General features: G+C 37.1%; 8 protein-coding genes and 1 pseudogene across 9 annotated transcripts; 2 read left to right on the top strand and 7 right to left on the bottom strand.

The window, feature by feature from the left end:
- Positions 1-11,965: 11,965 nt before the first annotated feature.
- LOC114520982 lies at positions 11,966-18,983 on the bottom strand. The gene is made up of 3 exons (XM_028541361.1): positions 18,802-18,983; positions 18,469-18,533; positions 11,966-17,532 (listed from the first exon to the last, which is right to left on the bottom strand). Exons 2-3 carry the CDS (start codon positions 18,490-18,492, stop codon positions 12,292-12,294), a joined length of 5,265 nt encoding a protein of 1,754 aa, XP_028397162.1. The 5' UTR covers positions 18,493-18,533; positions 18,802-18,983; the 3' UTR covers positions 11,966-12,291.
- Positions 18,984-20,823: 1,840 nt separating this feature from the next.
- On the bottom strand, positions 20,824-29,148 carry LOC114520918. Of its 2 annotated transcripts, none has more exons than XM_028541267.1 (2): positions 29,090-29,148; positions 20,824-26,838 (listed from the first exon to the last, which is right to left on the bottom strand). In XM_028541267.1, exon 2 carries the CDS (start codon positions 26,817-26,819, stop codon positions 21,621-21,623), a length of 5,199 nt encoding a protein of 1,732 aa, XP_028397068.1. In that variant the 5' UTR covers positions 26,820-26,838; positions 29,090-29,148; the 3' UTR covers positions 20,824-21,620. The 2 variants fall into 2 exon arrangements, with proteins under 2 accessions (XP_028397068.1, XP_028397069.1); XM_028541268.1 differs by lacking the exon at positions 29,090-29,148 and having other exon boundaries at positions 20,824-26,122; positions 26,346-26,428.
- Positions 29,149-32,550: 3,402 nt separating this feature from the next.
- On the bottom strand, positions 32,551-36,012 carry LOC114520811. The gene is made up of 3 exons (XM_028541143.1): positions 34,495-36,012; positions 34,209-34,312; positions 32,551-33,160 (listed from the first exon to the last, which is right to left on the bottom strand). The coding sequence occupies exons 1-3, from the start codon at positions 35,923-35,925 to the stop codon at positions 32,551-32,553; spliced, it is 2,145 nt and encodes a 714-aa protein (XP_028396944.1). The 5' UTR covers positions 35,926-36,012.
- Positions 36,013-39,340: 3,328 nt separating this feature from the next.
- LOC114520984 (translation initiation factor eIF-2B subunit epsilon-like) lies at positions 39,341-52,415 on the bottom strand. Its single transcript, XM_028541363.1, has 21 exons — positions 52,129-52,415; positions 51,379-51,503; positions 50,900-51,002; positions 50,159-50,241; positions 50,011-50,085; positions 49,589-49,688; positions 46,513-46,590; positions 46,361-46,438; positions 46,018-46,103; positions 45,308-45,430; positions 44,858-44,958; positions 44,285-44,390; positions 44,140-44,179; positions 43,943-44,060; positions 43,519-43,623; positions 43,061-43,159; positions 42,650-42,740; positions 41,896-42,013; positions 41,688-41,768; positions 41,081-41,242; positions 39,341-40,353 (listed from the first exon to the last, which is right to left on the bottom strand). The coding sequence occupies exons 1-21, from the start codon at positions 52,264-52,266 to the stop codon at positions 40,300-40,302; spliced, it is 2,064 nt and encodes a 687-aa protein (XP_028397164.1). The 5' UTR covers positions 52,267-52,415; the 3' UTR covers positions 39,341-40,299.
- Positions 52,416-52,798: 383 nt separating this feature from the next.
- LOC114520885 (methylosome protein 50-like) lies at positions 52,799-55,284 on the top strand. The gene is made up of 9 exons (XM_028541226.1): positions 52,799-52,958; positions 53,518-53,863; positions 54,020-54,069; positions 54,146-54,216; positions 54,370-54,427; positions 54,512-54,580; positions 54,674-54,785; positions 54,873-54,944; positions 55,024-55,284. Exons 1-9 carry the CDS (start codon positions 52,901-52,903, stop codon positions 55,256-55,258), a joined length of 1,071 nt encoding a protein of 356 aa, XP_028397027.1. The 5' UTR covers positions 52,799-52,900; the 3' UTR covers positions 55,259-55,284.
- A 301-nt stretch (positions 55,285-55,585) lies between these two features.
- LOC114520886 (50S ribosomal protein L21, mitochondrial-like) lies at positions 55,586-57,948 on the bottom strand. Its single transcript, XM_028541227.1, has 8 exons — positions 57,857-57,948; positions 57,293-57,383; positions 56,738-56,895; positions 56,495-56,575; positions 56,170-56,258; positions 56,028-56,080; positions 55,848-55,951; positions 55,586-55,675 (listed from the first exon to the last, which is right to left on the bottom strand). Exons 1-8 carry the CDS (start codon positions 57,945-57,947, stop codon positions 55,611-55,613), a joined length of 732 nt encoding a protein of 243 aa, XP_028397028.1. The 5' UTR covers position 57,948; the 3' UTR covers positions 55,586-55,610.
- A 315-nt stretch (positions 57,949-58,263) lies between these two features.
- Positions 58,264-59,804, bottom strand: LOC114520873 (transmembrane protein 258). Its single transcript, XM_028541216.1, has 3 exons — positions 59,738-59,804; positions 58,938-59,044; positions 58,264-58,526 (listed from the first exon to the last, which is right to left on the bottom strand). Exons 1-3 carry the CDS (start codon positions 59,738-59,740, stop codon positions 58,400-58,402), a joined length of 237 nt encoding a protein of 78 aa, XP_028397017.1. The 5' UTR covers positions 59,741-59,804; the 3' UTR covers positions 58,264-58,399.
- A 262-nt stretch (positions 59,805-60,066) lies between these two features.
- LOC114520872 (T-complex protein 11-like protein 1) lies at positions 60,067-66,703 on the top strand. Its single transcript, XM_028541215.1, has 7 exons — positions 60,067-60,393; positions 61,408-61,528; positions 62,461-62,684; positions 63,234-63,591; positions 63,872-64,053; positions 64,441-64,607; positions 65,028-66,703. The coding sequence occupies exons 1-7, from the start codon at positions 60,242-60,244 to the stop codon at positions 65,231-65,233; spliced, it is 1,410 nt and encodes a 469-aa protein (XP_028397016.1). The 5' UTR covers positions 60,067-60,241; the 3' UTR covers positions 65,234-66,703.
- An 87-nt stretch (positions 66,704-66,790) lies between these two features.
- Positions 66,791-69,284, bottom strand: LOC114520870 (annotated as a pseudogene).
- Between the last annotated feature and the right edge of the window lie 1,250 nt (positions 69,285-70,534).

Here is a 70,534-nt window from a genome sequence, read left to right as displayed (position 1 = left end):
CACACCGAAACCAACACCAGCAGTAATTCCACCAAGTCCTAAGAGTACATTAGTAAGCGGTAAAGCTAGACCAGCCATATCTGTGACGATGATGTTCGTACGTAAGATCAGCGAGTGAATTTTTTGTGCGTATCACTCATGAAGAAGTATCCTTTTATTTAAATTTAAAATGCATCATGTGAATAGAGACAGCCAATCATGATTATTTGTTTAATAAACCACTAAAATACGTAAATATCAATGACGTATGCACGTACCATCATATGATATTTTCGATAGAATTGTTAGAACATGTTCCTGTTACAAAAATTTCCTATCAACCAAATTGCTACTTGCTAAAAACGCGTTCTACGGTTCCTGTTTACATTGTGCAATGCGCATAAAAACAATGTGAACGGAGACGTTATTTGAATACTTATTCAAATTGTTTCTATTTTCACGCGAAAAGTTCCTGTTCAAAAAGTTCCTGTTTAAAAAGTTCCTGTTCAAAAAGTTCCTGTTTTCCTATTTTCCATGTAGGCATAAATGTACTTGGAGCATGCTTGGTCAACACTCAGGCCATCGGACCAATAATGCCCTTCCACAAAAGCATTAATGCAGAAACAAAGTTAGAGTAAAGCCCCGCACAGACAGGCACATTTTTCTTCAAAAGGTTTATTTGATCTTAATTGTGTCCGCGATAATGTTGTCAATCTGTACATGACAAGAAGCCTTATGTCTAAAAGCTAGCGATCCCAGCTTTTTAACAAAGAACCTTATAATCGTGCCAACTAAGTGAACACACTTTTGAGACTTCGGTGGTGCAATTCCGGATTAAGCTAGCTGCAAGTAAGGATAATGAGCACAATTGCTCTATTTCCGTTCAAAAATATCAAGGAAACTGCATGACTATAGCACTATAGCGGGATCCAACCGTATCGAATTCGTCTGAAAACATGATCCAACAGTCGAATGGATCCGATAGAATTGAATAGTATGAACAGACCCCTTACATAACGCGGCCTCGTAAAAGTTGTCGGAAAAAATTGTCTAATTTTTTGCCTACATGCATAACGAGAAATTAAAACTCCGCTCTAATGCAAACTTGTCAAGAAAAACAGAGGCACCACCGAGCTTGTCTATAAATTTGTCAAGAGTAAGGAAAACTCTTATATACCATTATATACCAGAAAGATATAAGTCATATAACGTCACAAAGTGGGAAAATAAATTTATTAAGTTAACGTAATTACTAAAGTCAAATATACTCGTAATATAATTATTATGATAATTATTGGGAATGAATATAACAGCAATACCGTATTAACTAATTTATACTACAAAGTGATGTGTGTTTTGTATGCATACAGTATGCGCGTACCATCATATGATATTGTCAATAGAATTGTTAGAACATGTTCCTGTTACAAAAATTTCCTATCAACCAAATTGCTTTTTTATATATAACGCGTTCTACGGTTCCTGTTTACATTGTGCAATGTGCATAAGGACAAAGTGAACGGAGACGTTATTTATCATTATTTCAAGGGGTTCTTATTCGAACTCGTCGTTTTTGTTTTCAAAAAGTTTCGGTTCAATCTTATTTTGCCTTCAAAATATTCCTGTTTAAACTTACTCTATTTTCAAAAGATTTCTAGAAGTTCAAAGTGTCTCAATTTTTGAAAAGTTCTTCTTATTCAAATTGTTCCTTGTTTCAAAAATGTCCTATATTGTAATTGTTTTTATTTGCGTGCAAAAAGTTCCTATTAAAGTTGTTTCTATTTCTAAAAGGTTCCGGTTCAAGCTGTTCCTACTTCCAAACGTTTCTTATTCAAATTGTTTCTATTTTCACGGGAAAAGTTCCTGTTCAAAAAGTTCCTGTTTTCCTATTTTCCATGAAGGCGTAAATGTACTTGAAGCATGCTTGGTCAACACTCAGGCCATCGGACCAATAATGCCCTTCCACAAAAGCATTTATGCAGAAACAAAGTTAGAGTAAAGCCCCGCACAGACAGGCACATTTTTCTTCAAAAGGTTTATTAATTTTGATCTTAATTGTGTCCGCGATAATGTTGACAATCTGTACATGACAAGAAGCCTTATGTCTAAAAGCTTGTGATCCGTCAAAAGTGCACCGATAAACTAACAAGATCAAGAACACGATCGATCAAATTTATCATTCTTTATTTTGCAGACAAAACAGTATTTATTACAGCGATTAATAGCTAAACTTGAGTTAAAAACTAAAGATTATTATATTTATCGAGAACAGTACAACTATTGAGGATTTCATCACTTGCTGACTTATACATGCAACGGACATTGAAATGTACGTTTAATAAAACCTAAGAGAACTGATGAAATATTCCGTAAAGACAAATCGGAGGCCCTTCTTTGGGTTCTCAGTAGCGAAGAAAGCCACAATTTCTTTATCAGATTTTTTCTCGTGAAACTTACGTTGGATATCATCAGCCAAGGTCATGGCAAGAGCATAACCATCATCAGGAAACGGCATACCTTTGTCACTGCGCTCTGAAACCAATGATTTTATATCAGCAATAGATTTCTTCATGAAATAGCCTTGAATAGCAAAATAGAAGGATTTTTGATAGCTTTCGAAGTTCTCCGATATTTGTTTCCAGGTGCCTGCCATTCTTAGTAGCTCTTGATAGGATTTTGCAGGAAGACCAGCAGCTTTCACAATCGGATCCAGCACATCTTCCATTGCTTTATGATACTTATCAATCTGTTCTTGTTTCTTTTCGACGTGGGATATTGCATCATGCAATTTTTCCAACGTCCATACCCCAAGACCAATGGTGGCTGCCAAACCAGCTACGCCGAACACTACCCCAGCGATGTTGAGACCTTTGGAAAGCGTGTCTAACTTCGAGGATTTAGGCAACGAGCTTTCAGACTCTGCTGGAGGTGCAGGTGTCTCACCTGGTTCGAGTGGAACTTCCTCAAATGGCTCTGGCGGAGGATTTTCTGCAGGTTCGTCTCCACGTGCTCTATAATCGCGAATCGCCCTAGCCACATCTACAATCGAAGTGGCTCCTAATGTTCCCATGTAGATATAGCCCAAATATTTATTGATTGTTTCGATAGCTTTCACAAAGTCAGTCTCGGCGATGTCAGATTTAATTTGCTTTTCCACTTTGCTCAAGAATTCAGTAGGTATCATGTCAAGTGCTTTCGTAAAACGACTAAGGTTGACTGAGACTAGATAGTATACGTGGTCGTAAAGGTCGCTTGCTTCTGCAACTGATTTTTGGAGCTTCTTAGACTTGTCGCTTAACTCGTTCATTTTTTTTTGTTCAGCCACACCGAAACCAACACCAGCAGTAATTCCACCAAGTCCTAAGAGTACATTAGTAAGCGGTAAAGCTAGACCAGCCATATCTGTGACGATGATCGTCGTACGTAAGATCAGCGAGTGAATTTTTTGTGCGTATCACTCATGAAGAAGTATCCTTTTATTTAAATTTAAAATGCATCATGTGAATAGAGACAGCCAATCATGATTATTTGTTTAATAAACCACTAAAATACGTAAATATCAATGACGTATGCACGTACCATCATATGATATTTTCGATAGAATTGTTAGAACATGTTCCTGTTACAAAAATTTCCTATCAACCAAATTGCTACTTGCTAAAAACGCGTTCTACGGTTCCTGTTTACATTGTGCAATGCGCATAAAAACAATGTGAACGGAGACGTTATTTGAATACTTATTCAAATTGTTTCTATTTTCACGCGAAAAGTTCCTGTTCAAAAAGTTCCTGTTTAAAAAGTTCCTGTTCAAAAAGTTCCTGTTTTCCTATTTTCCATGTAGGCATAAATGTACTTGGAGCATGCTTGGTCAACACTCAGGCCATCGGACCAATAATGCCCTTCCACAAAAGCATTAATGCAGAAACAAAGTTAGAGTAAAGCCCCGCACAGACAGGCACATTTTTCTTCAAAAGGTTTATTTGATCTTAATTGTGTCCGCGATAATGTTGTCAATCTGTACATGACAAGAAGCCTTATGTCTAAAAGCTAGCGATCCCAGCTTTTTAACAAAGAACCTTATAATCGTGCCAACTAAGTGAACACACTTTTGAGACTTCGGTGGTGCAATTCCGGATTAAGCTAGCTGCAAGTAAGGATAATGAGCACAATTGCTCTATTTCCGTTCAAAAATATCAAGGAAACTGCATGACTATAGCACTATAGCGGGATCCAACCGTATCGAATTCGTCTGAAAACATGATCCAACAGTCGAATGGATCCGATAGAATTGAATAGTATGAACAGACCCCTTACATAACGCGGCCTCGTAAAAGTTGTCGGAAAAAATTGTCTAATTTTTTGCCTACATGCATAACGAGAAATTAAAACTCCGCTCTAATGCAAACTTGTCAAGAAAAACAGAGGCACCACCGAGCTTGTCTATAAATTTGTCAAGAGTAAGGAAAACTCTTATATACCATTATATACCAGAAAGATATAAGTCATATAACGTCACAAAGTGGGAAAATAAATTTATTAAGTTAACGTAATTACTAAAGTCAAATATACTCGTAATATAATTATTATGATAATTATTGGGAATGAATATAACAGCAATACCGTATTAACTAATTTATACTACAAAGTGATGTGTGTTTTGTATGCATACAGTATGCGCGTACCATCATATGATATTGTCAATAGAATTGTTAGAACATGTTCCTGTTACAAAAATTTCCTATCAACCAAATTGCTTTTTTATATATAACGCGTTCTACGGTTCCTGTTTACATTGTGCAATGTGCATAAGGACAAAGTGAACGGAGACGTTATTTATCATTATTTCAAGGGGTTCTTATTCGAACTCGTCGTTTTTGTTTTCAAAAAGTTTCGGTTCAATCTTATTTTGCCTTCAAAATATTCCTGTTTAAACTTACTCTATTTTCAAAAGATTTCTAGAAGTTCAAAGTGTCTCAATTTTTGAAAAGTTCTTCTTATTCAAATTGTTCCTTGTTTCAAAAATGTCCTATATTGTAATTGTTTTTATTTGCGTGCAAAAAGTTCCTATTAAAGTTGTTTCTATTTCTAAAAGGTTCCGGTTCAAGCTGTTCCTACTTCCAAACGTTTCTTATTCAAATTGTTTCTATTTTCACGCGAAAAGTTCCTGTTCAAAAAGTTCCTGTTTTCCTATTTTCCATGAAGGCGTAAATGTACTTGAAGCATGCTTGGTCAACACTCAGGCCATCGGACCAATAATGCCCTTCCACAAAAGCATTTATGCAGAAACAAAGTTAGAGTAAAGCCCCGCACAGACAGGCACATTTTTCTTCAAAAGGTTTATTAATTTTGATCTTAATTGTGTCCGCGATAATGTTGACAATCTGTACATGACAAGAAGCCTTATGTCTAAAAGCTTGTGATCCCAGCTTTTTAACAAAGAACCTTATAATCGTGCCAACTAAGTGAAAACACTTTTGAGACTTCGGTGGTGCAATTCCGGATTAAGCTAGCTGCAAGTAAAGATAATGAGCACAATTGCTCTATTTCCGTTCAAAAATATCAAGGAAACTGATTATAGCACTATAGTAGGATCCAACCGTATCGAACTCGTCTGCATGAAAACATGATCCAACAGTCGAATGGATCCGATAGAATTGAATAGTATGAACAGACCTCTTACATAACGCGGCCTCGTAAAAGTTGTCGTAAAAAATTGTCTAATTTTTCGCCTACATGCATAACGAGAAATCAAAACTCCGCTCTAATGCAAACTTGTCAAGAAAAACAGAGGCACCACCGAACTTGTCTATAAATTTGCCAGGAGTAAGGAAAACTCTTATATACCATTATATACCAGAAAGATATAAGTCATATAACGTCACAAAGTGGGAAAATAAATTTATTAAGTTAATTAACGTAATTACTATTGTCAAATATACTCGTAATATAATTATTATGATAATTATTGGGAATGAATATAACAGCAATACCGTATTAACTAATTTATGCTACAAGTGATGTGTGTTTTGTATGTATAGCTACCGTTATTATTTTCAAAGTCTGTCAACTTCAAATCTTTTTTTACTTCAAATATTCCCGAAGTGAGCTAATAAAGTAAGGAACCATAAGAAATCTGAGACCTTCTTTTGGGTTTTCTTTGGCATAAAAGTTGACAATTTCTTCGTCAGTTTTGCCTTCCTTTATCATCTCCAATATGTTTTCTTCTAACACTTTAGCCAAAACAAGGACGTCATCTTTTAGAGGAATACATCTTCTACTTTTCAGGAAAGCTTTGACGTCTTCCTGTGTTTTTTCCATTGCGAATCCGATCATGGCATCGTAAAAAGCAGTCGAGCACTGATCAAAATTATACGCTAGTTGACTCCAATCGTTTGAAATTTCTCGGAGTATTTCGTAACTGCCGATAGTAATCCCGAGTGCTTTCATCAAATCATCAAGAGACGTTTTCATTTTCTTCATTACATCTTCTGCTTGTTTTCGTTTTTTGTTTACTTTAGCGATTGCTTCATTTAACCTCTCAATTTCTTTGATTCCATTGTAAATAGCCAGACTAAAGCCTACAACAGCAAAAACACCGGCAACATCCGCAGCTATTGCTCCAAGTCCGGCAACAACACCGTCCGCAGCAGCTAACCCGGCAGTTGTGAGCCCAGTAGCAACCAAATCGATTAGGGTAGCAACTTCTTGTATGTCCCCAAAAATTTTTGCTACATTTGTTATAGCTTTTTGCGGATCTTTCAAGTTTGACATTAGGTCTTCGTTTAGTTTTCCAACAACATCTGGAGGAAGTTTTCGGATACTTTGCTTTAGATGTTCCACGCGAGTCTTAATGATCTTGTACACATCCGTGTAAAAGTGGTTTGCATCGTTAACAGTCGATTGTGCTTTCTTCAAGGCAGAGTCTAGTTCTTCTTGCTTCTCTTTTTCTGCAATGCCAAAGCCTATATCAGTTACTACTGTGGCTACAACAACCACTCCCAACACAATACCCATACTGCATGAGATGAACAGAAATGTATTCTGGCTCGGTGAGAGCTAAGTGTAAAGACTTTGCTACAGCAAGTACTGTGAATAGATAAATGCATATTTTCATGAATATAACGATGTGAACTGATCATGTGACTTAACTGACTCTCCTGATTTCCGGTTTCTATTAAAAATGCATATCAAAGCGATTCTACTACACTTTCAATTGTAAGCAGCTGGTCAAACACGAGTAGAGCGAACATACATGATGGAAAAACAATACAACCAGTTGTTAAACCTATCCAAGACTGTAAGCAATTTTTTCGAGAATATTTATGCCCCAACAATGCAAACATTCCCTTGGCTTCATGACGAAGACGTTCTAAAGAGCACGAGTGAGAAAATTTTTGGCCACATTGCGTTTCCAGCTTTTGAAATGTCAACTTACAAGAACAAAACCGACGAAGAAACCTTGAATAAACTTCGGAAAAGATATGATGAAATGCAGTCAGTTTACCAGAAAATGCAGGACGAGTTACAACCAATCATCTGTCATCTTCCTTCCACTAATCAAAATTGGGATAAATTACAAGAAATGTTACCGAAATTGAAAAACATGCGTTCACCACTGCAACTTTCTCATTCTACCCATCGATCTATCCTTGCGGCCACGGTTGCTCCAAGACTAAGTCGAGCGGCATCGAATGTTCTTCCGGACACATCCACCACCTCGAACGCATCTGATATGGCTAACGATGTATTCGTTAAAATGGTTGCGGGAAGAGTCAAAACCTTGCATGAACAGGGAGAGTCTGATCACTCTATCGCCTTAAAGCTTGGTTCTGATGGAGTTTGGTTGGATCGATGGTTCCTGAACAAACTTCATAATGACCGCTAATCATGACATTGCAAAAATTATAAGTGATTTGTAATTCCATCGAATTGATCTGCTTTCAGACTGTTTGTGAATGTATTTGATTGCTATAAAATAAAATTGCAGTTCATTTAATCTTATTATTATTTACTGTTATATTAGGCAGTCGCTTTCTTGCATTAATTTTGTATGCTTTGAACTGGTTGCATTTTGTCTTATTTCTCTCTGTCTAATTTTCTATACTATCTTAACTTCAAGATATATACTAATATGGCATGAAAAGTGAAATAACATTTAAGATCTTCATCACGGATATGAATCGCATAATACAATTCCCTTCGTAGTTATACGATAAATCCTTTAGCTTCTTTTAAAGCGAGGACGGTTTTGAAAAAAAACAACTTTAGAATAGGGACTTTTGAATACGAAAACGATATGAATAAAAACTTCTTATTCGGCTTTTGAACTTGAAACACTTGTGAAATAATAATAACCCTTGCATCCGTTTTCATGACAAAACACTCAAAAATATGAAGTGTGCATTTCCGTAGACTAAGTCGTTCAATGTATAACGTTGTGGTGAGGAAGTTTACAAGCTAACAAAGGTGAGGAAGTTTACAAGCTAACAAAGGTGAGGAAGTTTACAAGCTAACAAAGGTGAGGAAGTTTACAAGCTAACAAAGATGAGGAAGTTTACAGGCTAACAAAGGTGAGGAAGTTTACAATTTACAAAGCAGAAGGTTGCTTAAATTAAAAGGTTCCTATTTCTAAAAGGTATAGTTATTTAAAGGATACAAGGATACTTATCTAAAGGGCACTTACTCAAATTGCTTGTTCAACTTCTTGTTCAAATGATTGCTATATTTTCAAGCTATTATTATTCAAGATATTTCTATTCTCATTGGAATGTGGTAAAACGCGGGCTGGACCCAATTAGTGAGATACGGACTTCCACTTATTTTTTTGTCTTCAATAGCAATAGCCAGGGCCCGCGGAGCGTATCAGAGAGTGGTTGTTAAGTTCTAAATAGAACCCCCAGACCCCAGTAAAAGAATCTTTAACAATAATTAAAGCTGACGGTACGCTATTTGGACACCAAAAATGTGTCTGCGACGTGCGTCTTATAGGAGACTCAGCCAACTCGAAACCAGGCCACTAGACTGCAACGTACTATAACAGCTGAAATCGGTTACAATCCATGATTGTGCAATTTATTAGAATCTATAATGCTCATGCATTTTGGCTTAGTTAACATGCATGTGGCATAAAATCATTTCTCGTGAAAATATCATTATTTTTAGGCAACGATATTGACCCAGACAAGGCCAACGCATAAACCCACGCACCTAAAGACATAAAGTGCTGACCCACATAATTTTAATAACAATAATAATAAATTACATTTATATTGCGCCAATTTCATGAAAAATGATTAAAGACGCGCATATATACAACAAAATTAAAAAACGTCGTCCCTTTGGGACATGCGTTTAAAGCCCAAGCCAGCGTTGGTACGGTACCTGCATGGACTTAATATATATTGGGCAATCATAGATACCTTATAGCTGTGATATTTCTCATATAATTAACATAACTATTTAAAGGGTTCATTCTGTTTAATTTAAGATATCCCTTTCATGATCATGACAGCTCTTAAAAATGAAGTAATTTTTACTCCATTTACAGTCAATATTTATCCTTTCTATATATAGTCAAAAAGAAGGGATATTATCTCCTCGCTAACATGCATGTTTACCATCCTATAAAACTCACAATTCCGTCGCTTACATCTGCATGAATCTGCCTCAAACAAGATTGCCTCAGCTCTTAGTGGTTTCAACAATATATCTGGAGAATTCCTTTAGCCGGTAAATTCCTTAAAGTGCCTATATATCACTTGTGGGATCTTTACAGATTTGAATAGAGCTTGAAAAATTAGTTTATAAGTTCTACAACCTTTTTTGATATAATCAAATAGTTTCGAAAATACGTCGGTTGGGGGGACTGGGACTCAGGAATGATTTGCAAACACGCCGTCTTTTATAATGTCAACATGAAGAGTTTCACTGGCGATATAGTTTGCGCTTTTGAAGAAAAAAATGCCGGAACGGTGCGTTATACGGCTGTAGCAACTGGGCGAGTTTTTCTCAAAATATTTTACGTTATTGGAAGATTGAAGTAAAATTACAATTGATTATATATTATGTTTGACAAGAACTTGGTTCCTGAATCCCAGGCCCTGAGCACGACGGAAATTTAGGCAAATCGTCATGTTTAGATGTAAATATTTCCGAAACTATTTAACCATATAAAAAAGGGTTGTAGAACTTATAAACTAATTTTTCAAGCTCTATTCAAATCCGTAAAGATCCCACAAGTGATATAGGCACTTTAAGCCAGCTTAACTTCAGCAATTTCCCCCAAACTTCCGGTAATTTCTGTTTCAATTATGTGATATTTTCGAAGGCAGGTCAAAAGGAGGAATGCATGGATTTTCGACGGGAAACACTTTTTTGTCCAATCTCATGAATTCCCTTCACATTTGCTAAGGATAACTGAGGATTACACAAATTAAATTGGTGTCTCTTGATGCGTCCATGATTATGTTTGCCGTTGGTGGCCGAGCAGATATATTTTACTATTTTTCACAAGCAATAAAACAATCATGACATTTTGCGAAACCGCTATCAGCATGGTTTGTTCTGCAATCTAGGGGTCGTTCCCAATGGATATATTATTTGTTTAATTTGTACCATACCCGACATTGAATGCAAACAAACTTCCATATACCTGCTTAAAATATGACAAAATTTAGCGAAATCAAGTGTAGCTTGAAGTAGCTTCTATATTTTTACCCCCAACTACCGTGTCGTGAAACCTGGAATTTTGTTATGGGCAGAAAGGTGCGCATGCAGAACGGACTTTAAATTATCTTCAAAATGGATTCATTGGTAAACTTTAGTTTCTTTGGGAAAAATTTCTCTAGAAATTCATAACCAAAAAGCATCGTTAGTAATTTATTCAAACAAGACACAAGTTAAGACTGTGAATTTTACAAAATGTCTGAAGATGATTTAATGAAATTTAAGTCGAAAATTTACAGTCTCAACTTGTGTATTGTTTAAATCTATTAGAACTATCGATGTCTTGTCTTTTCAAAGTTTTTTTTCTACTTTACTTGGCTGGTAATGGTATTTAATAAAATCGTTAGTAAGGCGCTTCGATATTAAAATTGTTATTGGCGTTGTTTATGATTATTGGCGTTGTTTATGATTATTGGCGTTGTTTATGATTATTGGCGTTGTTTATGATTTTGCACAGACAAAACGACCGATGAAGGACGACCTGTAAATATATTGCGGCTTAATGTTTGACTAAAATATTTACAGTAATTCATATATATTTTGACACAATTCTTCACTGAAATTTAGGAGGAGGGTAAGAATAGTTTTTGACACTGTGTGGCCACCCAGTTGCAGGTCGATACTTTTTAATTTCTTAAAGTATACGTCGCCTCATTCTTACTATAATGCCGAAGTAAACACTCACAAAAAAGTCTTGCGATCCTTGCCTTTCCCCGTTTTTTCCCTCCATTCCGTTCCCGATTTCTAAGATTTTGTAAGGCTGCACGTCAAATACTTATGTTTCATTTTGACCGCTAATTTATTCGCATTATATGTCTCTATCTGCGAAAAGGAAAAAGACATTTGGAATTGGAAATGATCAATACGGTGAAACTTCGCTGAATGTGAGGAAGCCGGAAGGAGGAGGGTTCGCAAAATTTCATATGCTCGAAGTCATAAAATAAACCATACAAAGAATAAAAAGCATATATTAATCGCAGTTCTCCACTCAAATCCTGGCCACCGTGTTTGACACACAGTAACACGATCTTTATCGGTCTTTTCGCTATCAAACTAATCGTTTTTTGTCGTAACCTATAATCAACTGACAATCGAATATCCATAAACTAATGTACAAAAATGTTTCAAAAGTAATTAGCTAAGATCATCTAATAACATGCAAAATTAACTAGTTTAACTTATATTGATTACAAATAATCAAAAAACGTATTAGAAATTAAACTTTGATACTGAACATTGTGAATATGATAAAAATACGGTTCAAAAGGCCAAAGCTTTAAATTTATCGAAAAACTTTATCCAAATCTGTGAATCTTAGAGCGAAGCTGGTATGTCAAAAAAGTCAAGAAACTTGTATATGTGCAGTAATAACACAGTGGATAGTTTTAGTAGGGTACAGACCCTTAGCACATGACGTCACATTAGTCTAGAGAACTAATTAACATAGCATAATATTGGCAAAATACAAAAATCAGTGACGAACTTTTGCTTCGTAAATTGTTCTTGTCAAACAACTAGAGGACAACTCTTAGGATTTGTGACGTCATGTCACGTTTGTGTGCAATGGGTCAATACTTAAGAAATTTATTAATTGTCCAGACTATCGAGTGTCATTTCCTCTTGCCTGCGAATAATATTTTCCAATGTTTCCACCATGTTCGGGTCTAATGACTTCCACATCTTCATGGCCTCTTTAGCATATCCTGCGGCTTCTTGACAGTCATGTTTCCATTCAAGACACGTTCTAGCTAACACGTAATTCACCCGGGCTCTACAAAGGGTTTCCTTTTCAGTGAGCTTGTCAGCCATGTCGCGAGACTTTTTTAACGTCTCCACCGAAACATCAAAACAACCAAGATTCGAAAGACACACACCACAATTCTTGAGCAAGAACACAAACGACTCGTTACCATCAAGCCCCAGTTTCGTCCGCAGACGTACAGCATCGTAATAATACGTCAGTGCCTCTGTGTACTTGTTCAAACTGAAGTATAAATCTCCTAGCAGCTTACAGACAATGCATGTTAATTCGTTGTCACCGAAGAACGTTTTAGCTAACGCCAAAGCTTGTTCGTAGTGATCCTTTTCAGACTTTAGGTGTTCGTTGTATTTTCCTTTGTCTTCTTTAAATGCTTTATTTGCACGTTTCTTGTATATATTTGCACGCTCTATCAGAAAATGAACTTTTGTTGCTTTTTCTTCAGGATTCAGATCAGTTTTGTTGTCAGGCAAGGCAGGAAGATCATCCTCGGTCAGATCAGGAGCCAGTGGATTTGTTGCTTTCCTGCAGTTATAGCGAGCGGAAAAATAGTAACAAAACATAAAAAAGAACCTATCTTCTTTCAGCACTGCTTTATTTTTGCAAAACGCTGCACTGATCGTCCTCAATCTGTTCTTGTACTCCGAAGACTTCCATGCTGATTTAAGCCCTTCTTGGTATGCTAATAAACATTGGAATGTGATTTCAATGGCTGGTTGCTTTCGACTTTCGGCTAGTCTGAAACAGGATTCAAAGAAATTCCATAAAACACTTTCCGAAAGGAGATCAAGGCTGAAGTTGTAGAAGAAGAAGGATGGGGACTTGTAAACATTACTACTCGTCAAGAACTGGAGGATGTCTGCATTCAAACTAGTTGCCTGATCTTGGGTGCATATTCTTAACGTTTCCTCGATATTGTGGATATCCTTTTTAAGCGATTCTCTGGCAGTAGCAAAACCGTTAAGCGAGTAACATTCCATGGTCAACGAATGGCACGCCACTAAAAAATGATTCACCATCAATCCTTGGGCTTTCGATTTTTCCTCTTTATGATGGTCGACCAGGAATCGTCGGATTACTGAATGCATCACATAGCGCTTATCACTATTAAATTGTATTAGACTTCGGCTGACCAATTTTTTTAATAATTCTGCAGTTTGGGACTCGTTTTTGTCAATTACTTCTCTTGCAGAATTTATTTCGAAATTCCCATTGAATACCGAAAGACAAACGATCCCTTTCTGATCTTCCAAAGTCAACTTCTGAAAAGAAAACTTGATGATTTGTTCAACACATTGGTCAGGAGAGTTTTTCTTTTCTGCTTCCATAGATTTCTTTCTTAACCACTGTACCAACTCTGAAGGATCATCAAGATCAGGAATTATTGCTCCTGCGATACACAAGGCGAGAGGAACGAAACCACACAGCTTCGCCAATTCGTGCGCATTGTTAACTTTATTACGGCAACGTCTTCTTAAAATTTCAATACTTGATTTTTCATCCAACTTCCCAATTTGATGGTTTTCGGTGGTTTGGCCCGAAACCGAAAATGTTGTTCTTGTCGTCGTTAGAATATGCAAATGTTGGTGCGAATTTTTGCGGAGGCTACACACCAATTCAATGAACTTAGATTTCACATTCGTTTCAAGCAATTGCTCGATGTTGTCCATGACAAGGATAACTTTCTTCTCAATACTCTTTAACCAAAATGTCAAAGATGATTCAGGACTTTCTCCTGGATTAATGCCAACGACACGACAGAGACATTTTCTTACTTCAGAAACTGTCGATGCATGTGAGAGACATGTGAAAATTACGACAATGCCATGCTTGTTGCTTAATTGATGGGAAACTTCATATGCAATGGTGCTCTTGCCAAATCCTGGTCCACCGACAATAGACACAATTCCACAGTCGTTCTCCACTAAGGAAGATATTATTTGTTTTACTTCAGCGTCACGGCCAATGAATATTTGTGGTTTGTCGGGAATGCAACTTTTCAGGTGGGACTGTAGTTCTGTTCCTTGAACTTTAGCGATGTCTTGTAATTGCTTGATAATCTCTGCGGTTTGGATAATCTTCCTCAATTTTTCCACTTTGCCCGATTCCAGAAACTCTTGCATCTTTATTGCTTCATGTGCATACCCTGCGGCTTCTCGGCAATCAGGTTCCCGGGAACTACATGTGATTGCTAACTCACAATACACCTGGGCTCTACAACGAGTGTTCCCAGAGATCTTGTCAGCAATGCTGCGCGCTTCCTTTAATGTTTTCTCAGATTCATCGAAGCGACGAAGAATCGACAAGCACCCTCCACAATTCTTGAGCAACATTACAAACTGCTCATTAGAATCAAGTTTCAGTTTCTTGTGGAGATTTATGGCATTGGTATAATATGTCAGTGCCTCTTCGTTCTTATGCAAGTTAAAACATAAATCTCCCAAAAGTTTATCAAGAGCACATGTTAATACATGATCCCCTAACAGCTCTTTAGCTAAAGATAAAGCTCGGTTGTAAAACGATTCGGCCCTGTTCATGTGTTCATTCTTCTTTTGTTGGTCTTCGTGAAACATTTTGTTTCCACGCAATTTGCTTATACTGCCTTGTTTCTTCAGAATATATGCCTCTGCTACTTTCTCCATAGGACTTAGAACGTCATCTACGGACCTTGAAAGTTCATCTTCTGTGAAATCGGACTGTGTGTTATTCGCATTTGGTGCCGAGGTAAAGTAATGTCGGGCAAGTAGGTCGTAACATAACATAAATACGTATCTGTCTTCTTTCAATGCCTCTTTCTTTCTTTGAAATGCTGTCTGGATACTTTCAATTCGCTTGGAGTATTCCTTGGACCTCCATGCAGATTTATGTCCTTCTTGAGCTGTTGCCAAACATTTGAAAAGCATTTCAATAGTTGGTTCATTTCGACTTTCAGCCAATGTAATACAAGATTGAAAAAAATGACACAAGACCGTTTCAGGGAGAAGATCCCAGCTGAAGTTGTGAAAAAACCGAAATGAAGACTTGTAAACATCACTGCTGGCCAACACTTCGTGGATGCTTGGACTCAAATTCCTGATCTGATCCTGTGAGCAGATTTTTAGCGTTTCCTCGACATTGTGAACGTCTTTTTTCAACGATTCTCTGGCGCTAATAAATTCGTTCTTTGAATAACACTCCATGGTTAACGTATGGCACATCTTTAGAAAATGTGTCACCATCAATTCTTGTGCTATTGCCCTTTCTTCTTTAAACTGAACATGATCAGCTAAGAACCGCCGAATAAGAGAATGAATCACGAAGCGCTTATCACCAGTTCTCTGTATTAAGCTTCGACTGACAAGATTCTTTAAAAAATCTAGGGTTTTTAACCCATCCCTTCCAATTACTTCTTTAGCAGAATTTCTTTGAAAATTCCCATCAAATACCGAAAGACAAACCAAAGATTTCTTATCTTCATCACTCAATTTTTGAAGAGAAAATTCAAAGGCTTGTTCAACACGCTTTAATGCTTCCATGGGCCTCACTTTTAGCCACTGAATTAACTCTGAAGGATCGTCAAGATCTGGAATTATTGTTCCTGCGATACACAAAGCGAGAGGAACACCACCACACAGGTCAGCCAATTCATTCAGATATGCGTCTGAAATTTCTACACTCGGACAGCACCTTTTTAAAAGTTCCACACTAAATCTCTCATCCAGTTTCTGTATTGGATGGTTGACAATGAATTGTTGCTCGTGAATTGTGAATTCTGTTCTTGACGTCGTTAGGATTTGCAAATGTTGCCCTACATTCTTGCGAAGCGTGAGCACCAATTCGTCAAACTGAGGTTTCTCGTTGCTTTCAAGTAGTTGCTCGATGTTGTCCATTACGAGGACAACTTTCATCTCAATACTTTTTAACCGTAGCATTAACGATGATTCAGGATTTTCTCCAGGATTTACGCCAACGTCTTGACAAAGACGTAGTATCACCTCTGCAACAGTCGAAATATTTTGTAGATATGAAAAAAATACGACAGTATCATTGTTATTGCTTAAATCATGGCAAACTTCAATTGCAACAGTGCTCTTGCCAAAACCAGGTCCACCAACAATGGATACAATTCCACAGCCATTCTCTACCAAGTAAGATATGATTTGCTTTACTTCATCGTCACGACCAATAAATGTTTCAGGTTTGTCAGGAATGCAGCTCTTTAGTTGCCATTGTGTACTAGTTCCCGCATTGTTGATGATGTAGCCAGTCTCGAGATTCTCCAACTTTTCTTCCAACATCTTAATTTTCTTCCTATCGGAACTTTGATCATCTTTCAAGCGCTTTAATTGTTCTTTCATTTGGCTGACCTCTCCGCCTAACTCAAAGCGCAATAAATTCAGAATTTTTAACTCGGTTTGTGTAACATTGCTTATTCCATTAGCCTGGAGATCCTTAATAGACTCTATGCACTCTTTTACTTCGTTACGGTTGAAAACAATGTAAAGATCAGCTGCAAAGTTATTCGCAATATGAAAAGCATCGTTAAGAGTGGCTTCGGCTAATTTTTGATCAGGTGCATGAGCCCAAGCGTTTCTAACCTCTGAACGGAGCTTTTTAACGAGGTTACGATCAACACGTCTGTCTGGGGCAAAGATCGCATCTTCTGTCCATTCAAGGACGTTCAGAAGAGAAGATAAATCAGTGGATTCGGCGTCTTTAACGCTTATTTTGTTGTCGCCAAGAGCAGACATAAAGAACTTGGCAACCTCCCAAGGTTCATTCGGCCACTTTGATGTGTTGCAGTTTCCACGCCATCTTATTTGTCGTTTGTTTAGATTTCGATGGGATTTGGCAAGCTCATCGTACCATCCCTTGCAAGAGTGGCAAAGATCACGATGATTCTTTTTTGTCAGGCAAACGGCAGGATTTGTGCATTGCGGCAGCGAAAGACAAGGAAGCTTGGCATGCCATTCTTCTATGATATGAGTGGTGTACAAAGCGACGGGCTCCTTAATTAATCTGATCAATTCTCCAACGATTAACCAGTTGTTATGATCCTTGGAAGATCTCACTCTTTGTGAATATAAGTTCTTAACATAAACATATGGTAGACACATGTGAGTACATGCAGTAAACAGTTTTTAGCATGCAGTAAGTGTTGTTTCGGATTTTAATGAAATACAATGTCAGTAATAAGGATATTTCTGACAGCACGCTTTTGTAGTTTAAACTTCGTAGTGGTCTAAACTAATTAGGGTCATTAGCTAAATAATTCTTATAATAAACTGGGTCAGGTAACATTCCACGTTATTAACTCAGATATAGATTAATTGCAATTGTTAATAATGCCAAAATAAGCATAAAATGGCGGAAATTTTTTTGCATATAAACTAAATAGCCCTGCGGTCTGCGGGGACTAAAAAAGCTCAGAAAGGTAAACGAAAATACTGACAAAAGTACAAAATAATGGATAATAGTCTAGCAGGACTGTAATTGCAGGACTGCATTGAAAATTACGCCCGAAATATTCGTGATAAAGCGCTACGAAAGTTGTTCGAATTTATTATGCTAGCGCGGCTCGTCCAATTTTGGCAAAAACATCACTCGTACTATTAATCCCGAATGGTACTCGCCATCACATGATTACCTATACTTAAAAACCATACAGGCTTTGAGATCAGAACAACCTGAAACCTAGGCTATTGTCGGGTCTCACGTCTACAGGCTGCAGCTCATACATATATGCATGTTAGAGCGCAGATAAATTACCCAAATGAATGTGGTAATTCTGTTTTCTATCAGGCAAAGAAAATTGCTGTCTCAAGAAATCAATTTTTATTCCGGGCAAACTTCATTCCAAATACTCAAGTGGCGTCCTGGTGCCACAAAGTTAACGTTCCATTTGCATGTCCTGAAGAAAATCGCCCGTAATTTGGTGTACTGTAATGTGAGTTTTGATTCTATAAGTACAACTGATTTAGCAACGCCAACAGGTCATAATCCTATGTGACTTATTTCCATATTACCTCCGTCGATTCGTTATCATCCATCGTAGCCAAATTCTGATATTTTCTAAATGTAAAGAGGATTCCTACAATCAAAGAATAAAGAAAAATTTAATAAAGTACCATTAGTTTTAAAATTGCCATGCACAACTACACACTCTCTTATGACCATGTTTGCATGCGTATAATTGTTTTTGCCAAAAACGTAAAGGCGATAAGTACGCAAAACTCGTTTTACAGTCTATATTTATTCTTCCTATATATTCAGAAAGAAGGAATATACTTTATCTTCTCGCTAACATGGTCACGATCCTACAACTTGCAATTCCGTCGCTCACATCTGGACTTACTTACCTCAAAACAAGATTGCCTCAGCTATTAGTGATTTCAACAATGTAACCAATAATTGGTTCAGCAATATCCTCCCGGCAAATTTTCCGGTAATTTCTGTTTCAATTATGTGATATGTTCGAAGGCAGGTCAAAATGGGGAATGTATCATGGTGATTTTCCACGGCAAACTCTTTTCTGTCCAATCTTACTGAGAATTACACAAATTAAATTGGCGTCTCTTAATGCGTCCTTGTTTATGTTTGCCGTTGGTGGCCGAGCAGGTATATTTTACTATTTTTCACAAGCAATAAAACAATCATGACATTTTGCGAAACTGCCATAAGCATGGTTTGTTCTGCAATCTAGCGGTCGTTCCCAATTAATGGATATATGATTTGTGTAATTTTTACCATACCCGACATTGAATGCAAAAAAACTACCTGCTTTAAATATGACAAAATTTAGCAAAATCAAGTAGTTGTAGCCGTGTCCCGAAGGCTGGAATTTTGCTTAGTCTGTTATGCCTATCGCCTATAGACAGAAAGGTGCGCATGCAGAACGAACTGTAAATTATCTTCAACAATGGATTCATTGGTAAACTTTAGTTTCCTTGGGAAAAATATTCTCTAGAAATTCATAACCAAAAAGCATCGTTAATATTTATTCAAACAAGACACAAACTGAAACTGTGAATTTTGCAGCATGTCTGAAGATGTCTAATGAAATAAAGTCTAAAATTTACAGTTTCAACTTGTTTATTGTTTAAATCATATAGCTATCGACTATTAGAACTATCGATATCTTGTTTTTTCAAAGTTTCTTTTTACTTTACTTGGCTGGTAAGGTACTTAATAAAATCGTTATAGTCAGGTGCTTTGAATTTAAAATTGTTATTGGCGTTGTTTATGATCATGATTATTGGCGTTGTTTATGATTTTGCATATAGGCAAAACGACCGATGAAGGACGACCTGTAAATATATTGCGGCTTAATGTTTGCCGGAGTAAAATATTTACAGTAATTCATACACATTTTGACACACTGATACTTCAAATTTAGGAGGGGAAGAATAGTTTTTGTGGCCACCCAGCTGAAATTTTTTAATTTCTGAGAGTATACGTCGCCTCATTCTTACTATAATAACCAAGTAAACACTCACAAAAAAGTCTTGCGATCCTTGCCTTTCTCCGTTTTTTTCCTCCATTCCCGTTCCCGATTTTTAAGATTTTGTAACCTGCACGTCAAATACTTATGTTTCATTTTGACCGCTAATTTATTCGCATTATATGTCTTTATCTACGAAAAGGAAAAGACATTTGGAACTGGAAATGATCAATACGGTGACATTCGTTTCTTCACTAAACTTTTAAGTTCGTACGCGTATATATTATGTATGCTACGCCTGATAATAATACTAGGCTTTTCTTAATTATCTAAAATGACATTACAAAAGTTGATCCTAGAATAGAAAGGCTCCCCTATAAACGATTTCTCGTATGCATGTTAACAGCGTTTTGAACTGTATGCGGACGACTTCGTGTGGAAAATCGATTGAAAATTCACTACGAAAGAAGAAAGAATACTCTCGTTTTCGTGGGTCAACCTCATGCCCTGTCCACACGTTTCCGGATAAATTTGAAACAGGATAAATATATCTATCCGTTTTCCACACGTTGTCGTTTCGTTTGGCGTCCACACGAAAACGATTTGAAAACGTTAACATCGCTTACCGGGCATGCTCCTTAAAGCGAAACATGTTCCCGCAAACTTTTACCCCGAGCGTGCGAGCTATTTGATTAACAAAATACTGGACGCTTGTGCTGCACAGGGGTGAGCAAATGATACGAAATTGCACATAAATGCTACCATATATATGCTGCCAACACATACAGTGAACAATTAACTCACTCTGGTTACTGTGTCTCGTTTTCGCGTTGACTCCACTCAGTCCACTGGAATTATGGCATCACATGCCATTAACGCGATTTATCAGACTTTTAATTCTTTAAAACAAGCAATAGAATGCGTACATTTTTTACCTTCATTTGTATAATGTGATTCTGTTGGTTATATTGATAAATGATATAAAGAATTTCATTACCTATAGTTTTAATCGTGTATTTTGGCATATATAATATCTTGCCATGTTTCTAGTATATTACGTCGCGCGAATTCAACAAACAGTTCTCGTGTCTTCATTGTCTTTTTAGCGTTAAATAATATAAATAGCCTCGTAGCGTTATCAATATTACTTTTCCTTTCTAAAAAAGGAAATTTTATAGCCCATCGACCGTCTTATTCTGCAACATACTTTTTTGCCATCATAATGACTGATCCATTGCAATGTTTCTGCGTCATGCGGATTTAAAAATGGACGACTTGCGCTTTACACTAATTTCTTAACCCGGCGAAATAGCAATGCGAAGTTGACAAATTTTGTATACTTTTACATTACGGCCGGAAGTGTGTAACTAATTTAGTTACACATTTCCGCACGTAATACAAAAGTAGCTATACAAAATTTGCCAACTTCACATTGCTATATTTGCCGCAATTTACAGATTTTCGCGGCCAAACTTTGCTTTTGCACTAATTTAAGTACACTCTTCCTAGCTCTCGTGGTTTGTTTCCTTCTTGTTACTCCTATAAAAAATTAGTCTAAAGCGCAAATGGTCCATCCCTGCAAATTCAACGTGCAGTTCCCTTATCTCCGTCGTCTCTTCAAAATTTAATAGTATGAATTGTTGTGCAGTGTACATAATTATATAAATCGTCGTGTAGTGTTATCAATATTATCTCTCCTTTCCATCAGAAGGAAAGTTTGTCAACCGTCCTTTGCGCTTAATGCCCTTCTGCTGTTTTAATGATCTCCTGCAGTGAATCTTTGTCGCGCGAATTCAACAAATGCCTCATCTTCATCGCCTCTTTAGCATATATTGCGGCGTCTTGACAATCAGGTTTCCACCTACGATACGTTCCTGCTAAGGCAAGGTAAAAAACAGCTCTACAACGCATTTGGTGGTCAGCTATTGTACAAGCTTTCTTTAATGTTGTCACTGATTCATCAAAATAGCCAAGATAAGACAGGCATGTTGCACAATTCTTGAGCAAGTACGCAAAGTGTTCGTAAGAATAAAGTTCCAGTTCCTTGCACAGAATAATGCATTCGGTATAGCACATCAGTGCCTTTGTGTTATCACGCCTTTCTAAATATAAGTCTCCTAACAGATCGTGTACGTGGCATGTGAATCCGTGGTCACCAAACAACTCTTTAGATAATGTCAACGCCTGGTTGTAAAATGATTCTGCATTTTTAAAGTATTCATAGTACCCTTCTTTCCCTCCCTTATATAGTTTAATTGCATGTCTCCTGTTCAAATCTCCACGCTGCAACAGAAAATATACTTCGGCTGCATTCACGATAGGACTTGCACATTTGTCTTCATCCAATGGTGTACCGTCATCTTCTAGATCAGGAGGTGCCTCATATGTTGGTTTATCAGAGTCAGACCGGGAAAAAATGTAATGACAGAAGATAAATAAGGACCTATCTTTCTTTCTTAACGCGTCATTGTCCTTCAACGCTTCATTGATAGCATTCACTCGGTCGCTGTATTTAGACTTCCATTCGCATTCATGTCCTATTTGATCCGCTACAAGACATAGAAATGCGATCTCGATGGCTGGTTGATTTCGATTTTTGGCCAGTTTTGCACACGATTCAAAGAACTTCCTCAAAACAATAAGGGGAAAAAGATCCCAGCTGAACTCGTTAAAGAACCTGGATGATGACTTATAAATATCACTACTTGCTAACAACTCCGGGATGTTTGGATTTAGATTTTTTTTCTTATCTTGGCTGCAGACTTCAAACGTTTTCTCCACATTGTGGACGTCCTTTTTTAGTGATTCTCTGGCGCTAGTGAATCCGTTCTTTGAATAACCCTTCATGGTCAATGAATGGCACATCTTTAGAAAATGACTCACCATCAATCCTTGTGCCATTGCCTTTTCTTCTTTAAATTGATCATGACCATCTAAGAATTCTCGTATAAGCGAATGAATCACGAAGCGCCCATCACTTGTTTGCTGTACTAAACATCGTCTCAAGAGACTTTGTAATAAAATTTCAGCTTGCGATCTACTCTTGTTGATTACCTCTTTTGCTGAGCTCATTTGAAAATTTCCAACAAATACCGAAAGACAAATCAACGCCTTCTTCTCTTCATCACTTAAATTCTGGAAAGAGACCGTAAGAGCTTGCTCCATACACTGGTTGGCGTAGCTTAAGTTTTCCATGGGTTTCTCGCTCAGCCACTGTATCAATTGTGAAGGATCTTTAAGATCTCGAATTAGTGTTCCTGTGATGCACAAAGCAAGAGGAACGAAAGCACACAGACCAGCCAATTCGGACAAATACGCAGGTTTGATTTCAGTTTCTTCAAGGCAACAGCACTTCCTCAAAAGCTCGATACTGGACGTTTCATCCAATTCCTTTATTTCATGGTTTACGCTGGTTTTCAGGGTTATGCTGGTAAGCACAAATTTGGTTTGTGTAGTTGTTAGGATCTGCAAAAGTTGGTGTGGATGATTGCAGAGTGAAAGCATTAATTTAGTAAACTCAGATATCACATTGCTTTGAAGCAGCTGTTCAATGCTGTCCAACACAAGAACGACTTTCCTGTTGATATTCTTTGACCAAAACATCAACGATAATTTAGAATCTTTTCCAGCACTAACGCCAACGTCACGACAGAGACGTCGTCTTACCTCATCAACAGTTGACGCATTTGACAGGGACGAAAAAATGACGACGATGTCATGGTCATTGTTTAAGTGATGGGACACTTCAACTGCAACGGTGGTTTTTCCAAAGCCTGGTCCACCAACAATAGAGACAATTCGACAGTCATTCGCCACCAAGGAGGTTATTATTTGCTTCACCACAGCGTCACGACCAATGAATGTTTGTGGTTTGTCAGGTATGCAGCTCTTTAATTGAAACATCCCATCATTTCCTTGAACGTTGGCGATCTTTGGTAATGACATAATGAAGTTCTCTACGGCTAATTTTTTTACTTTTCGCGTGTCCAGAAGTTCTTGCATATTCATCGCATCTTTAACATATTCTGCGGCTTCTTCGCGATACAGTTTCGTGGAGCAACAGCTAATTGCCAACTCGCAGTACACCTGGGCTTTAAAATCTGTATTCTTTTCAGTGATCTTATCGGCAATATCGCGTGCTTCTTTTAGCCTTTCCACTGATTCATTAAAGCGACGAAGAAACGAAAGACACCCACCAAAGTTTTTGAGCAACATCACAAACTGCTCATTAGAATCAAGTTTCAGTTTCTTGTGGAGATTTACGGCATCTTCATAATGCATCAATGCCTCGTCGTTTTTATGCCAGTTAAAATATAAGTCTCCTAAAAGCTTATGGAGAGCACATGTTAATTCATGATCGCCCAAAATTTTCCTGGCTAAAGATAATGCTTGAATGTAAAATGATTCAGAACATCTCATGAATTCCTCTTTCTTTTGTTTGTCTCTGCGGGACTCTTTGTTTGCCATCATCTTACTTAAATTTCCACGTTTCTTCAGGATATATACTTCTGCCACTTTTTTCATGGGGCTTAGCTGTTCCTTCTCAGGAAAACAAGGTAGATCAACTTCCAAAAGTTCAGAAGGTAGGCTATTCTGTAATTTTTTAAAGTAATGTCGGGCAAGTAAATGGTGGCAAAACATAAATATGTATCTGTCTTCTTTCAAAATCGTTTTGTTTTTGTAAAAGGCTTCCTGGATGTCCCCAATTCGGTTTGCGTACTCTGTAGAGTTCCAAAAAGATCTACGACCTTCTTGAGTTGCTACCAAACATTGAAATAGCATTTTGATAGTACGTTCATTTCGACTCTCGGCTAGTTGAATACAAGATTCAAAGAAATTTCTTAAAATCGGTTCGGGAATAAGATCCCAGGTGAAACTGTGAAAGAACCTGCATGAAGACTTGTAAATATCACTACTTGCGAGGAGTTCAGAGATATTCGGTTTCGAATTTAAATTAGATACTTGGGTGCAGATTCGTAACATTTCCTCGACATTGTGAACGTCTTTTTTCAACGATTCTCTGGCGCTAGTAAATCCGTTCTTTGAATAACACTCCAGGGTTAACGTATGGCACATCTTTAGAAAATGTGTCACCATCAATTCTTGTGCTATTGCCCTTTCTTCTTTAAATTGAACATGATCAGCTAAGAACCGCCGAATAAGAGAATGAATTACAAAGCGCTTATCACCAGTTCTCTGTATTAAGCTTCGACTGACAAGATTCTTTAAAAAATCTAGGGTTTTTAGCCCATCCCTTCCAATTACTTCTTTAGCAGAATTTCTTTGAAAATTCCCATCAAATACAGAAAGACAAATCAAAGATTTCTTATCTTCATCACTCAATTTTTGAAGAGAAAATTCAAAGGCTTGTTCAACACGCTTTAGTGCTTCCATAGGCCTCACTTTTAACCACTGAATTAACTCTGAAGGATCGTCAAGATCTGGAATTATTGTTCCTGCGATACACAAAGCGAGAGGAACACCACCACACAGGTCAGCCAATTCATTCAGATATGCGTCTGATATTTCTACATTCGGACAGCACCTTTTTAAAAGTTCCACACTAAATCTCTCATCCATTTTCTGTATTGGATGGTTGATTGGATGGTTGACAATGAATTGTTGCTCGTGAATTGTGAATTCTGTTCTTGACGTCGTTAGGATTTGCAAATGTTGCCCTACGTTTTTGCGGAGCGTGAGCACCAATTCAACAAAATGAGGTTTCTCGTTGCTTTCAAGCAGTTGCTCGATGTTGTCCATTACGAGGACAACTTTTCTCTCAATACTTTTTAACCCTAGCAATAATGATGATTCAGGATTTTCTCCAGGATATACGCCAACGTCTTGACAAAGACGTAGTATCACCTCTGCAACAGTCGAAATATTTTGTAGATATGAAAAAAATACGACAGTATCATTGTTATTGCTTAAATCATGGCAAACTTCAATTGCAACAGTGCTCTTGCCAAAACCAGGTCCACCAACAATAGAAACAATTCCACTTCTATTCTCTACCAAGTACGATATTATTTGCTTTACTTCATCGTCACGACCAATAAATGTCTCAGGTTTGTCAGGAATGCAGCTCTTTAGTTGGCATTGTGTGCTAGTTCCCGCATTGTTGATCATGTAACCAGTCTCGAGATTCTCCAACTTTTCTTCCAACATCTCAATTTTCTTCCTATCGGAACTTTGATCATCTTTCAAGTGCTTTAATTGTTCTTTCATTTGGCTGACACCTAACTCAAAGTGCAGTAAATTCAGAATTTTTAACTCGGTTTGTGTAACATTACTTATCCCATTAGCCTGAAGATCCTTAATAGACTGTATGCACTCTTTTACTTCGATACGGTTGAAAACTATGTAAAGATCAGTTACAAACTTATTCGCAATATCAAAAGCATCCTTAAGAGTGGCTTCGGCTAATTTTTGATCAGGTGCATGAGCCCAAGCGTTTCTAACCTCTGAACGGAGCTTTTTAACGAGGTTACGATCAACACGTCTGTCTGGGGCAAAGATCGCATCTTCCGTCCATTCAAGGACATTCAGAAGAGAAGATAAATCAGTGGATTCGGCGTCTTCAACGCTTATTTTGTTGTCCCCAAGAGCAGACATAAAGAACTTGGCAACCTCCCAAGAATCATTCGGCCACTTTGATGTGTCGCAATTTCCACGCCATTTTATTTGTCGTTTGTTTAGATTTCGATGGGATTTGGCAAGCTCGTCGTACCATCCCTTGCAGGAGTGGCAAAGATCACGATGATTCTTTTTTGTCAGGCAAACGGCAGGATTTGTGCATTGCGGCAGCGAAAGACAAGGAAGCTTGGCATGCCATTCTTCTATGATATGACTGGTGTACAAAGCGACGGGCTCCTTAATTATTCTGATCAATTCCCCAACGGTCAACCAGTTGTGGTGGTCTTTGAACGTATTCATTCTTGTTAAAAATAGTATTCTTGAAAATAAAAATTATGTGATTGTCAGCTAAGTAAGAAAATTAGTCAGTCGGCTTGAAATTAAAATTTTGGTTTATTTAACTGAGAGGTTGAGGTATCTCTAAGGGAGGGGTGGCAAAGTCAATATGCCATTTCTGCTATTTTTAGCACTAGTAACAAATGATGGTCATCCCACACGGGAGAAGCGTAACAAAAGACTCACGTGACCCAGGCTGAACCAGGCTTTTGCCGCAGCGAGTTTTGGCTGAAGGCGTAAGCAAACAACGCGCTCGTTATCGCTGAGCGCGCTAAAGCTCTCTATTAGCCATTTTCCAGCCAGATTCAGCCAGCCTAGTTCCTAGGCCTCATTGCGCGGGTTTTAAAAATCCTTAGCAGCGCACGCTTACAAGGCCTGGGACTAGGCTGGCCATTTCCCAATCGAGAACACTGAGCTATATATTGCATTGCAAAGCTGGTTAAAAAGGCGTTGCGGAAAATCTATTTTTTAATACAACTTAGGTGCTCTGGAGTGGCACCAAACGAACTTGTTCAATATTACTGTGCGTGCATTAGGTCATCCTTAGACTATGCATGTCCAGTTTTCCATCACGCCTTACCAAAATACCAGCGGAACGACTTGGAGCGTATTCAGAGAAGAGCTCTGGCTTGTATCTTTCCTGGCCTCCCGTACGATGATGCTTTATCTCTGGCGACTCTTAAACGTTAACCAATTAATGACCATCATTCGGAGCCCACGAGCCGTCTTTTTAAGAACATTGTATCTGATCCTAATAATAAACTTTACCACTTAATCCCGCCGAATGTTAATGACCATGATTTGCGACATCGCAGACGCAGGAAACTAGATGTCCCACTTGTAAAGACAGAACGGTTTTTAAATTCCTTTATCATAGCAAGTAGCAATCAATATAACTCGTTATAGTGTATTTCATCTCTGTATTTTAATTTTCTTAACATAGTGTAATTTTAATATTTTTAACTTACTGTAATCTTTATACGCTTATTTGTTCTTATATGCTGTAAAACTCACGCAATTCAGCTCCTGCTGCCAAGTGATTTCTCATTAAATAATCTATTTATCTATATAGTAATTCCAATATAATATAATTAGAATAAAATAGCTCAGTGATCGAGAAGGGTACTGGGTCTAGTCGCGAACCGCAAAGCAACTATGGACTGTTTGGAGGGACAGGAAATAGAAGTCTGAAATCATTTGTCCCTCCAAACTGTCCATAGATGCTTTGCGGTTCGCGACTAGACCAATTACCCTGCTCGATTGGGAAATAACTAATTGTTTCGACCCCCGTCACGCTCAGTCGGACAGCAGGAAATTGTGTTTACTTTAAGATTTGCAGCCAGGCACTTCAATATTTTCAGAGAACGAAACTATCTTATAAAATAATCTTTAATATTCGAAAGTATTCATTTCACAATCTAGCTTATGCACTCTTAGCGATCAGTAAGATAATATACTGTTCAACGTACGTCATATGTTATAGAGAATATATTTGCGATATTTATACAAACTTTATTATGGAATGCGTTTCTATTAGGAATCATTCAACCATTTATTTTGTTATTATTTGGCTATGAATTTGAAGAAACTCTTCTGACTCGTCATTCCTAAGCGAGCTGGCCTTACGTAGCAAACTAGTTTTACATCATGTTTACTTATATCTTAACAAACTGACTTCAGTTGTATTTACTGATTTTAGTTATGTAGCAAAATGACTTTGTGTGAGTGTATATGTAAATAGTACTTATAGGTAGGGAAGTACCCTTATGTAAACAAACAGATTAGGGTTAGGTATGTAGCAAATTGACTTATGTATGTTAAAAACAAACTCTTTAGGGAAGCAAGAAAACTAATCCAATCGTTTAGAGCGAAATAATTTTGTCAACGCGACAAGCAGACTCATATATAAAAGCTCAAACTGACTTTGTATTTGGCATGCAACTAAACAACTTGATTAGTTCGAGGTAGGTTTAGGATTTACGACACAGCTAACTTGACGACGCGCTTGCAATAAACAAATACGTCATGTCAAAGGCGACAAATTAAAGGATAAGTATATAAAACATAAAACGAGGAATTTTACAACCAGCTTACTTCTTACAACTCTGCATTGTCGCTGCACCAACATGCATGATTTTTGTGCGAGCCGGCATAAATTTACGAAACAGTACAACACTAAAAATATCATCTATACGGCTCCATATGTATACGCTATTACACTATAAAATACTCACCAAATACAGAGTCCTGAACCTTTATTAATATGTAACCATATGGTCTATGATACCTTCACGAAATAAGGCGTTTCCATAACGGAATTTTCAATTTAGTGCGGCATCCTTGATTTCATAAAATTTCGCTCATGGATTAAAAAGAATTCATCCAAACAAATATGTTTTGAAATGCCTTCCCACTCACGAACTACCAGGAGCTCTAGTAGTTTAATGATGCTGCTTTGACTCGTACCCAGTCTCTGGAAAAATATAGTGCATGATGGGAATGAGTTACCAGAATAATAATCTTTATACGTTGCGTGACGCATAATTTTGGTATTGACCACTGGTAGGAGTCAGCCTCGAAGTTACTTTGAAATTCGTAAATCAGGCTTTTCAGTGAAAAATAGCGCATCCATGTACACACTCCATGTACACATGTTTACAACATGTATTCTTCTAAATTAAAAAGTATCTACGTAAGTAAAAAGTGTCGTGCAACCGAGCCAAAGTCATAAGTTGATGGGCGGGAAAGGATCGATAACCAATTGTCACCATTGCTAAATATTTCCATGACAAAAATACACATTTGTAAGATGAGCCTGCTCCTAATAAAAAGGCAGTGAAGTCGAAAGACTAAGCGGCATTCACAAAATTTCACATGCTCGAAGTCACAAAATAGCTTAACTTAATTTTAATTACAAATAATAAAAAAACTTAATTATTAGAAATTAAACTTTGATACTAAACATTGTAAATATGATAAAAATACGGTTCAAAATGCAAAAGCTTTAAATTTACCGAATAACTTTATCCAAATCTGTGAATCTTAGAGCGAAGCTGGTATGTGAAAAAAGTCAAGAAACTTGTATACGTGCAGCAATAACACAGTGGATAGTTTTAATAGGGTACAGACCCTTAGCACATGACGTCACAGTAGCCTAGAGAACTAATTAACATAGCATAATATTGGCAAAATACAAAAATCAGTGACGAACTTTTGCTTCGTAATTTATCTTCGTAATCATATCCTACATGGCTTATTGAGAAGGAAACTAAGCGAATTAAGGAGTATAGTATAGAACAAAGCAAGGTAGTTAAGGAACAAAGATGTAAGACTGGAGTGCCTTTAACAATAACTTTTCATCCTTTGCTAAAGCACTTCGGTCTGGTGATTAAGAAAAATCTGCACATATTGTATCTAGACGCAAAAGCTCGTAAAGTATTGACCCCAGAACCTTTTGCGGCATTTAGAACTGGTCGGAATTTAAGAAGCTATTTGGTTAAAGCGAAAGTACCACCATTAATAAGGGAAAAGGGATGTAAGAAATGTAAGAAACCTAGATGCTTGACATGTTATAACATAAAGGAGACCGACACTTTTAGATGCACAGCTAATGGTAAACAATATGTAGTGAACCATCACTTTAACTGTGACTCTAAAGCCTAGCGCACACTGGTGCACGTAGCACGCACACACGTCACTCGTGACGATTGTCACCTGCACATATTCCTCGTCTGCGGGGACCAAATTGAGATATTCTGTCATTCGTGTCGTAATATCCAATTATCAAACATGTTTGATATTTTCTATCACGCGTGACAAATGCGCCAAGTGTGCGCTGAACAAATGCGATTAAAACATGCAGCAAGGAATATGTAAATGTGAAATATACAATAAACAAACAAATCATGGAGTATGAAAGTGACGATTATTTGTCTGAAGACGAAGAAATTTTGCTTTTCCTTTTCCTTTTGGTTATGCGTCGGCGCCGGAGACGCTTAAGGGTAGCCAATCGTAAAATATGGACGAAACGACGGATGGACGAAATGCTTTTTTTCGTAGATCTCTGTTTTTGAGATCTCGCGAGCGTACATTGTAAATACACGGATATTCGGGATATATGTCTACCAGTTTGTCTTCTAAAATGGCTTCTGCAACCAGTTTACTGCGTTGTTCCTCCATACTTTTAAGGTTATTTATTGTATTTCACATTTACATATTCCTTGCTGCATGTTTTAATCGCATTTGTTCAGCGCACACTTGGCGCATTTGTCACGCGTGATAGAAAATATCAAACATGTTTGATAATTGGATATTACGACACGAATGACAGAATATCTCAATTTGGTCCCCGCAGACGAGGAATATGTGCAGGTGACAATCGTCACGAGTGACGTGTGTGCGTGCTAAGTGCACCAGTGTGCGCTAGGCTTAAGTGTGTGATTTATCTCCTTACATGTAAAGTATGTAGTAAACAATATGTTGGTCAGACAACGGATAAATTTCGTTTGAGATGGAATAATTATAAAGCAAGTCAAAAGAAAGCGATTTGCAATCGGGACCACACACAAGCGTTTTTTCATTCACATTTTCTAACAAAAGAGCACAATGGTTTAGTTAATGATTGTGAGATAGTTATCATTGATAAAACTAATCCGGCAGAACCTACAATTAGGGAAAAGTATTGGATCGACAGACTTAAGACAATGTACCCCTCTGGGTTGAATATTGAAATGGATAACTATGTATGCTAATTTTAATCTAGGTCGGTGTATAAAAGTAGAAGCCTGTAAAATTTAGTTCACTTGAGAAAGATAATAAAGTCGAAACGTTATGTTTTTGTGATTAACTTATAATATATCCTGTGTCCCAAGTGCAAGAGTCACCATTGCGCTCTGGTGATAACCGGGAGGGCACATTGTTTACACATGTTGTATATATATAAATATATATATATATATATATATATATATATTTATATATATATATATATATATATATATATTTATATTGAAACATGGCGTTATGAAACAATTTACACGCGGGATTGCGATTTTAGGGCTAGCAATTGTATATAGAGGATCAAATTACGTGTTTGTTTGCTGAGGAAAACAATCGTTTTGAAAATTTTACAGATCCTGCAGATCTGATTCAAATCTTCTGATTACTACATCATACAAAACATTTTACTTTCATTTGCGCCCTATACTAAAAAGTGTTTCCCAACATGGAATTTCTAATTGGTCAAACTTGAAATAATTGCTATAATTTTTTAAACAAATATCAGGAAATCTCACTATCATGGTTCTTCTTCGGCTGCACTTAATTTATGTTATTTTTGTATCGCAAATCGTGAGTCGGGCTTGGCTTAAAACACTCCATTGCGTTAGTAAAATTGCAACTAGCTTCAATTTACCCACTTCTTCAAATCAAATGTACATACATATCTTCAATATTGCATGAAAGGAATGCTTTTTCTTGCGCTTTTTATATTAGAAGTTTTAATATTAAAAAGGGGCCTGGCCGCTGTATTTTAAAAAAAAAAACTATCAAGCTCAAATCAGTAAGAAGTGTTTCAGAAGTGTTTTTCTCAAATACTTGAAAACTGCTTAAACCCAGATTTTTTTGTACAAGACCACCTATATAGTGATAAACTCCATAAAAAGGTATAAGTATAGTTCGGAGCTTGTCGACCGTCCTAATATTGTGCCACGTTTTCTTCTGCCACCTTAATGATCTCTTTCAATGTTACTACGTCGCGGGGATCCAACAATTCTTGCATTTCCAATGCTGCTTTAGCATATGTCTCGGCTTCTTGACAATCAGCTTTCCACTCACGACATGCTCTTGCTAACTCATAATAAACCAAGGCTTTACAACGAGTGTTCTTCTCAGTGAGTTTATCAACTATGCCCCGTGCTTCCTTTAACTTTTCCACCGATTCGTCAAAACGAGAGAGAAAAGAGAGGCAAGCCCCATAATTCTTGAGCAAGAACACAAACGGCTCGTGATAATCAAGCTTTAGTTTCTTGCGCATGTCTATGGCTTTAGAATAATATGTCATTGCCTCTTCGTTCTTACGCTGATTAAGAAATAAGTCTCCTAAAAGTTTATGGATAACACATGTTAAATCGTGATCACCCAACATGTTATTGGCCAACGACAAGGCTTCGTTGTAGAAAAATTCAGCATGGTTCATGTATTCAATGTACTTTTCTTTGTCTTCGTGGAATGATAAATTTGCACGTACTTTGCTCAAATTTCCACGCTTCATCAGAATTCGTGCCTCGGCTGCTTTCTCGATGGGACTAAAGCAGTGTTTACACTAGAGACCTATACCTGACCTAAGACCTAACTTAAGCAGTTAGTCCTGTAGTGTAAACGCACTAGGACTGACCTAAGACCGACCTAGGACCGACCTAAGACCATGATTTCAGGCCAAGCATTAGAGGTGGCCTGAAAACATGATATTAGGTAAGTCCTAGGTAAGTCTCAGGTCACTCTGGTGGTGTAAACACATTTTCATTGACCCAAGTGTAATCGAAGCTAATTTCCTTGACAACAAACGTAAATTCGAGTCTTTGATGTCAGCATTTAGCGGTCTTAGAATTTTAGCGCGATTTTGCAAAAATTATGGGGAAATTCAGAGTTGATAATTAGCCACATGGCGAATTTCGGAACCGTTGCCGAATATATATCATATATTTTTTAATTTTGCATGAAATCGTTGTTTGCCAGTAATCCCAGTTATACGTCGTATTCTTTTACGAGTCTTTGTAGTTTGTACGAAATAAACAAACAAAGAACTGCAAACTTATATTTTAATACTCTTCTCACAGTACTTTATGTTGCGTGATTTATATAAGTCCCGTTAGGTAACTGGTGTAAACACACCCTGTAAAACTTGGTTAGGTACTTCTCAGGTACGGGCAAATGTCAGGTAAATGTCAGCCCCTTCGTGTAAACACGGCTTTAGTGTCTTGTTTTCAGGTGAAGGGGGGAGATCATCTTCCGCCAGATCGCTGGGTAGGCTCTTTGCTACTTTAAAGTAATATCGGGCCAACACGTGGTAACAAAACATATGCAAGGACCGCTCGTCTTTCAGTACTGATTTATTTTCCTGGAAAGCGAACTTGATCCTCTCCATTCGGTCGGCGTATTTGGGAGATTTCCATGCTGATTTGCGACCCTCTTGTTCAGCTACCAGACATTTAAACGTTATTGCAATAACTGGTTGCTTTCGACTTTCTGCCAGTTCGATACAAGATTCGAGGAAATTCCTTAAAACCTTCTCCGGAAGAAGACCCAAACTGAAATTGTAAAAGAACCTGGATGATGACTTGTAAATATCACTACTTGTCACGAACTCCAGAATGCTTGTCTTCTGGTTGATTGCCTGATCTTGGCTGCAGATTTTTAACGTTTCCTCGACATTGTGGATGTCCTTTTTCAGTGACTCCCTGGCGCCAATAAATCCGTTGTATGAATAACAATCCATAGTTAATGAATGACACATTTTCAGAAAATGCCTGACCATCGACCCTTGCGCCATTGCCTTTTCACCTTGAAATTGATCATGATCAGCCAGGAAACGTCGAATAAGCGAATGAATTACGAATCGCCTATCACTACTACATCGTACCAAACTTCGCTTCACCAGACTTTTTAAGAAATTTTGGGTTCCCAACCCACTTCTTTCAATCACCTCTTGTGCAGAGCTTCGTTGAAAGTCCCCTACGAATACAGAAAGACAAACCAACGCTTTTTTGTCTTCATCGATCAATTTCTGAAAAGAGAACTCGATGGCTTGTTCAACACACTGGTCGGAGTTCCTCAATGCTTCCATAGGCTTCTCTCTTAACCACTGTATCAACTCTGAAGGATCATCAAGATCAGGAATTATTGTTCCTGCGATACACAAGGCGAGTGGAACGAAACCGCACAGCTCAGCCAATTCAGACAAGTAAGCATTTTCAACTTCTGCATCAGGGCAACACTTTCTCAAAAGTTCAACACTAGATATTTCATCCAACTCCAATATTTTATGGTTTACTGTCGTTTGGCCGGAAATGATGAATTCCGTTCTTGTCGTTGTTAGGATCTGCAGATGTTGCTGTGAATTTTTACGGAGCGTAAGCACTAATTCAACAAACTGAGATTTTCCATCGCTTTCAAGCAGCTGTTCGATATTGTCCATGACAATAACAACTTTCTTCTGAATACTTCTCAACCAGAACATCAAAGATGATTCTGGATCCTCTCCAGGGTTAACACCAACGTCATGACACAAACGTAGTCTTACTTCAGAAAGAGTTAAAGCATGTGACAGGAACGAGAAAATGACGACGATGTCATGGTCATTGCTTAAGTGATGAGAAACTTCAACTGCTATGGTACTCTTGCCAAAACCAGGTCCACCAACAATTGAGACAATTCCAACACCATTCTCTACGATAGAAGATATTATTTGCTTTATTTCAGTGTCACGACCAGTCAAATTTAGGTTTTTTCCAGGAATGCAGCTCTGTAGTCGAAATTGTTGATCATTTCCTTGAACATTGACGATATTTTGTAATGACTTAAGGTCTTCCTCCAAATTTTCCAACATTTCTTCTTGTTTCTTGATAACCTGTCTGTCGGAACTTTGATCATCTTTTAAACGTTTTAATTCTTCTTTCATTTGGCTGACATCTCCACCTAACTCAATACGGAGTAAATTCAGAATTTTTAACTCGGTTTCCGTAACATTGCTTATTCCATTAGTTTGAAGAACTTTGATATATGTTGCACACTTCTTTACCTCGTCGCAGCTGGAAACTATGTTCAGATCAGCTACAAACTTATTGGCGATATCAAAAGCATCGTTAAGAACTTCTACGGGTAATTTTTGATCAGGTGCATGAGCCCAAGGGTTTCTAACCTGTGAACGGAGTTGTTTAACGAGGTTAAGATCCACACGTCTATCTGGGGCAAAGACGGCATCTTTCAACCATGCAAGGACGTTCAGAAGAGACGATAAATCAGTGGATTCGGCGTGTTTAACGGTTATTTTGTTGTCTCCAAGAGCAGACATAAAGAACTTGGCGACCTCCCATGGATCATTCTGCCACTTTGATGTGTCGCAGTTTTCACGCCATTTGATTTGCCGTTTGTCTTTATTTCGATGGGACTTGGCAAGCTCGTCGTACCAACCCTTGCAAGAGAGGCAAAGATCGCGATGATTTTTTTTTGTCAGACAAACAGCAGGATTTGTGCATGGCGGCAGCGAAAGACAAGGCAGCGTCGCATGCCATTTTTTTAAGATATGACTGGTGTACAAAGCGATGGGTTCCTTAATCAAATTTATTATTTCTCCAACGGTTAACCAGTTGTTGTGGTCCTTGGATGGATTCATTTTCGATAAAATACAATACTGGAAAGGAAAAATAAATTGTAAACAAATGTAAGAAAAGCAGTTTACAAATTAAAGTTTTTAATAGTTGAAGTGTTTTAAATTACGAATACTTAGTCCTGTTTGTGTAACTATACAAATATACTGAAGAACGAGGGAAAAAATAACGGTTCAAATCGTACAGTTTAAGTTGTCATAAATACTATGCAGATGCATTTTTAAGGAGCATTTAAAAAAACTTTTCCGGGGCGGCGTGGCACTAAAATAGGAGCCGGGAATCATAGTGATGAGAGCCCACTTTCTGAAGTGAAAACCCGTATTTACATGCATGCTAACGTTAAAAAAGTCAGCGAACAAAATGTTTTTGACCTTAATACAAAACTACTGTTTACAACTACATAATCAGTGCATAATATTCAAGTTGACTCAGTCAAGAGAGTTGTAAGATTGTTATTTAATTTTAACTCATCCACCGGCGTTTAAGCTAAACGGGCTTGATACAACCGGCCCCTGGTAATTGTCCCCAATTCAGATTTAGTTATATACGGCCAGAATTAAGATAAAATTTCCATTGGATACGGCAAAAATTCGCAAAGAAAGTATAATGCTTGAGTGCATGCTTAAATGCGTGTCAATTATCATGTTTTGCATTTGTACATTTGGTGTTCATTTTAATGCTGAGAAGTGCATGTTTACTATTTTTGAATCTTTACAATATCTCAATAACATATGTTTTATAGAACAATGAAACAATATGCATGGCAATGAATCACTCTTTCGCTTAGTGTGGAACTCTAATCAATACATGCAACCTTTCGTTGAGTTATATGTGTTTTAACAAATATTTTGCTATTCATTTTGTAAAACTATCGAGCTTCGATTAAGTAGCTTTTTAAGATGGTCCGGAAAGTACCTAGCAAAGTTTACTGCATGTGTACGACCACTTTAAGTAATGATGAACTATAACTCATAATCTAATTTCTCTGAATATAATTTATATTATAATATTGATATATTTTGGACATAAAAAATATAACTCGGAGCGTTGGGTATCCTAAAGCCAGTAAAGGCTAAAGGAAAATATCTACTGTTCAAAAATTAATACATGCAGGCATTTGCTAATTTGATGTATCAATGTATACTTATAAGTATAAAAATTTATGTCAATCATAAGTACGTTGTTTGTTTGAAACACAATATCTCAGTTGATAAGCATGTAGAATATTTTGGTATGCAATATGAGAAAAGAACAATTCTAAGAACATTTTAGGACGGTGTCATGCAGTCATTGCAGTGAACGTTATACTGCATGTTTTATTTACATCACGTTGACACACGTCTCCCTGTTTAAATACATTCATTGAATTTACAATCCAGCTAGGGTCATTGAGCCATTGGCATTGCTTGACAATCCCACTATTTGTATGCATGTATTGACAATATATTTTTGCGTTGATCATGCAATGCGATGGTACAATTTCATGTATAAATGTCCAAATATGTTACGACAGAACACGTTCGACTTGCAACAGGGTATGCTTCTGATATTTCGTTCAATTTAGTCGCACAAAGGGAGACAATGTAAAACAGGAGACAGCAGGAGACTACGTCTACGTCGCGTCTGTTCTTAGCGCGTTTGGAATTTCAGGCTTGTTTACCGCATTATACATAACATGCATTTGAAACCTGATTTATTAGCAACTGAAGGAAAGTCTAGATCTGGTACTCACTCAAACTTTTATACGTGTTCAAAATATGGCACGCAATCATTGTCTTCCCTGCTAATACTCGCAACATACCAAATACTCACCAACAACAACGTCTGGCACTTTTATACGAAAGCCAAAAGCCATTCCATAAAAGCATAATACTGAACGAAATTAAGCCTTTTAGTATTGCCTACTGAAATATGCAACAAAAAATTGAAAATTATTTTAAAATCAAAAAGACTTGCTAAGACTGTCCAAAGCCAATGAAGATTCATGGGAAGTGTGGATTTCATCTTAGGAGTTACGCGGAACCCATGCGGAACAAGAAAATTTGGGGTGAGTTTTCCGGTTAGAACCAAGTCCTTCTACGCTTGTAAACACACGGTCAATATGAAAAATATCGTATTGAACGCGAATTTTTCGTTTTCTTTATTGACTTTATAAGCATTTTCATGTGAAAATTTGTGGTAATTCATAAATCGTTGTGCGTCACACCCGCTATATTTTACCTATTGATGTTACGCTTCGGATTTCAACTTTTACGCGTGTGCATTTTGTTATATACATTAATGATTCACCGTAGGCGTAGGCCTATCCTTAGCTCAAGTGGAAAACAGGCCTTAGACTTGCTTGTACGTCCCAAGGACACACGGGTAAATTTTTAAACGGAAACGCCGTCATAGAACTGAAATAAACCATTAAATCTTCCTAAACATAATTTTATCAAATTTTACTATTCATTTTAAAATATAGCCAGGTTAGCGAATCAAAATTATATTAAATATTCTGACAGGACAGGATATGTAACAGTCAAGTATGTAAACAGAGCACTAATATATATGAGGGAATGTTTCCGACCATTTCAAGTTACCTCGGAAAGAAATTCTCTTTAATTATTGGTCTCGTGCAAACATCATGCTTGAATTAAGCCGGCTTTAGGGAAGCGCAGAGCAATATCCAGTGTTCCCATGCTTAGCATTGAAAGACTGGTCTACCTTTGGCCTAAATTTAAAGGCCGCCGTTCCTTCTTCAAATTTAATTTAACGCCGGAACAAAACTTAAAGCCCGCCGCACACGAGAGCTATCAGCTGAGCTAACGACTTCGCGACACGCGTGGTCTTTAGCTCAGCTGAGCTCTCTATAATAGCTCACGTGCATGTGCGGCGGGCTTAAAGGCAATAAAGCGTCGTACGAAGTGAAGTATAATTCGTCTGATAAATTGAGACTGTCCAGCTTGAGACTGTTCTTTTGAGTTAATTTGTCAAAACCCATCGACTGTATTAAATGCATGCAAGTGTGCATGCTAATTTAATTTTAAACACATGCACCTCATGTCAAGAAGAGTTATCGCGACTGCTAAAGATATAGGTCAGTTGTTGTCGCACATTTTTATTTTTTAATACTTCTCGGTAACACTAATCTCCCTTTTTATAACAAATAGTATACAGTTTGTATGATGTAGGTTATCTTATCTTGTTAAATGGTGCCGTTAAAAATCATATTGCTTCGGCTATTTTCTGTTTTTTCTATTCTGACGTAGCATTTTTTTAACGAGTTTCAATTCGCCCCTTTCCCTTGAGAACGAAACGCATTCCTTTTTTTTTTGGTAATAATTATGCTTTTCACTTTATTTCTCAAAACGCATTCAATCAGAGCTAACATCAGCCTCGTTCCCAGGCTCTTGGAAGTATTTCGCGGTACAGCACTGAGCGCGCGTTAACGGTCAGAAAATCGTCTCTGCAGAAGCTAAATACCCAGAATTGCCAAATAACAAAAAATTCAAATTATTCTTATTACAAGTTTCAAATTATCTTCAAAGCTCGTTGCAAATTTTCTTTCCTAGATGTCTTCTGCAAATTTCTTCCATGGACGCTGCCCATGCATGCTATAAGCGAAGTAGAGTTTCACCCTAAGAACGTGGAGCATGTTCTCCGCCTCCCCCTAACGTGCGTCTATATACGTGGCCTCAGTGGAGAGGTTAATCAGGAAGTAGCGTAGCGGCACCCGAAAAATCAAATGTAGTATTTTTAACTACCTAAGAAAGACGAAGGCCTTCGAGGACAGTTACTGACGAAGATCAGGTCTTGACGAATGCCCTCTAAACGAAATATTTCATTCAAATTTTCTACCTGCATATACCCGTAGACCGGGGTATATTCCCACCTCTCAATTCAATCATTGTTAAAACGTCAGGATGATGCAGGTAGATCAAAACTGGGATGCTACAATTGAACAAAAATTTCCTTGAGTAAAAGGGGATTTGATCTCTGTGGAAGAAGGAAGGCCATAAATGCGCGAAATGCCCGTGGGTGATTTTTTCGACACCCTCTGAATTTATTGTTAACTCTTAATCGTCCGACTCCTCCTCAGCCTCTTCTAGCCACTTTATGAACCTGGACACCTGAAGAATATGTCAAAACAAAAAAATCACAGAGTACTTAGGAACGAATAGCACGCCAGGAATTCAATGGCGGTGGAAGAAAACAATGGCAGTCTGTCAAGGCAAAAACTATAATACATACTCGATATTTCACAATCTTTTCACATGCACAGAATGTTTTATAAAAAGTACACGGCGTGTGTACGACAAAACTTCACGGTCTACGATTCGACAAAACCAATAGAAAGGGACTAGGAACAGTGTGCAATTCGGCATCAAATTAGCTTCAAAGATGGCAGCCAGTGTTTATCTCTGTCTTAAAAGAGTTCACTGGACATGACAAATATTTTTATATTTCTGGTTTCTCAACTGATTCAAATTCGCAAAAAATAAGATCGACAATGCCGCGGTCTTTTTACGTTTTCGAATTCTTAAAACCTAAGAGATTATATACTCGCCAATAAATCCAACGGCCGATAGGATAGATAGGAAGAGCCTTATTATCTCTAAAGAATATAGTTCAAATGTAGCTATAGCTAGCTTCCTCAGAGGTGTTTTTCTGATTACAATTTGCCAGATGTAAAGATTGCCTGGTCAATTGCCAGTTTGCTCCCAAGTATCACTGGACTACCGAGCAAGGTTTTGAGAACGCATTCCAGAATCCCAACGCACAAATTCCTTAATAACCCACCCTGGATGACAATCTTAATTCTCCGTAAAATTCTTAACAACAATTAAACACACGTGCCTGGTCTCGAATTTTTTTCGGGTTTTCATTCCCAATAGAGTCATCGACAGGAGACTTGAACCAATCAAGTATGACATTCTCGTCGAACACTTCTCGATCGTACATTAAATGTAAGAAGCTCTGAAACGCAGGCGACATTTCTTCGTTTTGAATGAAAAATTCCTGCAAGAGATACCACAGGAGGAAACATTGAAGCAAAGAGAAAATCTCGCAGAAAAAGTTGTGCAAAATGGTGTTTATATACGATTATATATCAAGACCAAATTAATAGATTATAATTTTTCCTTAAGTGTATGTCATTGGGGGAAATAGAGATGACAGTGACGTGAAGGCCTAACAGTGAATTCTTTGTCTGAAGGACTAGTTGACAATTTAAAATCAAATTGGTAAGGTTGCAAAAAATGCAACTGAGGTACTTCGGCAATTATCTACACTACACGATTCTGCGATTCCCTAGCAAGGGTCTCGCCAAGCTGCAGGAAGTTTTTCATATACGAGAATAAAAATCTCCCGCTTGCTGCGGCGACACTGGGTTTTAAGACAATGCTCCTTGCTAAAATTGTAGCTCGAACCATCCAGAACTGAATGGTTAGTAATCTAGACACACCTCTGCCGCTTGAATTCCAATTCTCTGATTTTCACTTTCTTTCATATAATGTGAAAACACCGGATGAAAATGGACCACAGCCTGGAATTTGATCGGGAAGAATTATAAAATTATCGCGTGGTAGAAACGGCGCTTGTATCCCATATATAAATGTGCCATTCTCTGATGCCAAAAACCCCTGTGATTATTGATGCAGAGGCTCATTTACTTTTTTTATATCCTTGAGGACGTCTTGTTGATACGTCGTGTAGTCAGAGAGCAAGCACTCCAAAAAGGTCTTCGTTACTGCGTGATTTAGTTCGTGGAATGTCACGTTGTACGCATATCTGGGGAAGAGAAAAAATCAAGGACATTTCAAACAACAACATGTTCGACCAGCCTAATCAAAAATGCAATATTGCTGGATATACATTTCAACTTGATGACGTTGTGGAATCAGCCTTGGCTTTTTTAAATTTTCATCTAATGCCATGACGCATGCATGGGTTGCGTTGAAATTATGTTAGATCTGCCTTGATTTCATCCAACACTTATGATGCACGATGATAACATTGTTGAATTATCATTTTTGGCTTCGCGTAAACACGATAATATAGGTACAGTTGCATAGGATTTGGTTAAAGCGCTCATTCAACATTAACTCTTCACAATCATCCAACATTGTTCACGCTAACAATTCTTAGCTCCACGTCAATATTGATAGGTATAGTGTTAAGTAATGTTGGATTGGATTTAGTTGGAGTATTTATTTAACATTATTATTAACATGTATCATTTTATTTTTCTATATTTTTTAAAGTTTTGCTGAAGAACTCGCTTATAACAAAGGAAATTAAACCGCTCTGCGCGCAAAATTCAGTCTAGTGAAAGCCCCCTAACTAGGAGAGTTCAGCGCAAAAAAAGTGATAAGAGGATAGGGCCTCAGCACTCAACTGTTAGTGGTACATGCACATGGTACTTACTTTGAGGCGTTGATTTCCAGCACCAAATTATCAGGATTCACCTTATTGGCAATGCCATTACGAACCGTATCCAAAACCTCATTATAAAATACTAAAAAACGAAAATCTTCCACAGTAACCTCTATAATCCTAAAACTGTAGCGACCATCTTCAAATGAACACCGCGGTTTTCATGCAAAGTTAATGCGCGGGAATACCGAGATGGCGGGAAAGATATAAATCTCGGCAGTAGGGAATCTCATGAAAACCGGTAAAAACTTTAAAATCGAACTCGTGCGAAATCGTTTTCATCCCCTTGATTTGCAAATTTACAACTGAGACGAGGCCAATATATAATATAGTTTAAAGACCTGCACGTTTTTCGGTGTTTGAGTACATGCGTCCAAAACGAACATTAGTTAAAACTCTTACATTTTGAATCCTCGGGTGGAGGACTGGCCGTCGGACTTTCTGCAGAGAACGAATCATCACTGCTTTCGCTCTCGTTACTTATATTTTCACTACTTCGACCTAAATAGAAACGCAACGTTTAATTCTCAACACAAACGTCTAAGATAAAGAACCTTGGAGATTATGAAGAAAGAAGCGAAGGCGAATAGTGTTCGTGCTCATGCACGAAAATGTTTCATGAAACAAAACGATTAAATGAAATGGTGGAGGGAGTGAAAGCTATTTACGAGACATCCCAGGTTCACCACGAGAAAGAAGATATATATGCAGTAGTTACTCCTCTTTAAATATTGACCTCCATAGTTATTCGGGGGTTCTCTGCTAACTAGTACAAATAATTGACATACATGATTCCGGACATGCATGAATTTTCCATGCATGCAAAAACTGGATTCTCAACTACTATTGCTAACTCTTACCCCAAAGGTCAATTAACTCCTGTTCGTCTTCGCCGTCAGAATCAATCTCTTTTTTCCAAACATATCCACGACCATCGCTGCCCACATCCTCGGGATTGTACGACTCTACGAAACCAAACAAGTATGTTAGGCCCTGTTTTCATGTTGAGCGCGTTCAGATTTTACTTCCACAACAACTACTGAGCACCGATTCCTTTCGCTGCTGCGATTGGTTAATCTGATAGATGTATCTGCATTTGATTGGTTCACATTACCGCAATGGCAGCGACAGTGGAAGTCAAACCTGAACCTCGTTATTAACCTTTGGTAGACGTGATGCATGATCTCACATGCATTTTTTACCAGGTTGCAGTTAATGGCCTTTGTACGACCGTTAAAACAAATTACTTATACTCAAGAATACATCATACGTCATACGACGCACCTGCGTTAGGTTTTTCCTCTAAGGATAGTTTCTCCATGCCAAAATCATCCTTGTTTTCATCAATTTTCAAAGTTATTTTTATTCCTGAACTTAAGTTTATGTCTGGACCAACAACAACCTTATGAACATAAAATAGGGAATGAAAAGTTTTATTAACGGACAGATAAGCGTTGTTGATAAATGTTGTTCAATCTTACATTAAATGATAGGACGCATCCTTTTTGTGTTGTGACGTTTCTAAGTTGAAAAGAAAAGAATTACTCTAGGAACGCTCTTGGGTGGCTTTTTTTTTCTCTTGAACCTTCGGCATATATCGGACATCAATTTAAAGTCAAAACATACTGTTTAACTACAACATTATCGCAGAGTATAGATTTTGATATGCGGCAGTTGTTTTCAATCTTCACACCATCCCATATGTACGAATCTTCTATTACAACATTATCACCTAAAAAATAGGCATTTTATTATAGCAGGTAGGTGCATAAACCCACACATGGATATTGCATACGTTTCGGCACGTTCGAAGTACATCCGGGGACTAAAATCGACACATCGTGGAAGCAGTTTACTCACAAGAGGTTTGAAACAAAATGGCGAATCACCTCTCACCGCGGTATAATTCGACCAGTGCGTGGAAGTACAATTTGATATATCAAGTTATAGGGATAAGGGAAAGTCGCTTTTGCACATCGGTTCTGCGTGTAACAATGCAAGAACGTTGATAAGTTTGCTTCAAGTTTGTTTGAAATACTAACTCTAGTTCACATACATTTATTTCAAAGAAAAGGGCAAACCAAAATTGAGTTAAGTATACACATGAAATACATCGGATTGAATATTCTGCAAAGCAGATTATATTGTAGATTGTACCCCCCTTATGACTTATGTCTTATTGTTACAGATATTCCTTACCTATTACACACTGTTTTCCAATGACTGAATTTCGTATAACGCTTCCTGTTCCAACACTAGATCCAGACCCAACTACGACGTCTTGCTCTAATATACAATCCCTGGCGGAGACGATAAATTCAAGAATATTATTATTACCTTTGTTATTAGTTGCAAATTGTTTCCTATCTTCTTCGTTGCTTACGGACAATGGATGGTAATTTCTTTACTAAACTGTTAACATGACCCCGGTTACCGAGATTTAACGAAGCGTAAAAGATACTTTGAGGTTTTGAAATGAGAAAATAACATGATCCTGGAAGTTGTGTAATCATCCTAACAATAGCATGTGCTTGTTTCAAAAAGATAGACGCTTTGTTTAACTTCGATATAACCTTAGTCCAGACTACAGAAATAACCACCACCTTTCCACGCCGTTATATTCCTTGTAAGTATCTTTTGTTCGCCTACCTTGCAAAGATCACGCCAGTTCCAAAATACACATTATGTCTATTATACATGTATGTATTATTTGAATGTAAAATACTGTTGTCTGGAACAACTGGATAAGCCCATCGACGGATTATGTCCTTGCTAAAAAATTAAGAAAGCACCGTATAGAATCATCAAACCATACGAGGCATGCATTGGGTGCAAATAACTTGTTAGTCCAAGGTTTATTGCATGCATGTCTGAACTAAAGGTTGTCCGCATGAATCAAACCTTTAGCTGAACTAAAGGTTATATTGCGCCTGGTACATGTATATACGAGTACAATTTAGCTACTGATTTTTATGCCCTATGCAACCTTTCTGTCCCAACAAGAAAATCCATGTACAATTTTATCAATATAGATCGAGGCTCTGATACTTGTGCATGGTCATAGGAATGAGTTTAAGAAAAGCGTCGAGATATTGATAGTAATGTCAGATTCCTAACATTACCATTGAACATATTCTGTTACATGCACAATCAATTTTGACAAAAACAAATCACCGCCATTAACTGTGTTTACATGCTTCGTTTGATATATTGCGATGTCTTTTGGGGTAGTCTAAACCATGACTTTAACCCCATTAATATTTTGAAGGAGTTTTGCGGATAGTTTAAAAAAACAGAAGCGGTCCTGGCCATGCAGTTGATTAACCTAAGAGTTATCATTATAAATTTTTCCACTGTACCTTATTGAATCATACATCTGGATATTCGTTACTCTTGCACCATATTCAACGTCCACAACGTAAGAGTGAATCTTATTTCCCATCACCTATACGATCGATTTGGTAAAAAATTCCACTTGTCAGAGGCATTGGGAACTCCCTTAGAGCGACGCCATTTTGTGAAAGAAAAATGAGCTGGATTTATTTAAATGAAAGTTGTCAAATAAGAATACTAAATAGGATCTAATACGCTTTTCAGTTATTGCAAAAACTGGTGAGCTTAATCTCACTAGAATCAACACAGAAACATTTGGTCGGGGTATGTACAATCATTTTAAACGATAAGTTAATAATAAGACCAGACCTCTTCATTGATGATTATTCCACGAACGAAGTCATCTTTGGTTTGGTAATCAAAATTATCCGTAAATAATTGAGGTACCTGAAAAAGAAATTAGTTCTAGTATGTTTAATTATCAGTTTTTGCATAATTTCAAACTTTTTTTCCACTGTTACCTCTGTCGAGCAGATACTAATGCCACAATCTAGCAGGTCGTATCTGAGCTTAACATCCTTATTTTCTATGAACAATTCCTGAAATAATATGAAAAGAGACACATTTCGTCGGCTATACAGAAGCTCTGTTTTATGACTGTATGAACTGTATGATAATTTCTGGAATAGGGAAAAAGAAATAAATCCCGAATAACGTTAGTTGCAATGGTTGGATGAAACTCTCTGTGTCAAAATTCACATCACAAGTTGGTATATTATGCAAGTGGTCCATCTTGTACATAAATAACATAACACACATGCTTGTTTGCATGGTCATTTTTGGTTATTCAAACACGGTCACAGATGTACAAAATATATTGGCTACACTTCTGATTCTAAAGAATTAAACATAGCATCTAAAATTTTCTAAGCTAGGATTTGTAAACTTTCCAAAAAAAACCGACTAGTTCAATTAAACTATACAAACCAAGCAAAGCCGAGGGCAGGTTTTAAACTAAATTGTTTTTGTAAACACTGCGTTTTTGCGGATATAAAGGCATATGTAGAAGCTTGTCTCCAAATATTTTCGCATGGCGAATGTTTTAAAACTGAGAGTTTCTATCAGATGAAAAATTGAAAATGAGAATGCAAAATTCCTGCTATTTTTATAGACATGCAGAAACTTCGACTGTGTTTAATAGCTTTAACAATGATAGCACTTCTCATTTTGCTCAGCTAGAGAACAATTTTCCTAAGCGCTATCCAGTTTCATCTTCATATCAGTGGGCATATTGTTTTCATAACCGGAAATGACGTGTACTCAATTAGAACGCTAATTGAGTTTGCTTTTGATTAAAAGCGAACGTCATCAGTTAATTAAGTCATTGTATTATTGCGTTTGCGAAATACGGTTCTCTTCGAAATTTTGGGTAAGCTAATTATTGTTGGAAAAATTTAAGAAAATAAAAAATGGGCGCGTGTCTTCGTTGTTTTCGAAAGAATGATGAAGTTGACGAGGCGGTCATTCAAGATGTTGCGGAAGATTCAAATCGGGAAAAAGGTAAAAGCAATAAATATTTGAGAGAACACAGTTGAAAAGCTTCATGAAATGAGCTGTCAAGTATTAATCACACTGATTTTTTGGCTCATTTTCAGGGAAGAAAAAAGTCTCGAAAACTAAAAGGCGGGCAGCAGCTGGAACAAGTGGCGAGTCAGACACGAAAGAAAAACTTTCCGTTGAACCGGAGGCGACGACCACTTGTGACCAAAATGAAAATGTCGAACTTCAAAAACTGTCGGCTGAAAAACTCACGGCAGACGCTGGCAACAAAGACGAGCTAACGAAAAGCAACACCGGTTGCGAGCAGCCAATCCCGATTGAGATCGATGGCCAGGAGCCAATCAAAGATGGCCAGGAGCCAATCAAAGATGGCCAGGAGCCGATCAAAGATGGCGAGGAGCCAACCCCAATCAAGATGGATGGCCAGGAGTTAATCGGGAACAAGACCAGCGACGAGCAATTAAATGTCGAGGCAGCAAAAGCAATAACCTTGCCAACTGATGATGAAGCCAACGACGCACAGTTGCCGGTTAGTGTTGCAGATAGAAACGAAGGCGAAGCTGGACCTTCGAATGCACAAGACGAGGTGGTTTTGCAGAACAAGGAGCCTGCAGAGATTCAACTTGAACAAGAAGTCAAGGCAGACGTCCCCGGCGCTCAAGAAGCAAGCGAGGACGTGAAAATACATGAAGCTGATACACCTGCTAAAGCCCTTCCTGTAGATGCCATCGAAAAATCTGAGGAAGAAGCGAGCGGCGTTGCCATGGAAGCGACAGTTGATGAAGCTAATTCTGACGTCACCAAAGAAGATGACGTCAATGGTGAGATCAATGTTGACGTCAACGAAGTCCAAAGCCAAGACGAGACAACTGAAAGCGAAGTATCAAAGCAGTTGCACGAGAGTTCTAATGACGACCAGAGCGAAGAGGACGACGACGAGGCGGAAATGCCATGGACTGACATGTCATTCTCGCAGCCATTGGTGGCTCAACTCAGTGAAGTAGTCCATATTGGGGTGATAGCTCGCGTACCGGAGATTGAAGTCGCGGCTGAAACAAGCAGCAACGATATCGACGAAACTGGAAACGAAGGCGACAAAAACGACGACGAGCAATCCGAATTACGATCTAGCTTTGAAGATACAACTTAAACGAGAGAGTCAGGCATGGGATGACCAATCGAGCCGGGTCGTTTTTGAACTTTTCATACTTTTACACACTTTATATAATTCTTTTTACTATAAGTTGAGCGGAAAACGGACAGGAATAAAAACATTGCATGGACATTGGAAATAAAAAAAGAAGATGAGGTTATCCTCAATTGTAATGTCATTGTACATATGTAAATATCATTTAATCTACTGCATGCATCTTACTGTATATATTTGAAATCAATAAACAATAAATGAAAAATATTGATTGGTGTCACTTTTCTCGGGGTGGTATAAGAATGGATGATGCGCGCGAGGATTTGCTTTTGTGAATGAATTTTATCATATGCAACAACAAAAAATGCCAAGCCAGACTGTATACAACAGAATCGAAATCATAACAAATGATACTCTGAAACTCTGAAACGCAGGGGCGTAAGAACCGGGAGAGGCAAGACGGCCAACTGCCCCAACTTTAAATATCAAGGAAGAAGTGCCCGTTTGGTTTAATGTAAAGATTCAGGTTTTTGGGGAAAAAATAATGATAAAGAACTATGATACTGGTTTCCATGTACCATTAGAATGTAAGACAGTTTATTTTAACAGTATATACGATAATATGTGTCAACGTTTATTCCGTTATCACTGGGCAAGTCCCCTAGAAGTTATTGGCGCTCTAAATCAAATATGCTTTTTACGTTCGAAGATCAAACATGTAACTTTGAAGTTCAAAGGACGTAACTGAGTATTTTTTGCTTATGTGAAAAAGCTCGCTATGGGGCGACTTTGATAATTCAGGCAAAATTCCCCGGGTTTTTTTCATATTTTCGATACATAAATTACGACAAAAACGTGTCAATTAAATATAGATAAACTATGGAACATACCAAAGGGAGTGAAAACTTGTTTTTCTTGCGAGTCTTCTCCCAATGAAGTATCCTGTTCGAAGTTGACTCGATGGCAAGGAATACATCATCTTCTAAAGATCTTTACAGATTGATAAAAAAACAAATACTATTTCAAAGGGATGAAAGAAAAAGTAGGATCATTAGAGGTAGAATCAGCGACTTTTGTGTCGCTAAGTACAGTATACCACCCCGAGGCAATTTGCAAGCTATAGTTCGTATTTGCGACACTCAATATGTGCCTATCTTTTAATATATATTCGAATCGTGTTTCAAATTTAAGCAGTTTCAAAAAATTAAGTCATGAATGTAGCGATATTAAACACTCTGAAACAGCTAATGGAACTTGTTGATAAGTATCAATGAAACCTCACGGAAATGATAAACATTCTTTAAAACTTCACCTTGTTTTATGGTCAGGAGCAGCCTGCTTATAAATCATTGTCATTATGGATGATTTGCTTTTCTGCCTTCTTTCTCTAAATACATTAAATAATGATATACGAAACCTTTTTTCGAGTTTTCTAATTCAATATTAAAAAACAGGCTCACTTGTGCTCTTTTAAAACCTTATCCAATTTTATGTTCGAAACTAGATCGCCATTAACAAGAATGAAATCCGTCTTGATAAAAGCCTAAAAATATGTATGACACATTGTTGGTTCCGCCGGTTCCGTCATCTTGGGCAGCATAATAAGCCTTTTATTGAACTGATTACTGCATTGCAATCATTGAAACTTTGAAAGTTTTCTAAACTGATTAAGTCACAGGCGAAAATGTGAAGGACCATGGTATTTCATTGCATTCTCTATTTGTTTGCTCAAGTATTTACCCAAATAAGCAGATGGCAAATAGTGAAGAACTGGATAGGCAGGGAAGACAAAATGATTGGACAAAATGCCGGACAAGCAATAAACGGGTGTATAGTGTTTAGTAGTTTCTCCTTGTCCTAAAGTGAGAATTAAGTAAACAAGCGAGAGCTACCTATGAAGGATCTTAAAACACTCTTGTGCCAACTACAGCCTGGTCATATAAGCAGATGCCAAATTTATATGCTCCTTAATCCGAATGAAAGATACTCCAGGGTTGATTGTTTAGCTTCAGTTTTAGAAAAAGATGGTTGTCGGCTTGTCGCTACCTGTGGCTTTGCAAACGTGGGGCTTTGTTTTATTCAACCAATAATTCAAAATGATTTCCTGGATGTTTAACAATGTTATGTGATGATTTTTCTTTGTGAATATAGCCTGGATGCCTGTTTTTAGAATAAGTTGATTTTATTTGAAACTGACCCACCTGCCTGTCAATTTCCCTTAATGCATCTCCCATTGACATGCATCCTTCAGATAATATAGTATGAAATGTGCATGTTGAATGTTTTGCAACCCACTCTGGATCTCTATTATCAAATGTTCAGAATGAAAAAAAAACTATGTTAATTGAAATATATAAACAAGCTGTATTTACTACCACATCAATCTAAAAATGGTCTTCTGGTGCAAAGATGATGGAACTTAATGTAAAACTAACTTAGTTTGTTGTGAATATTTATTTAAGCTAGCTGCTGTGTTCGTCCTAGGGAACCTGAACAATAATTTGCTCAGATGGCTAACCAATGCTATCTAATTCTGCAAATCTAACTACCAGGCAGCCCAGCCTACATAAAACAGGGAATAATTCTCTAATACATTTATGAGTTTAATTCATCTAGCTGTCACACTATTCAATTTAAGATTTTTTCCATGTAAAAATCAATTTTACAATCCTTCACATACTTGATAAAATTGATAATCTGTTTTGCATGGGAGGAGCAAAAGACAAATATTTCTTTGATTCCAGAGCCAATCAAAAAGTCTACTGTATAATCAAGTAGTGTGTAGTTGACCAAAGGGAGTAAGGCCTAAATAAAAATGTAGGTGGTGTTGATTGTGGTTTAAATTATAGTGGTCATGTGCATGACCATCAAGATGTTGGTAAAGACTGCACTGATGGACAGATGATGATTATATAATAATATAAATGATTTTTGTTATGATGGTAAACAATGGTGATCAGCTGATCGAGTAATGGTCACTTCCATGCCTTCTATGTTATTCCTGTGCAATATTAGACATGGTTATGATATATGTATTGCTCTTCACATGCACATGTAGTGATGCCTTTTGCAGTTTGTGATGATATATGATCAAATAGATGGCAATGATCATGATTATCAAATAGATGGCAATGATCATGATGGTAATCATGCATGGTAGTGATGATAATGATGGGATATAGTAGTGATGATAATGATGGGATATAGTAGTGATGATGATGAATTATAATGGATATAGTAGCACTTGATGAATGATGATGATGATGGGAAAATAGTGATGATGATGATGGGATAGTAGACATAGTAGTGATGATGATAATGGGGTAGTTGTCATGATGATAACATAGTAGTGATAATGACCAGATGAAAATGACTGGTATCTATGTAACAAGCCCTATATGCAAATATATTTCCTTCCCGCACTCCATACCCTTGGTTTTTCCAACGTTATAGGCAGAAATCTGAAGTTGAAACTGTCTGCCAGTATAACTGCTTGAAGAACGTCATCTGGTTTCTCCCACGAGGCACTTTGTTGCCCTGATTTCGATTCTTTCTTCTTACTGGGCATATCTGTGGTCCGATCAAAAATACGTATATAATCTTCTTTTACTCCATGCTGCTTATTCTATAACTTTTGGTTTTGTTCGATTCATGATTAAATTAATGTTTCCACTTAATGATATTTCCTATTCCCTGATATTTCCGGATTTAATAGACTACCAACTCTCATGATTTTAGCGAGGAGGGCATACACATATCATTGGCACATATGCGTGCAGGCGAGGGGGCGGAGGGGGGCACAGCCAGGGGACCAAGCATTTCAGCAATGACATTTCAGCCAGTTATTAAAGTAGGGGCCAGCCTGATATGATTCGACGTCTGTGATAGATCGCAGACACAAGAAAAGCAGAGCACAAAAAACAAGAAACGCGTGTACGCACAACACAAGCATGAAAGAATATGAAAGACTAGTAGTAGCTACAATTTAATACATAATAGTGATAATCCAACTTTTCATGGATCATTTTAGAATAAATAAAAATAAATTAGAATAAATAAGAATAAATTAGAATGTATAATTATGTTCGCGGGCGCCAGCAACACTGCAACACATGTAGTAACCCAGTTTGTTTTTTGGTAAAATTTTATTGATTTTTCTGTATTTTCCTGCGCTACATTCAAAATTTATTTAAAGACCGATTATGGATGTTTTTCCCTCGGAAGTCTACCCATCTATCGACGCGATTGACCATTCACCAGGTAAAATAATACGACTTCAATCCTTTTCACGTTACACCAGCTTTTCTATTACTTCTAAACTATGAAATACCCAGTGCCGGTAGTGCTTAATGCTCACACTAGCCTATAGTTCGTAATACTGTTTGGTAAAAACAGGCGAAAACGTATTTCTCAAAGGTTACAGATTAAGAGTATCGGAAGCTAAGCAGTAAGCACTTGTAGAGTAGAGTTAGAGGGGGCGTTGTTCTTTGTCCGATTGTGCCTCTCTGCAAAGGAGTACCATAGGATTTATATTAGAAACTGGATTTATATTAGAGACAGATCATAAGTTTGTCTTTTGAATCTGTGTATTTGGTGTGTAGATGCAGGAAATTAAACAAATCACAAGTGAAGTAATCACTTTGTCAAGATTGATTATCTGTTTCATAGAAATTGGGCCAAAGTTGTATGTGGGAGAGGCCAAAGGGATATTCTTTTACATGAGGGTAGATAGTTAAATATAAACAATATGCTTCAGGCTTTGTTAAAACGTAAGGACAGTAATCATAAGTAATCCAAATACATTTCATGTTTGAAACAGATGGTAAACTTGCAATTGGTTCATCAAAGTTAACTGGTCGTTACTGGAATGGTTCTTTATGGTTGTTTAAAACACCAGACCAAGCCCCAGACAGTATATATGCACCTGATAACAAACACTGTAGCTGCTGTGCATCAACTGATGCTGGTTGCACAGACCTTTCCTGGCTTGATGAGAAACGATTAGCATTTGCCTCTGACAATGGCATTATAGAACTGTGGTCTACTGGTGAAAGTTTTAACGAAGTTGAAATTTTAGCAAATTTAACAGGACATGATGACATTGTGCACAGTATCTCCGTAAATTGTGACAAAGTTAAGATAGTCAGTGGTAGTTTGGATATGAGGTTGGTAAAATATTGACTGGTGATATTTGGCCATTTGTGGATGGTATTAGTAGGGAATATAATTGCCCTTTGTGATGGCTAATTATGATTGATTGCTTTTCCAACTTATTTTTTGTATATAATACAGTATGAATTTTTTTACACAAAATTTTTCAGCATCAGAGTATGGGATCTAGAAAGAGAGGCATGTACAGATACATTTCAAGGTATTTATCCATTGTAGTGTTAAGACTTTGTACTCAAAAATTCAAACAAATAACAAGGATAAAATTGTTTTCCCAGGTCATTCTGATGCTGTGTATGGAGTTTGTTTTAGACAAGAAGAAAAAGAAATATTTGCATCAGCATCAGAGGTATTTACACATGAGAATAAACAAATTAGGGTAAAAAATTTCATCTTCTCAAGGCTGAAAACTCCTATAAATAATAAACAAGATAAATGGAGCCATTATAATTTATGGCATCATACTTTTAGAAAAGAAATATTATTTTTTGTTGTTGTTTAGGATGGCAACATTGTTCATTGGGATCTTAGAAATGACAAACCAGCAAAGCTATTGTTGAGTATGTGGCATTGTTGCTACTGTTAGCATGCACTAATATAATGTTGTAGGAAAGTTAATATATATTCCTTGTCCTTTTGTTCAGATTCAAAGCATCACTCTGCAGCTCCACTATGTTTGACATGGGATCAAACTGGGAATTACCTAGCTATAGGTAATAGGATGGTCCCACAAGTTGTTTACTGCTTTCTGCACACTATAACTTGCTAATGATGTACACTCAAATTTTTTTACAATATTTTTCTAGGTTATAAAGATGGCAGTGTTTCATGTTATGACATAAGGAACATAGATCAGGCCTTGGTTCAGCGTAAACCTCATTGTCGTGATGTGAATGCTGTAGCATTCTGCCCAAAAAAGTAAGCACAATAGTACTAAAAATTTATTTGAAAAAATTGCATAAACCTGCATTAAAAACTTTATCATATCATGTGTTGTTTATTTAGAACATCATGGTTGGCATCTGTATCTAACGACTGTGTCGTAAATATTTTAGACCTAAATGCTAATCAGACATGGTAGGTTATTAGAAAATAAAAAGGTTTAAAAAAATAGGCCACTTGTATATGAAATCTAATTTTCACCTTGGTATTTTAGCTATCAAAATAATGACCACAAAGACTTTGTTCGTGATTTGTCATGGAGCCCCATAGATGGTTGTTTGAGAACATGTGGATGGGACACACAGATCATACGACATACCACGGCCATGATTGAAGAGGGAATGGAAACAAAACCTAACAAAACCGTTGCCTTGGAAACTAGTGTCATTGCAAGAGTTGGGTGTAATGGTATAATTTCAACAGTGAATAAATCTAATCTTGTAGAGTAGCTTACAGATGATGAGGTTTTATGAACCAGAAATGTAAAATGTGAACAGCATTTTGCCTGATAATGCATACAGTTGCAAGAAATAATGTACCACATCTTTATTTAAGCCTGGCATAGAACTAGTCAGAATGCCATGATAAGTTTTGACATGCCACCAATATGTTAGTGTTCTCTATTCAATTTTCTCAAGGTCACCATTATACAAACTGGCAACATTTGAGAGGGAAAAAGAATTAAAACTTAATTTCTTATAATTATTAAGTATTTAAATTCCCATTATCAAGAAATAGTCAGGACAATGTAAAAATTTAAAAAGTAAACCTTTTGAGCATTTATCTGTACTAGCAAGCACTTTATAATGAAGTTGAATTAACCCCAATCTTGTTGATCCTCAAAACACTCAGGGCTTGACGATGACCTGAAAGGAATACAGAATTTACATACATGTAATTGTTTGATGATCGAATAATTTGTATAGATGCTACAAAAAACCAGGAGATTTAACTTCATATGAAGAAAATGCCAGCTACAATACTGACAATAATTACATAAAAAAGTACAATGACAAAGTAAATAAAGCTACATTCCACCTTGAGTTCGCTTATAGCCTTTTCTTCTCTTCTTTTTAAAAACAATTATTTTCTCTGTTTTTGTATGCTCCATAATTGTTGCTTGTACATCCACTGTGTTACATCTGCGAAGGATTAAGAGGGACTGTTATGATGGCGACTGTTGTTTAATGAACCTCCTTAGTTGATAATAGCACTTACTCAACTAGAGGACGACCAACAATAGTGAAGTGTTCACCTCCAACTAAAAGAACCTGAAAAATGTAAAAAAATTCAACAATATTTACTCTACAATGAACCCTAAAACACAGTTTACTGTAAAAAAAGAAATCAAAATTCTGACCTTTTCTAGTTTTATCTTAGATCCAACTTCAGCATTTAATTTGTTCACTATTATTATGTCATTCATTGCAACTTTAAACTGACTTCCACCTATAGATTAAAAAAACATAATTCCTAAGGTTATGCACATTGGCATATTAGCTGTACCAAAATATTTATTTATTATTTATGCACCCAATATCATGCATTTAAAATACACCTGAAATCCTCTTTGTCAACTCTAAATTTTACAAATTGTCCAGCAAGGCAGTAAAGACTATCCCTCATATCATATTATATTAATAATGCTCGAGCCATTCTGAATAAAATTATTTCTGTAAACTAACCAATATATACAATAGCAAAAATATTTCCATTGAGCTGTGCAAACTTTACTTCATCCTTTATTTGGCTATGAATATCTTTACCTATAATACAAAATATACCTACTGTTTGCATTCGAAAAATTACTGTAACTAAAACTTCAAGGTTAATTAAAATTTTAATCATATATACATTAAGACAGAGCACATCACAGAGAAAGTTGTACTTGATGTAATTGTATGACCCTTACAGTGATCAAAGATTACCTTTTTTTCGAAATTGTTCATCATCGTCTTCTGAGCATTGCTCTAACAATGATATATCCTGAGAGTTGTCTTGATTGCTTGACATGTCACATGTGGCAGTGTCAATATTGATAGCAATATCTTGTAATCGCCTTATGTGGCTTACAAATGATGGTGAACTAAGCAGAAAAAACATTCAAAAACAAATGATGATTGATGTGAGTTCATTGATACAGGTTTCATAATTGATTGTTTACTCAATTATCCTTCTAAAGCTGGCAGTGCTGTATTATGACGCTATAATAAATCATAATATTTACAATACTATAAGCTATATACATCCCAGGTTAGATATAATATTTCTTTTTTCACAATGGATGGAATGGTGCACTAACACTAGAGCACCAATCCCAATATATATACCACTCCCAGAATGGAAAGTGTGGAAATTGTGTTTCCAAGATTTAAAAACAATACTAGTAAGTAAATAGAGGATATCAAAATTGCACATCTGATAGCTTGGTTGTGCAACATTGAACACCTACTTTCCACACTAGCACCACATAGATGTCTCACCTTCGTTTTGTTAGATTTTGTAGTATGGCAGACAAGGCAGGATTTCCCTGAAGACTTGAACTACTTGTTCTGTGCAATGATTTTAAACAACCTGCAGAAAGTCAAGAACATGCATTAGTAGCTAATAGAATTAGAATATAGTGTGGGACTATATGAATAGACTATACCAAAATTAAAAACCCATATTAATTGGCAGATCAAGCAAAGAGCCTTAGCTCTGGGTCAGGGAGGTTGACCACCCCCCCTTGACAATTTTAGTCAAAAAATTACTCCAAGCTATTTTGGAAAAACCACACGTGCTACATAAAACCAACCGTTCCATCTTCTTCAATATAGCAATATAATATATGTATTAATTTTGCACTGTATCACCATTGACCTGTATCATCTTCGTTTGTGAGGTCGCACAACTACCATAGATATAACGAACCAACATGCACTAAAATTTGCCTCTTGCAGACTGTATAGTCTGTATTATGTCAAAATATTCGACATTCCACATAACATGTTAACGCACGCACACAAAATCAAATATATATAGGATTGTACCAATTCATCACCTACTTTGTATATTATTTTTTCCCGAGATCTTTCTCAAAACACCAAAGGATTTCGTCCCAGCTTGAAGAAAGCTTCGTGCCGATCGAGCCGCCATATTGGATATGGAGCACGAGCTGCACAGCTGACCCAAGCTAAAAGCAAAACTTGCAACAAAAATTGCAACGATTTTGATCCATATTTGCAGGAATTGAATGTTTAGAAATGCACTTCTTTTTCTCAAAATCTCGTTCTCATATGCAACCGCCTTGGTCCCACAAAGCAGCCATTCACAGTTTTAATATGCAATAAATTTGGTCAAGATATTTTCCAGGCCTTTTGTCATTGAAATTGCTGTATGTTCAATGATGTTGATTTTCATGTTGGATATTAATTTTAAATTCACTTGTGCTTTTTAAAATTACGTATCCCACTTAAATTTAGCACTTTATTTCTACACATTTCAATCCTTTTTACAGAGTTTACCACACATTAGAGGTTGACAATTGTCCATCTTCCTATCTGCATAGCAACGCCACATTGTTTTTAAAATTGTTTCTATAAGATTGGTTACACATAAATTCCAACCCACAAGAGAAGGAACAGAATGCCAAATCCTAAGAACAGTGATGCCACTAAAGCTACCAGCAACTCCTTATAAATATCTCGTGTGAATTTACTGGACGTAACCTCATATCTGGCAATTTTGTCAAAGAGAATACATAAACACATTTACAAACATTAACAGATATTTTAATTGATCTGTTAGATGGTAATTCAATCTGATTTTGACCAGTAGATTGAATTAAATTGTGCCAGTTTTTGCTATATAGTTTCCAATCACTTTGCTAGTAAAGCGTGCCTTTAACTTCAGGATTGTTGTTATGATGTTCCAAAATTAATTTAAAACTTTGTTCCAATGACTTTTTTAATGACCTCTAATAAGCTTTTACTTGCTTATCATAAATCATGGACATGAACTTCAAAAGAAACCTTGGAAATATGAAACAAACATTCTAAACCTACAAACATTCAGAGACATTTTCCAAAAGCAAGTGTTGATAGTTATAAATGAGTAATGGAGAAAATAAAACTTGTGAAAGGATACACAAAGAACCAAGCAGTGAAAAACAATCCTATGGACATCAGTACCAATGTGAGATGTGGAAAGACAGCTGGGTTGACTGGGCTGACATATCTGCTCATTTGGATCTCCTAGTAAATTAAAAAAAAATAGTAAAATCAAATGAACAGCAAATGTACCATGTTATTAAATGAAGAAAATGCAGTAGTGAACATAAAGAAATTGAAGGTAATTTGCAAGTGGGACTAGGAAGCAATGCATTTAAGGGTCAATTCCTACAAATGGTCTGCAAAATTGAAAATTGCTGCTGTACATACTGGATCATATTACATCGTGAAGGATCAACTTTATACTCATGAATGCACAAAGTAAAATGCCTTTATAACTCCAATATTGCATATGTAAAATAAAATTATCTACATAACTTAATATGAAATTAAATCAATTTTGCAACCCATGTCTGTAGCAAATTATTCAAATGTTATTTCATATTTGTAAAAACATATTGTACTGTCTGCAGCGCAACAAATGTAATCGTTCAAATCTCAAATAGGTTATTTAAAAACAGGATTACTGATTGTCTACAATATGCTTTTAAACCACTTATATATCTATTGGATATAATAGCAAATTGACGTGTCCTTTGCTACATTCAAAACTGACTCGAAATATAGGCAAGGCAAAACAATAAATAATGCCAAAAAATTTGCTCTGCTTAACAAAAAATTATATATTTGTAAGGAATAGATGTCGATTTAACAACATATGGCTTATAATTCAAATAATATACCGGGATGCATGTAATAAATAGAGATTTTTCTCACCATTTTTGCAAGTCGGTTCTTGCTAGCAAAACAAAGGGAAAGAGAGAGAAGCAACTGACCATCATGATTTGCCTGCTCGGTGACTATTTTTCCGGGGGGAATAGAGTTTTTAACCAGGAAAATGTAGCTAAGGAAAATGTAGCAAAAAGTAATTATTACGTTTTTTACAAATTATGTTACAAAATCGGAGCTCTAAGCATACTCTTTGTAGTCATTCTATGAAAAAATTCATGTTGAAATTAATGGAATAGTTAAGAATAAACTTAGAGGCTAAAACTATTAGTGCATGCCCACCCCCGTATTTGAAACTGCTCCAATATCTATATCCAATGGATACACACGATACACGATCAATATTCCTTGTGTTCCTTGTGTTTACATTGTCAAAACGGCACGAAAATCAGTCGCGCGTGAAAAAATTGAAAACAATAACAGTCCTGCGATTAAAAGGAATACAAGCTTTGACAATTTTCTGAATTTCGAAGATTTTTACAGAATTTTTCGATGGAAAAGGACGGAGAGAAAAACGATTCAAATTTGCAAGGAGCGAGGAGCGAAGGATCGTCCAGTTTTGAATCTATTGTTCAGAATATGGCCATAGCTCACGAAATGGCTTTGAACTCCGATTTTAAATTGAACGAGGCGGCTTCAGATTCGTGAGTACATTGAAATGTTTTTCAAGTTACCTTTGCAGTTTTCATCTGATTTGTCTTGGATTAAATATATGTAATAGCTGATAATAGCTATATTGACCTAGTGTTATATTGTTGTTTTGATGTAAAAAGGTGTATTATTCATAAGCGTTAGAATGTTTGCATGACCATACCAGGCATACCTCAATTACTTACACTAAAGTTACACTGTAACAGTATATAATAATTATATAATATGGTAGTCAATCAGAGGTTAAATAGCCAGATTGGAATTAAACCAGGGGGACTAGTACTACCTCCTCCCTGTCAGAATTGTGGGCACCTACGAAAAAATTCCTCAAAAATGTGTCATTTATAAGTTGTGGGCCTCATTAAGTTAATTCTTTGGCTCGATCAGCATATGACTAAAAAAATGTTAGCCAATATTGCTTCATTACCATTCCTAATAACTTTGTGTAACATAATGCATTGCTATGAACTTAGATATTAAATATTGGTTTTTTATCAAACCTAACACAACTATTAGGTTTAATGCATCAGATTATTCAGATTGAAGTAATCTTTGAAGGTCTCTTATAGACATATAGATCTGACTTAGTATATACTAAGTACTACGTTGTACTGTACATAGGGTACTATATTAGTACTCTATATGGTAATGTGGTACATTTTGAGTGATATTGTATAGTAGGGTATGCTAGGATATGATTCATTATAATTGCTGTACAGTACATGGTATGCCTTAGTAATTAGTATGGTATAATTTATATGGTATGGTGGGGATTACAGTGCCTAAACTTTTAGTACCATTGTACAATATGGTATGCTATAGTATATGCAGTGCTGCAGGTATATTGCATCATTTGCATAGTATACATTTGTTATGTGTGTGCATGCTGAAAGGTTTTTCAAATAGGTATATACCGGTACACAATAGATTTTTACCAAGGAACATGCTATTAATGGTTGTACATTAAAACAATAATCTATGTCAAATTATAAACTATACTTTGGCAGTTTCGAAGGGCAAGTGAAAAAAATCGTTCATCAAGCATTTTGGGACATCCTACAAGAAAGCATCAGCCAAGATCCTCCAAATTATGAACATGCGATTAAACTCCTGGCAGAAGTGAAGGAGGTATAAAAACTAGTTACGCTTTATTGTATGGTAACACTGTAGTGTACTGGAAAGTTATATTAGAACAAACCATCACCCAGCAAAATGTGATACCATCCTAGTATTGCCTGTGACGTTCTTCATGCTTTTTGCAATCTTTATTATCGCGTTTATTGACGTTGTCGTATCCGACAAACTGTTGAATGGAACAGGAGGCATTTGGCATTATAGGAGATCGTTTTGGCAGAAGTGCCGAATAAACCTTCCCTCGATAATGAAGCAAAAATTTCGTCTGCCAGTTCATGGCCGACGAACTTAAACTTTTCTTGCTTTTTTCATGTTTCCCTTGCTTATTAGGCTGGCGTTCACACCGGGCTGGGCGAATTTTGGACCGAGCTCTAATTCGTCCGGTTTCTTAATTCATGCGAACCGGTCAAATTTGCATCCATTTTTACCATGTGATCACCTGAACGGGGCCGTATTCGAGCAAAATCCCAAATTCATCCGGTCCCGTGTGAACATAGCCTTGGTCATTCACCTCCTATTCTTTCTTGAAAGGCTTCAGTTCTATACCAGTATACCAAATAGTTTTATATACCTTATAGTTTTTCCGTCTTCTCGTTTGCTCTTGTCAAAATTTCTTCATTTCTTCATTCTGTAATGTTTTTGACCGGCTCTCCTGTATAATTAAAATGAATTAAAATTATAAAAATGTAGCTATATGTACATGAAATCAGGTCAAACTTACTGCATTTGCCGCAACAAATTTTTCTTACAAATACAAATTCCCAAATTCACACGGGCCCTGGATTCAACACATGCCAAAGAAAATTTGATAGTTTTCCAACAAGGCTTTAAATCCAACAAGACTTTCATCTAAAGCTCGGATGAAAAACACACGCGTACGGGTGGCTGCTGACACCAAATTTACAATCTAACTTTTACAAATGTAGACGCTACTCTCCCTTACCTTTGAACACAACCACAGTCTAAGGGAACGGATCAACTCCGTACTCGACATCGACTTGATCAAACAACAAAGTGTGCATGGCAATGTGGACATCCCTGGCTATGCGAACTTCATCATTCAAACGATGTCCAGAATATGCGTGCCAGCGAGAGATGAAGACATTAGGAAACTGAGCACCGTCGAAGACGGCCTGGTGGCACTGTTCAGGTAAGGGTACTGGCGAATATACGGTAGCATGTTAGCTCTTGAAAGGAACGCCGGATGGCGTTAGCGCGCTTCCTCTTACCACTGAGGTCCAGTTTACACTATACCGGATTACAATCGGAACAGCAGGTAAAATTTTGTAGGTATTAAAAGGCAGTGTTAAAGAGCTTTTACGTCCGAGACCTGAATGAATATCCAAATCTATCAAATTAATATGGATTTGGTACAATGAGGTAGTACTCGCTTTATAAACCTTAGCATTCTTCACTATTTCGTTGATTCCTATATCCCCCCCCCTCCCCTGCCTATGCTTCTAGGGTTTTCTCTCCGAATCCGAATGGATCTCAGAATTTCACATTAAACTGTTTCCTCCTTTTCTGGGATCCTTGAGATCAAAATCATCATTATAGGGGCCAGTCGCCAGGGCTGTTTGGATGACCATCATCATCGCACTGCTACTGCCACTACGGGCAATCAAACAACTTTAGAGCGATTCTCTTGTTATTCCAAAGTCAAATACGTGTCTTTCACGTTTATTTCTATCGTTCTCAGGGAGATATTCCGCGTTTTGGACCTAATGAAATTGGACATGGCCAACTACAGACTGTCTGTTCTTCGACCACAAATCGTGCAACAATCAGTTGAATACGAAAGGCAAAAGTTCAAAGAGTATCTGAAAGCAAACCCAAACGGTCTACTCTCCACCGAACAGTGGATAAAAAAGGGTCACGATGTGGCCAGAAGAGAGCTTAATGCTTCTGATGATCCTGTAGGGATAGACGGTGATCGTTCAGGAGCCTCTTGCGGTAACGATGGTCGCGAAGGGACGACGAATGTGGGATTAGTGGACGTATGCAGGCATTGCTATAGTGGAATTTTGTTAGGTGAAGGAAACTTTCCATTCCCAGAGGTAAAATGTTATATAAAAGTGAGAGTGATAGAGAATGGTAGTTTAGAACAGTAGTATCGTTTTAATGAAAAGTATAGGACCAGTAAATATATATACTACCACTTGGCGAACAAGTATGAATAAAAGTTTATAAAACTCTCTCATATACTACCTTGTATATATACAGCTTTTCTGCGAATATATGAAGTATAGTTTTTTTCTCCTGTGCTATATACTAATCCAGGTCTAATAAAGCGATAAAATAACGACGTTTTCTCACATATTACTTTCTTCTACACAGACTCTATTCATGGACAGTTATCGCGTAGCTGAGACGAGGCTTTCTGCGCAGTGCCTGGTCAAAGTTGTATCGGTCATTGCCGTTACGTTGAACATCGTGGGAAAACATTTAGCATCGGACGCTGAATATAAGACCACGTTAAAGGAATCTGTAGCAGTTCTACTAAAGGACCTACGAGAAAGGTATAGGATGTTTCGCCTCTCAAGTTCAGGTGATACCATATTGCACGAGTCTTCAAAACCATGAAATCTTGAATAAAATGTATTGAATTGGAATACTCTTTTGAAACGTTTTTCAGCAATTCAATCATACTGATGTAGGAAAACGGTGGTTAACCCACACGGCCTTCAATTATAAAATTAATCGTTAAATCATTGTTTTCACACGAATGGCAGAGAAATTCCTATGAATTTTAAACCATATATAGTTAATACATTTTTAGGTAATTTAAGTGATAAAAATGCTAGCAAACTGCAAACGAAACTCTGCAATTCTGACCCCCTTTCATCGTGATCCGAATTGCTCCTTACAAAGCCTTTAAATGTGTTGGGTTTTTTTCATTTATATAGTGACCTGGCGAATGCTTTTCCAAATATATGCGAGCAGGTCATCAAAGAAACGGACTCATTCTTATCAAAGAGGGAGCTGGCAAGTTTGGATGAAGAGAAAACGATCGTGTTAAGACAACAAATTATGAATTTGGCGGAAGACGGGAACAACATTTGTCAGCTATTCAGTGAGTATAGCCAAAGTGTAAAACTCATACCAGTTAAAATCACTTACAAAAAATGATTGGAAAAGTTCTTATTTTTGAAAACATCGAATTGTGAAATAAAGATAGTTATCAGTTCGAATATACACCAGTCTCATTGTTCTTGTGTTTTTAAACTAAGGAACGTGTATATGCTCGTTGCTACATAGGCAGCCCAATGGCGACTCGCGTGTTCAGGCAATGTAGGCATTATACAGTATGCTATATAATGCCTACATTGCCTGAACACGCGAGTCGCCATTGGGCTGCTATAGTTCTTTTATCGCCTCATGTTTTTATTTTAGTTTTCATTTGGTCACATTTTATCATGGCTGCACATTGATGTACGCTAAAGTTGGTTACTTCGTTTAACTTTAAATGTTCTTATTTCTTTCCTATATAAAGAAAAACGGATGTACGATTTCGTGAAGAACGGATTGCTCCAACCCAATGCCTCGAACACGACCCCAGCAACTGTGCCTGCAACACTTGCGGACATCGAACATGAACTACTTGATATATGGAAGAAATTTGGACACCTTGTCTCACACAATTACGCGGTATTTGGACCATTTTACGAAGAAATCTTGAAGAATATTTTATCCTCGTAACATGCATGTATGACCGCGCGCGCGTTTTTACATGTAATTTTAACCAGGGCGCTCATATAGTTATTTGCTATATATAAGCGCCCTGGGACGAGAAGAGACATGTAACATGTTAAGAGGAGATATTTTTCTATGTCGCGTAATATATGCTCAAAACCTCAGTTATATCTTTATAAAACAGCGCTAAAATTTTCAGCATTAAAAATGTTTTGCACACCTGAAAAGCATCCACAAAGTATGGCTACTGTATAATCTCAAAATATTGTGAAAATGAAAAGATTTCTCGGGATACGCCGAGAAGAAAATGACACTTGAGTCGAAGCTTCTTTTGCATTCATTTCAGTTATAATGGCGTTGACATTGTAACATTGTTGCAGCCGCCACATTATATTTTGTAATAACTCCTTTGTTTGGTGTTTTGCATTCACCAAATACAGTTCAAAACTTAGTTCACAACATGATCTAAAGAATAACGGTAAAATAAATGGATTTTGAGTGGTACGCCGAAAAGATTTTAGATTTTGAGCGTTTTCCCGCCAAAATACGCGACATAATAAAAAATCTCCTCTTAATTAAAATCAGGAATAGCTACTGTGTATACAGCAAACAGCACTACATTGTCATTAGCCATAGAAAATGTATCATATATTATAGGTTCAGCTGAGTGTATTCTCAAGCTAAAAAACTCATTTCACTCAAACTGATCGAGTAGGAGATCAATCACGTTTTCAACTTTTCTAAGTGAGAACATATTTCACTCGAGTCAGAGCATGATATCAATGTTTACCGCCATAAATCATAATCTTGAAATTCGCAATTGAGAACAGAAAAAACTCGTCTTGTAGTTGAAAGCTGAAACACAATTTCTAGGTCATGCAGGCACATGCACTCAGCATGGGGAGTGAGATTTTTAAAATACTGGCAGTTATTGAAATTGAAATTTTAGTCGGATCAACGGATTTTTTTATAAGATGTAGTTACTCGTACTGCATTACGTGCATGGCCCTATGAGTATCTGTTAAACGGGCAACGTTTGACTTGCTCTAAACAATACAATATCTTGAATTCTTGATATTAATTAAGAACTCTTCTACGACAAGTATTTAGACAAATTCATTGCTTTCATGCATGCGAAGGCTAAGCTTTTCAAAAAAAAACAGCCAAGTGAATTACTTAATCGCAAATATAGGCCACATCACTAATACATACTAGTAACGTTACTACCTAAATAATGTACTAATATATATTTAAAGTGAATATATTTGTAATATATTTGCCGAAGTGCAAAATGTTAGAAGTTTAAACTACAGTAAATAGAGGGAATTTGAATGGGGAATATGTGTATATATCTTTACATAAAAAAATACATGCACAAGCAAGTCTTGATGACTGATGTTGAGAGCTTGAAAACTCGCAAATGCCTGGTATTAATGCTAATATAATGCTGGCTTAATATAAATTATTGAAAATATAGATCTTTGAAGAATGTTGCCTTGAAGAATGATAAGTGGTAATTTGCAACCTATGATGAACCCTTTTTCTGAAAACATTTGAAAGAGAAAAATATCAATTCAAATGGTGATATTTTACCACAAATGTAAAAGTTCAAAATGTAAATCCTTTTTTTTAATTTGCTTGAAAAATAGCTCCCTGTCTTTATTCCTTTTACATAAATACTTGGTATTAATTAGCTTAAAGAAAGTACAATTTGCAAATTTGCATACATTTAAACTTATGCTCTGAATATGTACCACAGCAAGTAGCACAATCAGCATTGAAAAATATTTGCCAAGCTCATACTATATAAATATACAGGTATATAACTACAATTTAAAATAGACTATCCTATCCACATATGCTTATCTCATATATTACAGTTGTATTTTAGATCCTAGAATTCTACATTTAGGGGTAGTCACAGTTCAGAAAAGTACCTGAGCAACATGAATTTTGATTGGGAATTTTCAAACCTGCATAGCCTGACTACATAGCATAACTACATTATTTTGACTGTTCAGTCTGTTTTTTTGCAGCCCAAGACCTCTGTGCTATAGCAACATGTAAGAAAGCCTAGCAGATTTCAGTAAAATAATGATCTTACATTGGTAAAAGTGGTCACCTAGCACAAGAGCCAGAAAACATTGTTTGCATGAATGATATATTGGTAACAGTATGGAGAAAAAAGACCTTTCTGTTTCTCTAGTATGAATATCTACACATACCAGGAAAGTGCTGGCAATACTGAAGTCTGCTTAGTTTTCTGAGATGTCATAAGCAATAACATGCATAGAATTGCTGCGCTTTTGGGCTATGTTAGCTTAAGGGAAATTAGGACTAGGCTGCTATTCATGTGATGTAAGGGGTTAGTAACTGAGTGGCCTACCATATATATTGCGATAATGTTCTCACATTCCTTGTGCATTCTTTGTAGAACATAGTTGTGTGCAAAGATTGGATATTTCTGTTGTCAAACAGACTGTAAAATCAACAGTACTAACCACCATTGCAGGATGTGAGACTATTAGGACGTCCACCATTGCCTATCGTGCCTTGCTAACAGATGGCCTTTTCTCCTTTGGTGATTCAGATTTCCCCCCTTGATCAGGCACAATCAAGGAAAAGAACAGATTCATGAACTGTCCAGTTCGAACACTGGTCTCACTGTAGGAATTGTCCACATCAAAAAAGGTGAAAATCACACCGCTTGCGTCAACCGATGACGAAGCATTGATAGCATAACATGTCCGTGGGCCTTCCAGCAGTGCTGCTAGTGTGTACCTGGTGCCGATCTTGACCTCGACTGGATCATTGAAGAACACGTCAAAGACATAAAGCCCTTTCTCTTGGTAATTCAGAACCTTGGAAAAAAAGTCACCCTCCTTTGATCCAACAACTTCATTGTTATTATCACTAATATCCAACTTTACTTTATATTTCTCGCCGGTATGCTCGCCAAACAATCGAACGCCATGTATCATGATCCGCTTGTTTACTGTAAAGGCTATGCGATCTGGCAGACCAGAGTTGTCACGATCTTTAACCAAGGGGAGGTAATACTTTGCCTTTGCATCAGAGTAGCGATTGCAGATAAAAATTTCCCAACGCTTTTTTCTCTGTTTTTTCGAAAAGCGTTGTTCCTTCATCAAATTCTTGAACATGAGGAATACATGGACGGTTGTTTCATGGGGCAGCAAGTTCGTTTGGACAACATCACGCGCAAAGCGATCTTCACCGATGACTGGGTAACGTATCAAATCCAGTGCATCCCCTAACACCTTTCTCTTCTCCTCCGGGGTGACAGGCAAGTTCAGTTGCCTGCATTGGAACTCTGCCCAACGCGAGCAAGCTTTGAAAAGGGTAATCTCTTGCACGTCTAGGGTATCTCGGCTAAGTAGATCTTTCAGGATCCCGTGGGAAACCCGAAGGAAGCCGTCGCTTGTTAATGCTTCTGAACACTGAATCTCCACAATGTTCCAGCATTTGTTAACCAAATGTGTTTCTTCTGCAAATGCTAAACACGTTCTGCGCGGTAAGATTCTTGATCAAATAATTAATACAGTGGTTGATTAGCGACGGCACCATGTACTTTTTCGCGAGGTAAAATACAACCGAAACGCTGTCGATGTTCAGTTCGCATTTGTCCGTATACAAAAAGCTGAGAAACTGTATAAAACTATCCTTATCGGAGTCGGGTATCTCGATAGAATTATCCTTCTCGGCAATTTCCCCGTAAAACATGGCAAAGAACACGGGAGAACTAATAGCTAGTACGTACTTGTGTGCTGGAATCGGCTCGCTCCGACTCGGCTGTTCACCTTCGTTTTCGGCTTCCTCGACTATTACAAAACTCACATCGCTCAAGAGCGAATTCTGAAACATCTGAGCGTTTCTCTCCAACAACGAGTTACACTTTAACTGCCAGCCGCTTGGATCTTCCTTAATAGCGCTCATCTCTGCTTGATCTTGAACCGACAAGGCTTAAAAATCGCCACGAAAGAACAGTAAATGCCGAAGGTAATTTAGCAAAGCTTCGAATATTCTTCTCGCTCTTGTTGATGTATTATAAATTCATCCGAATAATGAGATTAGTGATCAAGTGTTCTGTTTCCACTTAAACAGAAAAAATTCAATTAATTCCTCACCCTGAGTGGTCATTTAAAATCATGATATACAGACAGCCCAGAGACAGCCTAAGCGTAAAACCAAAACGGCCATTACAGGAACAATAGAATCGATTTCTAATTATATAGTTCCATGTGTTTCATACATTAAACAGGATTAACCCAACAGTATTTGGTTTCCGGACTGGCCTTAGTGAGCAAACAGTAAGCATACCGCTGGTATTCGGACTGATGGCCTCCTTCTGTGGTCGAACGACCTAACAGGAAATCAGAGATCGATGAATTAAAAATTAGATTGCAGTTATAGTTCCTTATACGGTCGCTACTTGTTTTCACGTACCAAACCGACTTGACATCATCCAAAATAGAATTTAAAAGATAAATCTTCAGAAAAGATGTTTAGAATAGTCTCTATATGGCTTTGCCTTCTACCTTAGAATTTGCACCTACTCCAAAACTAACTAAAGAACTATAAACAAACTTAAGAGGGAAAATCAACAACACTGACATTGAAAATTATTCCATATCCGCTTGGTCGATGGAAAAAAGTGAAGGAAAAAAGACGTCCTTTATAGCCCAGTGACGAAGCGATTTTCAGGCTTTGACATTTGAAACGGTGAAATTTAGTCAGAATTGTCGTGCACTCCTTGTTCTTTTTTGCATTGATCTCTTTAAATTGAGTGCGATTAAGCATGAACAAGCATTTCGTAAAATTTTATTAAAGCGTTAATCCCAGGTCAAGCGGGAATACGAATTGATGCAAGTTCATGCAATCATGCACGTTGTATGCCACGCTTACAAAGGCCAATTCATGTAAATCTCGTCAAACCACATTAACTGGGAATTAACTATCTCAAATTTTTCAAAAAACCAACGAGCGTTAAAGTCATATATATGATTAAACGCGAGCGTAGCCTGATTGAAAATAAATCAACTCGCATTCTTCTTTGATACTTTGACCCAGGCTTAAAAGCTGACAGTTTTTTACGCAGGGAATTAAATATAGTTAAGAATTGACGGAATTTGTTGAATTGGTAAACTCTGACTTTCTAAATGCGCGTAACTAACACATATCAGCCCTAGGGTAAGATACCTTACTTGTCAAATATTTCCGACTAAAACTGATAATTTACGTATGCGAAATCCTACTGCTACGATGCAAACCGGGACTGAAATTGCCCGC

The sequence above is a fragment of the Dendronephthya gigantea genome, unplaced genomic scaffold (genome assembly GCF_004324835.1).
Source record: "Dendronephthya gigantea isolate DGI-Jeju-01 unplaced genomic scaffold, DenGig_1.0 000018F, whole genome shotgun sequence".
Lineage (NCBI taxonomy): Eukaryota > Metazoa > Cnidaria > Anthozoa > Malacalcyonacea > Nephtheidae > Dendronephthya > Dendronephthya gigantea.
This window is presented reverse-complemented; position numbering and strand designations above follow the sequence as displayed.

Bases quoted from the DNA above. Each gene is read 5' to 3' on its own strand.
- LOC114520982 (XM_028541361.1), bottom strand. From the start codon at position 18,492: ATGGATGATAACGAATCGACGGAG. The intron at 17,533-18,468 runs GTAATATGGAAA...GTTTATGTTAAG, and splicing joins ATGATAACGAATCGACGGAG to AACTTATATTCACAAAGAGT.
- LOC114520918 (XM_028541267.1), bottom strand. From the start codon at position 26,819: ATGAATACGTTCAAAGACCACCACAACTGGTTGACCGTTGGGGAATTG.
- LOC114520811 (XM_028541143.1), bottom strand. From the start codon at position 35,925: ATGTCTGCTCTTGGAGACAACAAAATAACCGTTAAACACGCCGAATCC. The intron at 34,313-34,494 runs GTACGATGTAGT...TATTGGCGCCAG, and splicing joins GTCTGGTGAAGCGAAGTTTG to GGAGTCACTGAAAAAGGACA. The intron at 33,161-34,208 runs GTAGTGATATTT...ACACTGCTTTAG, and splicing joins CATTCTGGAGTTCGTGACAA to TCCCATCGAGAAAGCAGCCG.
- LOC114520984 (XM_028541363.1), bottom strand. From the start codon at position 52,266: ATGCCCAGTAAGAAGAAAGAATCGAAATCAGGGCAACAAAGTGCCTCG. The intron at 45,431-46,017 runs GTACAGTGGAAA...TTAATTTTTTAG, and splicing joins CAGATGTATGATTCAATAAG to CAAGGACATAATCCGTCGAT. The intron at 40,354-41,080 runs GCACGTGTGTTT...CATATTCTTCAG, and splicing joins CGAAAAAAATTCGAGACCAG to GTGTCCAGGTTCATAAAGTG.
- LOC114520885 (XM_028541226.1), top strand. From the start codon at position 52,901: ATGGATGTTTTTCCCTCGGAAGTCTACCCATCTATCGACGCGATTGAC. The intron at 52,959-53,517 runs GTAAAATAATAC...TGTTTGAAACAG, and splicing joins CGCGATTGACCATTCACCAG to ATGGTAAACTTGCAATTGGT. The intron at 53,864-54,019 runs GTTGGTAAAATA...AAAATTTTTCAG, and splicing joins AGTGGTAGTTTGGATATGAG to CATCAGAGTATGGGATCTAG.
- LOC114520886 (XM_028541227.1), bottom strand. From the start codon at position 57,947: ATGGCGGCTCGATCGGCACGAAGCTTTCTTCAAGCTGGGACGAAATCC. The intron at 57,384-57,856 runs GTAGGTGATGAA...GACTTTCTGCAG, and splicing joins GGGAAAAAATAATATACAAA to GTTGTTTAAAATCATTGCAC. The intron at 56,081-56,169 runs GTCAGAATTTTG...TACATTTTTCAG, and splicing joins CTAAGATAAAACTAGAAAAG to GTTCTTTTAGTTGGAGGTGA.
- LOC114520873 (XM_028541216.1), bottom strand. The intron at 58,527-58,937 runs GTATCCTTTCAC...CAAAATTGCCAG, and splicing joins TTCACTGCTTGGTTCTTTGT to ATATGAGGTTACGTCCAGTA.
- LOC114520872 (XM_028541215.1), top strand. From the start codon at position 60,242: ATGGAAAAGGACGGAGAGAAAAACGATTCAAATTTGCAAGGAGCGAGG. The intron at 63,592-63,871 runs GTAAAATGTTAT...TCTTCTACACAG, and splicing joins GAAACTTTCCATTCCCAGAG to ACTCTATTCATGGACAGTTA. The intron at 64,608-65,027 runs GTGAGTATAGCC...TCCTATATAAAG, and splicing joins CAACATTTGTCAGCTATTCA to AAAAACGGATGTACGATTTC.